The sequence below is a fragment of the Haliotis cracherodii genome, unplaced genomic scaffold, assembly GCF_022045235.1.
Source record: "Haliotis cracherodii isolate W230 unplaced genomic scaffold, xgHalCrac1.p SCAF_13, whole genome shotgun sequence".
Taxonomy (NCBI): domain Eukaryota; kingdom Metazoa; phylum Mollusca; class Gastropoda; order Lepetellida; family Haliotidae; genus Haliotis; species Haliotis cracherodii.
This window is the reverse complement of record NW_027266268.1, coordinates 35,426,369-35,498,457: the sequence shown is the minus strand read 5'-3', so window position 1 is coordinate 35,498,457 and position 72,089 is coordinate 35,426,369. Positions and strand designations below refer to the sequence as shown.

General features: G+C 40.3%; 3 protein-coding genes and 3 pseudogenes across 3 annotated transcripts; 1 reads left to right on the top strand and 5 right to left on the bottom strand.

The window, feature by feature from the left end:
- Nucleotides 1-3,264: 3,264 nt before the first annotated feature.
- LOC139459887 (uncharacterized) lies at nucleotides 3,265-20,050 on the bottom strand. Its single transcript, XM_071241603.1, has 15 exons — nucleotides 19,949-20,050; nucleotides 17,570-17,714; nucleotides 17,068-17,234; nucleotides 16,500-16,662; nucleotides 12,814-12,986; nucleotides 11,358-11,630; nucleotides 10,575-10,850; nucleotides 9,611-9,895; nucleotides 7,794-8,270; nucleotides 6,959-7,237; nucleotides 5,742-6,020; nucleotides 5,038-5,202; nucleotides 4,804-4,822; nucleotides 4,592-4,623; nucleotides 3,265-3,666 (listed from the first exon to the last, which is right to left on the bottom strand). Exons 1-15 carry the CDS (start codon nucleotides 19,995-19,997, stop codon nucleotides 3,638-3,640), a joined length of 2,811 nt encoding a protein of 936 aa, XP_071097704.1. The 5' UTR covers nucleotides 19,998-20,050; the 3' UTR covers nucleotides 3,265-3,637.
- A 4,631-nt stretch (nucleotides 20,051-24,681) lies between these two features.
- LOC139459259 (uncharacterized) lies at nucleotides 24,682-35,417 on the bottom strand. Its single transcript, XM_071240707.1, has 6 exons — nucleotides 35,318-35,417; nucleotides 32,750-33,013; nucleotides 30,836-31,114; nucleotides 27,628-27,906; nucleotides 26,194-26,343; nucleotides 24,682-25,722 (listed from the first exon to the last, which is right to left on the bottom strand). The coding sequence occupies exons 3-6, from the start codon at nucleotides 30,915-30,917 to the stop codon at nucleotides 25,403-25,405; spliced, it is 831 nt and encodes a 276-aa protein (XP_071096808.1). The 5' UTR covers nucleotides 30,918-31,114; nucleotides 32,750-33,013; nucleotides 35,318-35,417; the 3' UTR covers nucleotides 24,682-25,402.
- Nucleotides 35,418-40,063: 4,646 nt separating this feature from the next.
- Nucleotides 40,064-42,807, bottom strand: LOC139458650 (uncharacterized). The gene is made up of 4 exons (XM_071240066.1): nucleotides 42,522-42,807; nucleotides 41,907-42,069; nucleotides 40,516-40,728; nucleotides 40,064-40,151 (listed from the first exon to the last, which is right to left on the bottom strand). Exons 1-4 carry the CDS (start codon nucleotides 42,805-42,807, stop codon nucleotides 40,064-40,066), a joined length of 750 nt encoding a protein of 249 aa, XP_071096167.1.
- Nucleotides 42,808-43,119: 312 nt separating this feature from the next.
- LOC139458649 (uncharacterized) lies at nucleotides 43,120-45,226 on the bottom strand (annotated as a pseudogene).
- An 11,626-nt stretch (nucleotides 45,227-56,852) lies between these two features.
- LOC139459258 (uncharacterized protein KIAA1958-like) lies at nucleotides 56,853-58,534 on the top strand (annotated as a pseudogene).
- A 3,785-nt stretch (nucleotides 58,535-62,319) lies between these two features.
- Nucleotides 62,320-62,995, bottom strand: LOC139458648 (uncharacterized; annotated as a pseudogene).
- Between the last annotated feature and the right edge of the window lie 9,094 nt (nucleotides 62,996-72,089).

The following is a 72,089-nucleotide window of genomic DNA, read 5'->3' as shown; positions in this document are numbered from 1 at the left end:
GCAAGGTCATGCCTGTAAATAATCGTGCTTGCACAAAAGAAATCCAGAAAGCATCGGCAACGGTCCACACCATCCGATCCCCTTTAGTTTACAGCCTCTTTTAATACCGGTGTTACTAAAATGTACACGCTTTCAAAATATTTACCCTTATTTAAATAATGATGACTCACTGAAATATCGACCCAAGTCCATTTTATGAACAGGGGGTTAAATCTGGTATTTCCCTGATATTCTCACAATTTTCACGTCGATTTTCTGTATCTGTTCGTCTATCTCAATGAGGGGACACGGGTGGCCCAGTCAACTAAAGCGCCGCGATTCGATGTGCAGAGTTGCGTCCCTTGGGCACGCCAGAAATCTACGATTGTGGGTTCGAATCCCGGTTCGCTCCGATTATGTTTCTAGGTTTTTCAGCACCATACCCGTGCGCGTGGGTTTCACCGAAGTGGTAAATGTCTGAGACCTGCATCACTTCGGGCTTTCCTTCCACATGAAGCTGACACGCCGTGATATAACTGGATTACTGTTAAAAGCGGCGTTAAACCCAACTCACTCACTCACTATCTCAATGATCTCGCAGTCTCGGGCTTAGTTAGGGAAGTTTCGTAAAATCCTCCTGCCCTCAATTCGAACAGTGGACGGGTGTCTTATAAATAAATATGTGTAGTTTTGTAGATTACTTCCCTTACTTCCTTTCGGCAACCAAATATTTCACAAATGAGAGAAATATGTACATTTGTGTGTTCTTTCCTCAATCTCACATTGCGTGAGGTGTTATTTTTACTAAAAAATATATTGATATTGGTACCACTTTTTCAACCACTCAGAACGCACGACATAGGACGAAGCGAAACGTATTTTACCTAAGTATTTTATCTCGTTTGGTGGATGGGGATGAGGCATTTCTGGTGATATTTCCTTTATTCAGAGATTTGAGGAAACTATCCATGCAGAATTTGTTGAGGTTTATTCTAGAATGATGTCCACAAGTTTAAAACTTAAACTTAAACTGTGTTGTAAATGGGGTAGTTTTAACAGTAAACGACCCGTGACAATTCCGGGGAAGAATAGGTCCTCAGCAACCCATGCTTGCCGTAAAAGGCGACTACGCTTGTCGTAAAAGGCGACTAACAGGATCGGGTGGTCAGGCTCGCTGACTTGGTTGATGCATGTCATTGATCCCAATTGCATGGATCGATGCTCATGATATTAATCGCTGGATTGTCTGGTCCAGACTCGATTATTTACACAGATCGCCGTCATATAACTGGAATATTGCTGAGTGCGGCGTTAAACAACAAACCAACCAACCAACCAACACATTTGGTAAACAAGCAAATAACTACAGTAACTACTACTACTACCACCAATGGCGATTCAGGTGGTGGGGCCGTCGGGTGCTTTGTTTTATTGTTAACGCCGTACACAACCATAATCAAGATACATGACGGCGGCCTGTAAATAATCGAATCTGGACCAGACAAACCAGAGATTGATATAATGAGCAGCGTACGTCCCAACCGGTCGGGTACGTGGTGCGATATCGATGGCACGCAGTGGATTTCAGCGTTCGGTTGACACGCTAAAGGCCCGCGTTCGACTTACCCGGGTACCCAAGGGCACAGTCTGTGAAGCCCACTCGGGTGTCACTCAATTAATGTTGCGAAAACTGAACATACTTAGTCACTGCTACTGAAGGGGCGGTCGGGTAGCCTAGTGGTTAAAGCGTTCACTCGTCACGCCCAAGACCCGGGTTCAATTCCCGACATGGGTACAATGTGTGAAGCCCATTTCTCGTGTCCCCCGCCGTGATATTGCTGGAATATTGCTAAAAGCGGCGTAAAACCACACTCACTCACTCACTGCTACTGAATCAACGATACGTTTATTTGAGCATGTGTTTTACGCTCATAGTTGACGTAAAGGTACATCAGCTCTAACTTATTGAAATGTGATTTCTATTACCGATAGTCCTGCATCATGACTGAGGAATACCTACACATAACTTGATCAAAACCAATGTTAGATTGTAAAAAAGGCAAATTGAACTGTCCGTGTTCCACATTAGCTCTAACTTATTGAAATACTTCCGATTGTTCTGCATCACGACTGAGGAATATCTACACATAATTTGATCAAAACCAATGTTAGATTGCATAAAAAGGCAAATTGGACTGTCCGTATTCCACATTAGCTCTAACTTATTGAGATAGTGAGTGAGTGAGTTGGGTTTAACGCCGCTTTAAACAGCATTACAGTTATATCGCGGCGTGTCAGCTTTATGTGGGAGGAAAGCCCCAAGTGATGCAGGTCTCAGACGTTTACCACTTCGGTGAAACCCACGAGCAGGGGCTTGGTGCTGACAAGAAGCCACTGTAGTTGAAATGTTTTCGTCATGATGATTGTGTTTTCATGCTTGGTTGCTATCTTTTGGAAAAATAACATCCATTGTGTAATGTATTCTACCGATTATCCGATGGCGGAGTCGCCGTGTATCGAATCCGAGAATGTCAGCGCTATACCTAAACACGTGGATTTCAGCCACGTGACTTTGGGTTTGCCTCTCTTAATAATTTGATACATATTGGTGTAGCTGAATAAATTTCAGAGTGAATTTAAGCCCAACTAATGATCACCCATTTATCGACATGTTTGTCGTAGTACTATAAATATGTCAAGTATGGTCAAGAGAGTGACAACGTCGGAAACTTGCATGCATTTAAATGGAATGTACTATATTGGAATAGGAGTACTCAAAATCATTACAAAGTTGACTTCCTGATTCAATTGTCACACTCGAGTGTTACACAGCCTACAAAGTAATAAACAGCGTGTTTGCCTGTTTCACTAATGTTAACAATACATCAGATCTGTTCTATTTCCGTTTCTACGTAATTTGATAAGCTGTTACACTTTGAACCAGGAAGATGTAAGTGTCACTGTGTATCATCAAACACGTCATTTAACAATGCACGTTCCGGTAAAGCACTTAGAATCTCACAGTGTATGAGTATTAACATCAAATTCCTTTAACCCTTCGTGACGCAAATAAAATGAAGCCCAGGACACCGAAATTATAACAATGGTCTGGATTCATTTGATTAGATGTTCTGTACAGTGGATCAGCTCCAACGGCCAGTGTTCTTTAACCCTTTGAAAGCTACCATTGTTTAAGCTGAAAGCTAAAACGAAATTCTGATTTCAGAGAGTTGTTTACATATTTATATTCATATATATATACACTAGAACAAAATGACACTCAAATGTTTATTTGCGTGATAATCATCAACAAAAGATACATTTCTGCTTCTACTTCATACATATGAACGCTTCCGGATGCGATTTAGCTAAAGATGCAATTGTACATCGAATTTTATTGGGTATGTCGTAAATAATTTTAAGGAAAATCATCAGGTCATCTTGTAAGTCAGGATTCATTACATTGAAATTATTATCATTTGAAACACAGTATCATGATTCTGCAACAGTGTAACTCAGTATAGCTCATGACGAGTCCACGTGAGTGTTGTCTATCATGGAACTCCCGTTGCATGGCACCAAGTGAATGGTGTATGGCACCATAGTCATTTGTGAATGTTGGCAGACACTGTATATATACTAGTGATGTCCCAAGCGATCACATCTGTTTGTCGATATGCGTTGACACTGTTGAGAGAAAGAATGATACTTGTGACAACAATTACCTTTCATTCTCTTCTGTAAATAAATATAAATCAAAAGTTTAAATTACTACAGTTGACCTGTAACGGCATATTAACCATAGTAAAAAAAAGAGTCGGGTGAAAAAAATGAACTACTTTTGAGCAGTACGTATGATTGATTGACTGACTTTAGGACATTATGCTCGAGAGCCCAATCCAAGGCTGATAGTGAAAGAATAGCTTAAACACCATTGTTTGTTGTAAGATCGGAATAAAGTGTGGTCCGCTGACTCCACTGTCATTGTACACATACAGCACGGGTCGTTGTTGATTCTGGGAACTACAAGTTTGCCGGGGATGACATTCTACCGTGACACACTGGAATTTTGCTGACTATATTCTTAATTCATCAAATAGTGTATTAATCATTGAAAATCTATCCGTATTCATTTACAAAGCAATGAAACTACGTCTTGTGTAAATCACCTAAAATTTTGTATTATAATGTTTCTCTCTCACTGTATACTCTGTAATGTATAATGGGCCTGTGGACTACAATACATAATGAATAAAGACTATACTGACTATATTCTACTAGAGTATGGTTGAACGCCGCTGAACCGTATGTCAGCTTGATGTTGGACTTAAGGCTGAAGGTCTGAGATGTATACCAACTCTGCACAGCGAAATGACGCCTGGGCCCCCCATGACCCCATTGTCCCGGAAGCTAACCCTAAGTATGTAAGGTATTACAGTATAGACTCACAGTCATTTCCATAATGAGTGATAGAGTATAGACAAACGACGCTTTTAGCAATATTCCAACCAAATCAGGGGACACCAGAAATGGGCTTCACACATTGTACCTACAGTTCCATGCTGTGATTCTTTGTCTTATATAATATTTGAATGAAGACACTTATATTTACCTCCCGGAAGTTCCGACAGTGGTATGTCTGTGCTGTAATCATGGAAATAATTTTGGTCAGTAGGTTAATTTGTGCTATCCGCGTATTTACTGGTTATTGACATTTATAATAAATAGATCGCAATCCCAGATAGAACAAGATTCACAATTATTTATACATCTTGTTACATATTAAAAGATATGTTTCTTGTATGCAATATCCCTCATACTTACTTCTCCTCTACCTTCTCATCTGAAATAAAACAAGATGCTTTGTATAATGTGAAATACCAGAGCTGAGTTTATATTTTTGTGATTGTCATTACAATTAGTTTTCGTTCGACACAGAAAGAAAATGGGCATTTTATTTTATCTGTTTCAACATCAAAATTGCAGTTATTCTTATGAACTGACACTGAATCTATATTTATAAAACCGATATAAAACGAAATATATTTCTATACAGACCATTGCGGATGCTTCCTTTAAGTTTCCTCCTGAGACGGATGACCATTAACACAAGGATGATGATGGCAACCACAAGAACACCACCGACGATGAAGATGAGGAAGTGCGGTGGTTGAGAGTGATAAGATTCTGGTGCAGGACCTGGATTTCCCGTCGTCACACGTGCTATTTAGAATTTGTAAAGAAAATAGACATTTGTATTTTTCTTCAAAACACGCTCTTGTTCCTAATATCTGCAACTATCGGTAATGGTAGTGCAAGGTCTATGCCAATTCTAGTTTGTCGTGTTGTATCAATCACGTGCACAGGTGGCCCAGTCGTCTAAGGCGCCGCGATTCGCTGTGCTGAGTTGCGTCCCTTGGACACGCCAGAAACCCATGATTGTGGGTTCGAATCCCTGTTCGCCCCGATTATGTTTCTAGGTTTGTCAGCACCATACCCGTGCTCGTGGGTTTCACCGAAGTGGTAAACGTCTGAGACCTGCATCACTTCGGGCTTTCCTCCCACATGAAGCTGACACGGCGCGATATAACTGTAATACTGTTAAAAGCGGCGTTAAACCCAACTCACTCACTAACATACATACACTATCGAGGGCAGTCGTCTCTCACCAACTCTCCCTCCTCCACGCCCATCATGAGATCACCAACCCATCCATGCCCTCACTTACTTTATTCGCTAGTAATGATTTATTTAGTACTTACACACAACTTTAACCCTGACTGTGCATGACCCAGTCCCTTCTCGCATCTGACCATTAGAATCTGTCATGCTGTTTGTAGCCGTGCATATATATACACCACCGTCTATCATTTGGACATCGTCAATAGTGAACTTGTCTCCGGTCATTAAAATCTTATTTGATGCTTGCCGTAACCACCGTATGGCACCGGGACCTGGGAAGGCGTCTACAGAACACGTGAGGCTGACAGATGAGTTTTGGACGACAACGTACTCCTTCTGGCAAGACACCACAGGAGAATCTGCAGATATTGCAGTGAAGGTTTAGTGTTTATGAATGAGTGAACCACACACAACGTTATCAAAACATGGATATGTTTTAAAATGAATAGTAAGAAGTTCTCCCCCCTTAAAATATGGGTGTTCAGGCACGGTTCTTTGTATTGGGCTTTGCTCATAGTGTCAAGCACAGGGCCCACTTGCACAAAGCGATCTTAGCGCTAAGGCTGTCGTAAGCCTATGTTAAAGTATGGAAGTTACGATCATCTTAGCGCTAAGATCGCTTTGTGCAAGTGGGCCCAGGGCCCCGTTCCACAAAGCGATCTTAGCGCTAAGATGATCGTAGCTCCCATACTTTAAAACAGGCCTACGACAATCATAGCACTAAGATCGCTTTGTTGAACGGGACCCTGGTCTGGTCCAGGCTCGATTATTTAAAGGCTGTCTTGATAAATCACGTGTAGTAGTGACCGTGGCCTTATACACGTGGCATTCACTCACTGCAGTGGGACCCGTGAAGATACGGGGTACAATAGGTCTTCAGCAACCCATGCTTGCCGTAAAAGACGACTATGCTTGTCGTAAAAGGCGACTAACGGGAACGGGTGGTCAGGCTCGCTGACTTGGTTGATACATGTCATCGGTCCCAATTGCGTGGATTGATGCTCATGCTATTAATCACTGGATTGTCTGGTCCAGACTCGATTATTTACAGATCGCCGTCATATAGCTGGAATATTGATGAGTGCGGCGTAAAACAACAAACCAACCACCAATCATTGCAGTGGATATCTATATTTTTCATCTAAACTTAGGAACTAACTGGAATGAATCAACATAGCCATTGTCTGAATGATGATAAAACTATTTTCTAGAGGATGGGTAAAATAATATACCCACATCAACCTGCATATGTTACAGTCATACACCAGACATCGACCATCACGAGTTACAGACATACATAAAACATTGATCTGCACCAGCTGAATCCCGTGTCCCTCAGTCAGGCCACCGTAAGTGAGATTCATCAAGTTGGTAAGTCTAACGATATACATTCCAGCATCAGATCTCCTGATGTTCGATATCACAGGTGGAGTGTTTGAAGACACCTCCAGCTCATTCCCTTCCCTCTTCCATGTGTAGACGTGTGGTTGGGGGTTGGAACGTGGAGGTAAACTCAGGATGACACTGCCGCCTTCGAACACGTCCCTCGTACCGCTATTCAAAGGAGACGGGGGATCTAAAGGTAAAAGGTAAACCATTTGAAGAATGGAAAATAATCAGCACCAATTCATTTAAAACGCATAAGGTTGTCACAACGTTGAAGGAATGCAAGGACGTTGTCCGAAAGACCCTGTTGCTTACGATGTCGTTCACAATGGTCACTGACCGCCTCCGTGGTCTAGTGGTAGAGCGTCCGCCCGGAGAGCGGAAGGTCCGGGGTTCGATCCTGGGTCGCGTCATACCAAAAGACGTTAAAAGATGGTACTTGTTGTTACCCTGTCTGGCGCTCGGCATTAAGGGGCTAAAACAAGGAATGGTCGGCTCGGAGTCAGTGCATTGTGTCTGAGTGGGATATTCATGTTAAACTGCGGCATGGTATCTCAGTGAGCTAGCACTATAAATCGGCATCAGTCCGGACTAGTACAAGCAACTACACACACACTATATAAGTGCAATAATCTTGGGCGCGACGTTTAGCCCCATTTCACCTCACCTCACAATGGTCACTTTTACACGACACTACTAAAACAACGGATTTCCGTATTATATCAGGGTGTACGCTCAATACTCACACAGAACATTTACGCTTGTTAAACATGATCCTGTCCCATTTTCCTTCTTTCCTGTGTGGTCTAACATCGTGTTCACAGCAGTACATTGATAAACCCCAGCATCATTTGTGGAAGAACTTGGGATATGGTATGTTCCAGTTTTGCCATTCATCGTATATAATCCACATGTCATTTCACACGTAGATTCTGTAATGCCATCCGACCGAGTTCTCAGCCTGGAGGCACGTCCGTCTAGGTCAGACCCTGAACCATCATCTTCTTCTTCAGCATTGCCAATATCAATAATCTGTTTTTCACCAGATCCAAAGAGGGGGGAATATGTGTCTGTAGGCTGAGGAGGGATAGTGGAGGCTGGGATGGATAGCCTTGCCCATGTCACATCCTCGGGGAGTGGAGATGCACACGCTTTGCATCTCAGGTCAAAAGATGACTTGAGAAGAACACTTACATCTTCTTGACAGACTACTTCAGGGGGATCTGAAACATGACTGTAGATTTCTAGATTCCCCATGGAAAATCAGAATACGCTTAACCATGTACCATTCGATCTTCTGTTGGATGGAATTTTAATTAATTCTATGTCTTGTATGAGGAAATGCTTTCTCTGACAGGATACATCGAATGGATCTGTGAAATACATCTCCATACCTAATGATGCATAGTGTGACCTCTCGTTACAAGTCATCAATCATAATTTGAAACCTTAAGGTTTAACACTTAAAATAGTTTTAAAGGCATAAAGAGCATACCAGCGCTTAGATTATTACACAAGTTAATTGATTAGTGAGCGCTCGATTTTCATTCTAAGCTCCCTGCGGAGTATACAACCCAAGCTGCCTGTGAGGCGCTTGAAGGTTAATAGCCACATTACCATATCATCCTACCGGGTACCCACTCACTGCTGGGTGAACATTTCAATCCAAGTCACATGCCAAAGAAGACAACACATGTGGTACACGTGCTTCAGTGTGGGGCAGGACCGAAGCCATGGAAACTCTCAGTAGTCAAGTTGCCGAACGTAGTCACCCATCTACTCTCCGAGACCGACGTTGCTTAACTTCACCTGATTAGTGATCTGTGCGCTGCGCACAGGACCACGTGTCACCACGTGAACAGAGCGTCAGATTTTGAAAATCAACCCTTGCCTGTTACATTATTTAATACTATTACCAGATGATCGAGCGAGTAAGTGACTATGTTTTAACGCCGCACTCAGCAATATTCCAGCACTATCCAGGCGGGGACCCCCGACATGAGCTTCACATATTGTATACATGTTGGAATGCAGGATGAATGATAATACCAGACCAAACTGTATAATGGATAACAGAGGTATACAACTCATGGAGAGTGAATCTAATGTCAATGTTTAAAATGCAGCAGTCATCTAAATATGTATATGATAACGTCACGGAAGATAGAGATGAATTCCTAAAGATGTAACCTTAAGGACTTTAAATAGTCATGTTGACTGATTATCCTCAGTACAGTTTACGACCCGTGAAGGTCCGGGTTAGAATAGGTCTTCAGCAACCCATGTTTGCCGTAAAAGGCGAATATGCTTGTCGTAAAAGGCTACTGACGGGATCGGGTGGTCAGGCTCATGTCATCGCATCCCAATAGCGTGGATCGATGTGCATGATATCAATCACTGGATTGTCTGGTCCAGACTCGATTATGTACAGACCGCCGTCACAGCTGGAATATTGCTGAGTGTGGCGTTAAAAGAACAAACAAACAAACAGTACAGATTAAAGCCAATATGTTCTGGAGATGTTACATATTTAGTTGAGTTGTTCAATATTACCAGGACTTACATAACACATCAACATGAACTAACTGCGCCCCCTGGCCGCTGACATGCGTCGATGACTCGTTGCTTCCGATGATGTTGGTCACCTCAATGACATAGTCTCCCGCATCAGTTCTACTGATGTTGTGCAGACTTGGTGGGGCGCTGGATGTTGTGCTCCACGGGGACCCGACTTTCCTCCACTTGAATGATGATGGTGGAGGTGAGGCAGTGGAAGGGAGAGAGAGGTCAGCACCATAGTCTCCTTCAAATACTGCCACACTCCCCGACTGGGTGGTTGGAGGGGGTTCTGGACAATAAAACAGTTATGAAAAAGATTTTCAAAGGTGAGGATCGAACTCACTACCTTCAGATTGCTCTGACATTGGACGTATGACTGATGAGACTGACGCGCTATCTACTGCGCCACCGTGTCCTGGACGGCGGGATTGAGGTTTATATATTTCAAAATCACCAGTGTGCGTCAACAAACGGGTCCCTTGTTTTTTTATGCATAATATCAGATTAACACCAACAGTTTTTCTCAAAGGAAAATAGTAATGTTACCGCATATTTTAAGAATTCGCCATTTTTTTAATTTTGATTCATTGACAAACTTTAATCTTCTGGCAATATTTGTCAGTATAAATAACCCTACAAGATGTATATAATTGATTAATAAGAGGCCCGTCGAATTATCTCATACGTGGCCGAAGTCGTATAAATCACCCGAATTTAGCTGTCAAGGGTTGCTTCCCTTATGCGTGTCAGAATCCTTTGTCACTAGGTCCGCATCCCAGCTCTGTCCTTATTATGATTCGTGTTTTTTCCAGCACTAAATCTGTGCTCTTGGGATCTATGTTATACACCGTGATATGACTATCTCACACCTGTGCCATATCAATATGCTAGATTATTACTAGAACATTACTTACCACAAATAGTATTGACTTAAGACAAATACTCAGTAATCACAAAATAATGCTCACTCAAAACTTTGATGGCCATGTCACAGGAACTGTTTCCTGTTTTTGTGACACCATTAGAATCTCTCAATGTGTTGTCGGCAGTGCACGTCACTGTCTGAGACTCGGTGACGTGTTCGAGGATGTATGATGCTGAAGCACCAGAAGACAGCAGCCTGCCTGTAGACGAGGACCAGGAGATGTTGTTGTAGCCTGGGGAGGCATCCACTTCGCAAGACAGTTGCACAGAAGTATTGTACAGGATGAAATACTCGGACTGACAGCTGACCACTGGAGCATCTGAATGTGAGCACAGACATGTGACCAGTGTGGTGCCATTAGATAACGAATGCTGTATCAAGTCTTTGAAAAGCATTTAAAAGTGGTACACATAAGAAAGAGAATTTATGGATGTCAACTTCTTTGTTATGAGGAACACAACGTTTCGGAGTATACATGTATGCTTACTCCTTCATCAGGTGAAAGAGTGAGCATATACTCCGAAACGTTGTGTTCCTCATAAATAGTATAACCGATAAAATTCAACAAATGAAGATCCATGACAGTCACGAACGATTTAATATAAATGAGGGACGAAGGGTAGCCTTATACTTAAAACGCTGGCCATAGAGTCATAGAGCCCAATACCCGGGGTTCGATTCCCCACATTCGTCAACGTGTGGTCATTAGCGGTGTCATCCTTTGTGGTGTGTCTGGAATAATGCCCAAACCAGCATCAACTCTAATTAAATCATTCAATTTACTGATACATATTTTTACCAAAGATTAATCAAGTAATATACTTACACACCACAGTAAGTGCTACAGATGCTCTGCCCAATTCATTGACACCCAACCGGACACTACACTGGAGTTCCTTATCATTATCAGCGTTGGCAAGAACTCTGGTGAATGTGGAAGATGTTCCATTGATGACGCCCCCAACCGTCCACGTATACGTAAGCGGTGAGGTCGGTGGTGTCTTCACGTTACAGGTGACAGTCTGACTAGTCCCAGCGAACACTTGGATTGTATTAACACTTAACGATACTGTTGTGAACCTCAGAACCTCAGAAAATGCTGTTTAGAATTATGATAAAAAACAAACATAATAATTATTACACAATGCTATAAACTTGTAAGAAACATTGACAAAAAGGTATATCACGCTAAAATCCTCCAACGGATTTCATTAGTATCCTCAGGGACCTCAGACTACAGGTTAGAGTTACGTTGTTGTTATGACGCCACAATGTTCCTGGTGTACAATCAATGTGACTTTGGCGTGTCAATTGGCATTGTTAGGGCTCACAATAGAGGCATTTTACAGTGATCGTTCGAAGTGTTACTTGTAAAGAGAAGGCATTTTAGACATTGTAACATCATGAGTTTGTAGTTAATAAGGACATATTTTAAAGGTAATGTTATTCCCATCTTCACATGTCATCTGGTGGGTGCTGAGTGAGAAACACCTGCTTCTAGAATATTTTTTTGCTGCTTGTGGGCATGAACCCAAAATATTCTATGTGTCCCATACGTTCTTCTCCACAACCTTGACATAATACAAAAAATAATACCTGTGGCTTAGCAGCTAGGTCGTTACTTGATTGTACATACTATTTGATGCATTGTTTATTACGCAAGACAGCATTTAATAACTAACAACACATCGAACATTGTGGCGTCTCAATATGTTACCAAAAGGTAATTCCATTTGGAAACAGGGGCCACGGGTGGCCCAGTCGTCTAAGGCGCCGCGATTCGCTGTGCACAGTTGCGTCCCTTGAGCACGTCAGAAACATACGATTAGTGGGATCGAATCCCGGTTCGCACCGATAACGTTGCTAGGTTTGTCAGCACCATACCTGTGCTCGTGGGTTTCACCAAATTGGTAAACGTCTGAGACCTGCTTCACCTCGGGCTTTCCTCCCACATTAAGCTGACACGCCGTGATATAACTGGAATACTGTTAAAAACGGCGTTAAACCGAAAACACTCACCGATTCGGAAAGTATTGTCTAAGGAGATAATACCACTAAACGTCTACAGTTGACGGAATATCGATGTTCTCAGTTCCACATAATGGTTAACACTATGTATTTCCTTCGAGCTCGGAACATAAATAACTACTGATGATTGTCACCACGTCATCTTGCCTGCTACACTCTCCTCTGGTAATCACGCTTTTAATTTACAGGACCATATCAAACCGTGACCCTATGTTTGCTTGGTGGAACCTACCTTTTGAAATAGAGATACTTACTTGAAGCGCATACAACCCCTACGTCCTTGTCATGGTTACAGTTGTGTTCGCCCCATGTCGGCCGGGAACATGAATCTATAGACGCCTCACTGCCAGTACACTCGAGTTCATCCACCCATATATCCCCTGTTCCACTTCCGAAGAAGGACGTCGGTACAACATAGGCATGGCTCCTGAAACATCACTTCATACATAGCGGGAAGTCAGTACATCACAGGAGTACGTCCTAGAGTACCACTACATGCATGGACCAACATCAGTTAAAGATAGAAATACGTCATGGTACATAGTTACATGCATGGGTTGGCGTAAGTACAACATTTATTCACGTCACGGAGCGTCGCTCTACACATGGAACGACGTCAGTAAATCATAGGGATACGTCATGGCTGTGGTACTACATTTGTGGAAAGACGTTAATAAAACGTCGGTACACGTCATGGAACGTCAGAATAGACACGAAAAATGCGTCCTTTTAGATATAGGTATACATCAGAGAGCGTCACCACATTCATGGAAGGACGTCAGTAAAACATTGGTAAACGTCTTAGAGCGTCACTACATACATGGATGGACGTCAGTAAAACATGGGTAAACGTCATAGAGCGTCACTACATACATGGAAGGACGTCAGTAAAACATGGGTAAACGTCATAGAGCGTCACCACATCCATGGAAGGACGTCAGTAAAACATGGGTAAACATCATAGAGCGTCACTACATACATGGATGGACGTCAGTAAAACATGGGTAAACGACATAGAGCGTCACTACATCAATGGAAGGACGTCAGTAAAACATGGGTATACGTCATGGAACGTCACTACATCAATGGAAGGATGTCAGTAAAACATGGGTAAACGTCATAGAGCGTCACTACATACATGGATGGGCGTCAGTAAAACATGGGTAAACGACATAGAGCGTCACTACATCAATGGAAGGACGTCAGTAAAACATGGGTAAACGACATATAGCGTCACTACATACATGGATGGACGTCAGTAAAACATGGGTATTAGTCATAGAGCGTCACTACATCCATGGAAGGACGTCAGTAAAACATGGGTAAACGTCATAGAGCGTCACTACATCCATGGAAGGACGTCAGTAAAACATGGGTAAACGTCATAGAGCGTCACTACATCCATGGAAGGACGTCAGTAAAACATGGGTATACGTCATGGAGCGTCACTACATCCATGGATGGACATCAGTAAAACATGGGTATTAGTCATAGAGCGTCACTACATCCATGGAAGGACGTCAGTAAAACATGGGTAAACGTCTTAGAGCGTCACTACATACTTGGATGGACGTCAGTAAAACATGGGTAAACGTCTTAGAGCGCCACTGCATCCATGGAAGGACGTCAGTAAAACATGGGTAAACGACATATAGCGTCACTACATACATGGATGGACGTCAGTAAAACATGAGCATACGTCATGGAACGTCACTTCATACATGAAAGGGCATCAGTAAAACATGGGTAAACGTAATATAGCGTTACCACATCCTTGGAAGGATGTCAGTAAAACATGGGTATACGTCATGGAGCGTCACTACATACATGAATGGACGTCAGTAAAACATGGGTATACGTCATGGAGCGTCACTACATACATGGATGGACGTCAGTAAAACATGGGTATACGTCATGGAGCGTCACTACATACATGGATGGACGTCAGTAAAACATGGGTAAACGACATAGAGCGTCACCACATACATGGAAGTATGTCAGTAAAACATGGGTATACGTCATGGAGCGTCACTACATACATGGATGGACGTCAGTAAAACATGGGTAAACGACATAGAGCGTCACCACATCCATGGAAGGATGTCAGTAAAACATGGGTATACGTCATGGAGCGTCGCCACATCCATGCAAGGGCATCAGTAAAACATGGGTAAACGACATAGAACGTCACTACATCCATGGAAGGACGTCAGTAAAACATGGATAAACGTCATAGCGCGTCACTACATACTTGGATGGACGTCAGTAAAACATGGGTAAACGTCATAGAGCGTCACTGCATCAATGGAAGGACGTCAGTAAAACATGGGTAAACGACAAAGAGCGTCACTAAATATACATGGATGGACGTCAGTAAAACATGGGTCTACGTAATGGAGCGTCACTACATACATGCAAGGGCATCAGTAAAACATGGGTATACGTCATGGAGCATCACTACATACATGGATGGACGTCAGTAAAACATGGGTATACGTCATGGAGCGTCGCCACATCCATGCAAGGGCATCAGTAAAACATGGGTAAACGACATAGAACGTCACTACATCCATGGAAGGACGTCAGTAAAACGTGGATAAACGTCATAGAGCGTCATTACATACTTGGATGGACGTCAGTAAAACATGGGTAAACGTCATGGAGCGTCACCACATCAATGGAAGGACGTCAGTAAAACATGGGTAAACGACATATAGCGTCACTACATACATGGAAGGACGTCAGTAAAACATGAGTATACGTCATGGAGCGTCACTTCATACATGGATGGACGTCAGTAAAACATGGGTATACGTCATGGAGCGTCACTACATACATGCAAGGGCATCAGTAAAACATGGGTAAACATCATGGAGCGTCACTACATACATGGAAGGACGTCAGTAAAACATGGGTATTAGTCATAGAGCGTCACTACATCCATGGAAGGACGTTAGTAAAACTTGGGTAAACATCTTAGAGCGTAACTACATACATGGAAGGACGTCAGTAAAACATGGGTAAACGTCATAGAGCGTCACTACATACATGGACGTCAGTAAAACATGGGTATACGTCATGGAGCGTCACTTTATACATGGATGGACGTCAGTAAAACATGGGTATACGTAATGGAGCGTCACCACATCCATGCAAGGGCATCAGTAAAACATGGGTAAACGTCATAGAGCGTCACCACATCCATGGAAGAACGTCAGTAATGCATGGGTATACGTCATGGAGCGTCACTACATACACACATGTCTTATTGGAAGGACGTAAGCAAGAATGGGTTTACGTCCTTGAACATCACTAGATGTATCTAGTCGAAAATACATCTGTGGTGATGTTTATCGCTAACAAAGTGGACATTTCTTGAATAGTACATTTTGCAATGTTTGTCATTGCTTTGAGTGTTATTGCTTATCATCGGAATAGCCTGTTTTCACTTTATAATCATTAGCACACATGCAGCTATCTTCGTCAATTAATCATCGTGATATTTCGTGATTCTATTTCAAGTGGCGAGGACTAGAGGATGTCACTGTCAGTCGTAGACGTGGTTGTAATTATATGTACAACATTAAGAATATATATATAAAGGCCACGTCACAATATGGCTCAAGTACCGCCGACGTGTCTTTAAACGTTAACTCATCCACACATGAAGTACTTTGATCTGAAGGATAACGGATATCTGCCATTCTGTTTCAACATTGCACTTACGTAGGGAATCAGGTTTATAAGTGGCCACTTGTATCTTTGCGGGTCGTAATAGGCGATTTTATGGATCAGATGGTCGGTCAAAACGACTGAGTGGATTGTTGCTCATAATATCCGTCACTGGATTGTCTGGTCCATACTCTATTAGATACAGGTCGCCGCCATAGAGTTGGAATATTGTGGCGTTAAACAAAAAACAAACAATCATAGGACTCACGTGGGTAGACCGAGTCCCCTGCATACTGTCTTGGCGTCGTTCCGGTCAAATCTGTCACTACACACCGTGCCCCAGCTCTGGACAAACACCTCAAGACGCCCCCCAGCTGATGGGGACACGAGCCGGGTGCGGGCAGGTCCGTGACTGAAGGGCTGGCCGGGTACTATAAGCCAAGAATTGAACAACTTTAGATTGGCGAAAAATCAGTACGACGATTGTATTTTGATTCATTCATTTTTCCAAAATGTAACAAATAATGTTCAAATAGACTAGCAAGAAGACGTTATTGAAGGGAACAATCGCCATGACCTCCGTCTTTGGTCATGCTTCAATCAGGTTTCATCAGGCAAAATATGGTTTAATTTTGAGTTATGGCAGAAAATAAATTATATATTTAATAACAATCAATAAATATTAGTATGCCTGTCATATCACCGCAGGTGACGCCAGAAACGGACATATTGTAACTATGCGGGGCTTGAAGAGCGAACACTTTAACCACAGGGATACACTGCTACCAATGACATATATACTGGCTGATACCATGTTATAGGTAAATGTCTTATACCAGAGACACATTCCACACCCACGTCCTCGCCATGGCCGCAGTTATGTGTTTCCCAGCCTGGATGTGAACACCGATCTAAGGACATCTCACTTCCAGTGCAAGCGACATCATCCATCATGATGGAGCCAGTTCCTTGTCCATAGTGAGCAGAACCCTTGACACTTAAACTAAAACAATCAAATAGTAAGACTGAGAGCACACCGATCTATTATCCGGGTATTGATGTTAACACTGTCTGCATGTTCATGGATGGAGCTGGCTCTTTACGAAACTCCACATTATTATTATTATTATTATTATTATTATTATTATTATTATTATTATTATTATTATTAAATAGGTATATGGAATGAATATTGAATATATAATTATGTAGGTGTTAAAATACAATCGATTAAAATTAAAATTGCACAATATTATGATCTCATGAAATATCCTACATTCCACATATTTTATTAGCTTGACAAATACGATATTTGACAATGTTTATAATGTTTATTACGCGTTTAGGCCAAATCCTTTACAGACAACTTTAGCATCATTCAAATCAAATCCATCATCACAGACAGTGCCCCACGCTCCTCCATGGTAGATCTCCAGGCGACCCGCAAACGTTCCTGGGACAAGTCGAATCAAGTCAAGGTCGCCTGCAGTGAAAGAGAAATCAAAGATTTTTGTCCAACGAGTCACCCCCCTAGAGGATTCCGGGTTACATTTGGTCCTCATAAACTTACGCTTGTCGTACGAAGCGTCGGTGGTCAGCATCTTCCCTAGACAAGAGAGTTAACTGACTATAAAAGTCCAGTTTCCACCCTTGCCGAACTAGGCTGGTATAATGGAGTTACATATTGGCTTGGCTAACGAGTCTATGCATAGTCCAATCAAAATCGCGCTCCGAAATCGAAATCCGGTTTGAAAATTGTCGTGCTGAATTCTGTCGATTGCAGGATTTGCAAAGCATGTGCACCGCGAACTCATTGTCAACAGATATTTTTCAAATATTTTCATGATTTTAATCAAGGTGCTCACGTGATTTCATGCATTTAAGACCCGCTTTATCACAATATAAATCGTGATTATCGATCAGATCGTCTAGACTGGGCGACGCCATTTTGTTTGAATCAAATGCAAGTGATGTGAGAGGTGGAATCTGATTGGCCTATAGGAGAGGTTTAGAAGGGACATAGTTCGTAATAACCCCTGGTGGCGCTACGATCGAGCCCAGGAATTCCAGCCTAGTTCGGCAAGGGTGGAAACTTGACTTTTAAAGTCACTGAACTCTCTTGCGTCGGGAAGATGGTGGTCAGGTTCGATGTCTTGGTTGATTACGTGTTATCGTACCTCGCGGCATATATTTTGCTCATACTATCAATCACAAGTTGTCTCTTACGACCAGCATGGGCTGCCGGGGGACCCACATGCACAAAGCTGTCTTAGCGCTATGACTATCGTAAGGCTATGTTAAAGTATGGGAGTTACGATCATCTTAGCGTTTTGTGCAAGTGGGCACTGCAGGAATCCCCAAGGGGGATATAGAATCTACTTCTTGGAAACACTTGCACAAAGCTGTCTTAGCGCTACGACTATCGTAAGGCTATGTTAAAGTATGGGAGTTACGATCATCTTAGCGTTTTGTGCAAGTGGGCTCTGCAGGAATCCCCAAGGGGGGTGTAGAATCTACTTCTTGGAAACACTTTACAGAAAGCTGTCTTAGCGCTACGACTATCGTAAGGCGATGTTAAGGTATGGGAGTTACGATCATCTTAGCGTTTAGTGCAAGTGGGCCCTGCAGGAATCCCCAAGGGGGATATAGAATCTACTTCATGGAAACATTAGTTATCAGTGTCGAAATACCTTAAATGACACAACGCTTACAAAATTTAATCTTAGCTATTGACATTTCGAATTGCTTGTGTTTAATTTTGGAAGAGGCGACGTGAGGTGATACGGGGTTTGACGTCACGTTCATGATTATTGCACTAATATATAGTGACGTGAATGCCGAGCTCCAGGCAGTGTAACAACAAGCACCGTCTTAAACGTCTATTCGTACAACGGGGCTAGGGATCGAACCAAGGACTTTTCGCTCTCCGGGGAGATGGAATATCCACTAGACCACGTAGGTCGTCTTTTTGGATGAACATGATCGGGGATTCCTGAGTTTACTTGAACAGGCGCTAATGATATACCGAATATATGAGACCGACTCCGTGGTCTAGTGGTAGAGCGTCCGCCCGGAGAGCGGAAGGTCCGGGGTTCGGCCGCGTCATACCAAAACACGTTAAAATATGGTTCTTGTTGTTAGCCTGTCTGGCGCTCGGCATTAAGGGGCTAAAACAAGGACTGGTCGGCTCGGAGTCAGTATACTGTGGGATATTCATGTTAAACTGCGGCATGGTATCTCAGTGAGCTAGCACTATAAATCGGCATCAGTCCGGACTAGTACAAGCAGCCACACACACACACACACACGTACACGCACGTCGCTATATAAGTGCAATAATCTTGGACGCGACGTTAAACCCAATTTCATCTCACCTCACCTGCAGCTGAATATATGACCCGTTAAGATCCGGGGTAGAATACGCCTTCAGCAACCAATGCTTGCCGTAAATGGCGACTGTGCTTGTCGTAAAAGGCGACTAACGGGATCGGCTGGTCAGGCTCGCTGACTTGGTTGATGCATGTCATCGTATCTCAATTGCGCGGATCGATGCTCATGATATCGATCTCTGGATTGTCAGGTTCAGATTCGTCATAATTATAGCTGGAATATTGCTGATTGCGGCGTTAAACACACAAAACTGAATAATATTATATAATCATACTCAAATGACACTTTAACAAAAAGTGATATCATGTACATGTATATTTGACCTACCTGGACCGATCAACAGGAACAGAGATAGTACGACGATGAGCCAGCCCATGTGAATGCCTTGTAAAGCAAGTACTGAGAGCGTGTGCCAGCTTGTCTACGAACATGTCAAGTGGCCTGGACCAATAGCCATCAATCTAGATGGACTTTGCCACGTACATGCATTGTCTGAATAATGGAATTCCATGACGTCGTCATAGACTGATGGGAAAGGGAACACAGGCCTCATCATCGGAGGCACCACTTTACAAAGTAGAGCATCTCAATTGTACCAGATTCAGATGATCGTGGTTTCGATTTGCTTGTTTGTTTGTTGCTTAAAGCCGCTCTAAGGAATAGTCCAGGGTCCACTTGCACAAAGCGATCTTAGCGCTACGACTATTGTAAGCCTATGTTAAAGTATGGGAGTTACGATCATCTTAGCGCTAAGATCCAAGGCCAAGGAATATGACGGCGATGTAAATAATCGAGCCGGGGCCAGACAAACCATAGGTTGATAATATAGCAAACGATCCACTCTGTGCACGTATCACAGTCTGACAACCAATCGAATTGTCGCCTCCTACGGTAACCATGGGTTACGGCAGCCCACGCCAACATGGAATCCCAAAGTGTGGTCGCGGGTTCGAATCCTTGATTATCACCGATTATGACAGCCTCATAATCCTGCCTATGGGTTTCACTCATCGTTTCTGACTTGTGCACTTTCGGGCTCTCCTCCCACATTAAACTTCTAGGCCTTACAGAGCTCCAGATAAGCTTTTGGTGTTGTGGGTATTTTACCCATGCATTTTAAAATCATTGGGTATCAGTAATTCTATTTGGGTATTCAAATTTCTGTTACCCACTAGTTTTTACACATGTGGGTATTTAAGTTAAATATTTAAAAACACTATTCATCTAGTCCCTGCAAAGTGGTGTCGTGTGGGTTCGAGAACTTTATAGGACGATACCACGATACTTCCACAAGAAAGTGTGATGGCAAATGATCATGATGTAACTGTCATCGTGGAGTTTGGCAAGGTTGAAGGAATGCCCGTTTATATTTAAAAATAAGTTGCTGATTTGCTAATTGAATACGCAGGGTTACTTCACAATATTTTGATGATACGCACAGGTTATATTTTTGTAGCGTATCTATAATGTTCGTTGCGTATTTGATACGCTTGGATTTTATTTTACTGCGTATTTCTGCATTTCTGATGCGTATTTTACTGGAGCTCTGGCCTTATCATAACTGAAATACTGTTTAAAGCGGCCATAAACCATGCTCCGAGTCACTCATGGAAACCAAGACAGGAGAATACAGGGAGGGTTTAAAAAAATAGTGCTTTATTTTGTACAGATGCGATACTGGCCGCTCATGTGCGTGGTGCAATGCAATGAAATGTCAAGTTCAAAAGCATTAATTGACAAGGGTACAATCGTATAACTATCACAAGAACATGAAGGCGATACAATACATGACATGTACCGAAGCATCACACTCGGATACATGGACATCGTTAATTCTTCACTGGTGTGTACAGATGCTATGTTCCTCACCAAGGAATGCACATGGCCAATATTCATTCAAATATCATTTTATTTTCTCAGAATAATACAAAACACAGACAATTGTTGATTGGTAAATAAATAAAGAGAGGAAAACCCTTTCCATATTCATCAGAAATCTCTTCTAAAAGCAAAGTCAAGAGTACAATGCGACCATATCATAATATCACTATAATGAGGAATTGTTCGACTAGCGGACAATAATAAATCGTATGCATGTTTTGTTTCTTTGTTGTTTAACGTCGCATTCAGCAGTATTCCAGCTAAATTACGGCGGTCTGTAAATTATAGTCTGGGCCAGACATTCCTGTGACTGACATCATGAGCATCAACCCACGCAGTTGGGATACCATGACATGCATCAAGAAAGTCAGCGAGCCTGACCACCCATCTATTCAGTCGCCTCTTACGGCAAGCATGAATTGGCTTGTGGTACTGGTTGGAACGAATTATTAGCAAGAATGCTGTTGCATGAACCTTTCAGTCCATCATATGGTGTTAGGAAACACACACCACTGGTTTGCTCAACAACCCTTCATCGCAAAATAAGTACTGCCATTACCGTTGATCCCATGCTTGTCGTAAGAGGCGACTAACGGGATCGAATGGTCAGGCTAGGGGACTTGGTTGATGCATGTCATTGTATCCCAATTGCGTGGATCGATGCTCATGGTGTCAATCACTGAATTGTCTGAAATATAGCCGGAATATTGCTGAGTGCGGACTTTAACAACAAACAAACAACAAAAACAGACATATCTACAGTTCAACCTCGATGTTTCGAAATCGTGGGTACGAGTTATCCGGGGTTCGAGACAGCCAGCAAAGCGAATTTCCGAATACCAAACATTATACTATGAGTGATTATTACAAGTAATCTAGTCACCTGTGGTTTCATACTAAACATACTGGTTTGAACAAAGCAAATAATAAAATACATGCATCACGTAATATTGTGTTTTGTTGTAAAAAGTATCATAAATGTAGAAGGAAAGCGCAGGGACCGGAAGGTGAATTCGAGACAACCGGAATTCGACACATCCATGTTCGACACAAATTTCGATTGTATTAACATTTAAAATCGTAATTACATGGGTAACACAAGCATGAATCCAAAGCACAAGTGATGCCACAATGACAAGTGGAAATACTCCTAATAAGACATACGTAGTGGGATGTGTCAAGTATTTCGAATTTCTCTTTCAACTGAAAGCCCAATAGCCTATTTCCGAGTATTGTTCGACGCTGCGAGATCATATAATGCTGACACCATGAATTGCGTTTCCTTTCAGAGTGGTTGAGCTTCACAAGTAACTATTGTTTGAGAGCTGCCACCTCACTGTGTACGTACATCGTATCAACACAACACGGTACTCTTGTTGGTAAGCTAGCAACGTTCAAGTTTCGATTGGTTTAAGCATCCTGGTGAAATTATTAATTTTCAAATGGCTCATGTGTGTAAAATAATACCTGGGATCGCCGCGATAAACAGTATTCTGGTTATATCACGGCTTATTGTAGGAATGCCCAAAGTGATGCAGGTCTTAGATGTTTTCCTCTTAGGTGAGACCTACGAGCACGGGTAAAGTGCTGACAAACCTAGAAAAATAATCGGGGCGAAGCGGAATTCGAACCCACGATCATAGGTTTCTGGCGTGCCCAAGGGACGCAACAATGCATGGTGAATTGCGAAGCCTCAGACGACTGTAATTCTTGAAGCTGTCTTAAACCCATCTCAACGCTATCTTATTTACGATAGGGATCTTAGCCTAGACCGTAAGCCGAGTCATTGGTGACGGAGGTAAAACACGCCGGGGTTTTCCATCGATTGAATTTCATGTACTAGTATGCATTAGATGCATTGTATGTATATTTCCTTGTTATGTGTTGGAGATTTCCCTGTGGTATCTTGTAAGCTAAACTGTCACTATTTATATGATCTCACATCTAACAAAACGGACACATCTAACAGGAAAGGGACAACGTGCGCTATATTGATATGGCCACATGTCCAAGATAGATATATTACATGCAACACATGGAGGCAACATCCTTGAAGATAAAATGATAAAGAGAAAGCCTACAGCTTGATGAAGTCATTGAAAGGCATTTAAATGTGATACACATAAGGAAGAGAATTTATGGATGTCATCTTTTTTTTAATGAAATACACAACGTTTCGGAGTAGATACTAGTACTAGTACTTACTCCTTCATCAATAAATGCTATGAGGCAGAGAACATATACATGTATATATACCTGTAAGAACATCAAAAGAATTAAGATAACAAAGGTTGAAACATTTTTAACAAGGGAAGCCAACAAATAATTGGCGCTGATAGGTAATTAGGAATGGAGAAATGGAAGCCAACACTTAACAGTCAATATACGCTGACTTACGACAACCTTATCGCTTCCCGAATAAGCCGATCGTAAGTACAATCAATTTTAGTGACTGACGTATATTTTAAAATCGCCCCATCTTTTGATCAATTTTACTTTAAAGTTTAGAAACAGCGAAGTTCCATTTCTAGACGTCCTCGTAGTTAAGGAAGATACGAAACTGAAAACCGATATGCACTAACAAACCAACGGACACCCATCTAACAATTCGCTCATGTCACCCCAGGCATACAAGAACTAACAGTCCTTGTTCACTTGCGCGGAGAGTGTGCACCATTGTGTGGGAAACGGGTAAAAGAGACTTAAGATTGAAAGAATTGATTGGGCATCTCAAGAAGCTAGGATATCCGCTTCGCGTCATAAATGACGCAGACAAAAGTCGATAAAAATTCCAAGACATGCTCTCTTATTCCGTTTGTATCCACCTTCAATCTTAATAACTGTAATATCATGCCGGTCATTAGGGACAACCTCCCAATTCTACAGCAATGCGATAAAATGAAACAAGGATTGAAGATATTTAAAATTATAAAAAGTACCAGGCAACCAAAAAATCTCAAGCAAATTCTTTGTCCTTCCAAGTGTTCTTGTACAGAGAGTGTATCATGTGCCATTAGATGTAACACACCAAGATGCAGTACATGTAACATCATAAGTGAAAGTACAACTTTCCTTTTTAGCAAATGGCAAGAGTTTCAGCGTGAAAGCCGACATGAACTGCCGCAGCAAAGATGGAATTAAAAGATAGAGTCTCTGTACACTTACAGCAAATTAGAGACCCTAATGTCCGATGCCAAAGTGTCAACAAACACATTGCTGATTGCGGAAACGGGAAATTTAGTATTTTTTCAGTTTTATAAATTGTATACCAGTAGCAGAGATTGGAAAAAAAAACAAATGTTTATCCGATTGATGAAACCCAAATTGAATCTAGAATGTATTAATATAGATTTGTCATTTCAATCGTAAATGTTACAATGCTAGTTTACAAATACTGTAGATTTGAATTCAAATGTCTCCCTACAATTGTTAAATTACTTGGTGTCGTCGCTGGAGTGTGTAAATACATTATGACGTAACCCTTGTAATATATGACGTCATGAAAAGTATTAACTCTCTTAGTTATGATTGCTTCGTGGACCGAGCGGCTGAGCTTGGATCTCAAAAAATAATTTAAATCGCGTTCTTAGTGATTTACTATCAACTTGGCCCTAAGATCGCGTTGTGGAGTCCCAACTTGGGTACAATGTTTAAAGCCTATGTCTGGTGTCTCCCGCCGTATTATAGCTGGAATCTTGCTTAAAGTGTCGTAAAACCCAACTCACTCACTCAACTGAACCACGGCCAGCAGCAACTCGTTATCTGCCTTGAAATGCCGAGGGGAAATCTGGTGTCGGCATTAAAAGCAACACCAGAGTGACCCTCCCAAACCCAAAATAGAAACACAGAAACAATCTAGCTTTGTATAACTGAATACAAATCTGATAACGAAATTCCGATTTAAACATTTTGATAAATATCAGTTTCTTCTACGTTGCCATAGTAAAACTCATTTTTGCGTTCCTGTACAGTTACATTACCATGGTAACTTGCGTCTGTGTGTTCCTCTGGGAGATAATTGACATAATCCTGGGGACCAGCTGTCTCCACGTTTCCATAGTAACCTTCAGCGTCCCCGTGGACTTGTCTGTAGTAATGCTGGGTCTGGTTGCCAGCGCTGGTGACGTCGTAGTTGTGTGCGTGTGGTTTGCCTCCACCAGTGTACGTGCCGTGCATGTAGGAGCCGTTGTCTCCATCCACTCTCACGGGTTCAGACTTGTCTGAAACACATGCACTCTATAAAGTAACACTCCTACTGAAGCGGTAGGTTGACATATTCTGTTGTGGTTGCCAGCCTCCCTTTGGTACGCCGGAAGCCGAACCCTGTTAAGTGGTATTCCGGAGGCCGCAGTGCCGTACGATGAATGCCATAAAACGTTTAATTGTCACGCTGATGACAATATTTCAATGTTGAAATATATTTTCCGTCTTTCCTTTCCTTGCAAAGAGTGACAAATCATAAACTATTTATCTCTAAGCTTGTGTACAAGCATGGTCTAATATTTCCTGTCTAATTTGCTCGATACGGTAATTTACACTGATACTACTCAAGAGTTCTTCAATTAAAAGCCTGTACAATAAAGTGTTGTAACACCACGCCCTATTTCTTGAGTATAGGCGCACCCGAGCATAATGCGCACCCCCACTCACTCACTCACTCACTCACTCACTCATACTTCACAATGGCAAACCTTTCAATTTTGACCGCTTTCTGACGCATACCACAACGAGGACCACGACCAACGCAAGAACGACAATCCCAACACTTGCAGCTATGAAGTGTGTTTTATAGATAACAAGGACGGAAGATGCATCTGCGGTCACTGCTTCGGACAAGTTGCCTGTAAAAGGAAGATAGGACACTATGTATACATTATATACAGCCACATATACAGCGGTATATTAACGTTTTCGCTAGTTAGCACATGATATTTATTCTGGAGATAGTGTAGCTTATTTACGTGAATCATGGTATGTCTAAAACTGACAGACATTTTGACAAATATAGAAGGACAGGTCACTGGCGGATCCAGAGGGGTTGGGAATGGGTAGATGGTTGTAGTGTTCCAAAGGGTGAGACAAGTTATTGAGCTAGCGAACCACACTGCCAGTCACTTGAGACATGTGTTTTGGCCTAATGCGCTGCTGTATCGAGAGACCGAACTTTGTTTTGTTTTTGTTTGATTGTGTGTTGTTTTAACGCCGCACTCAGCAATATTCCAACTGTATGATGGCGGTCTGTAAATAATTGAGTTTGGACCTGACCATCCAGTGATAGACATCATCAGCACTGACCCACGCAATTGGGGTACGATGACATGCATCAACCAAGTCAATGAGCCTGACTACCCGATCCCGTTAGTCGCCTCTTACGACAAGTATAGTCGCCTTTTACGGAAAGAATGGCTTGCTGAAGACCTATTATAACCGGGATCTTAACTGCGTTTTGTGGTACGTCCTCTTAAACTGGTTAAGGATGCTCCGCCCCTTGATAGGGCATCTGCAGTTATTGTACGGTTGACAACAAAGTTCAGATGAGGTATCCTTGTAAAAGAAAATGTTTACTGCCACAGTCTACCTTCTACCATTACAGTCTTTTTTATACCGGCCTCGATATCCGGGTATTGCACAAAATCAGTAATTGTTATATAACTCCGTTGTAAGTACAAGATACCCGTATTGGCATACGCGACAAAGGCCACGCCAATGCGATAAACAATCAACCAGGTAGTGCGTTTCCACCACTCGATAGATTGATGCTAATGTACGTGAAACATGAACCTTTTTTAACGAATAAACACCACGAATGTATTTTTTAATTGGTTTCACAACTGGCAATCTTAGGAAAGCTTGAACATAGTACTCGCTTCTGACCTAAGGCATGCCAGAAAACCGATCCGTCCTCGCCACTTGACTCACTCGCACGCACGCACGCACGCACGCACGCACGCACGCACTCACTCACTCACACTCACTCACTCACTCACTCATTCATTCACACACACACACTCACTCACTCACTCACACAACAGAAGAGGTGCGGTGTTAAACAACATTTATTAAACATATTTAGTTTAACACCATAGCCAGCTATGTATCAGGTATAACAAACAAACAAATCCTACCTCTGATAATCAGCCGTATCGTGCACGAGTCGTTCATGTTGTAGACTCTGCCGCTGTACTCTCGGATGGTGTTGGATGCAGAGCAGGTGTAGTCGCCTGCATCGGAAACCTGGACACGGGGTATCCTGAGGTAGGAGCCGGTCTGAGGCAGAGCTGCAGGACTTCCGGCTCGAGACCAGGTGATGTGGGCGGCCGGAGAAGCATCTACCTGACATGCCAGCACCGCCGTGGTGTTCACAACCGCTGTGGAGTTACTCGGGCAGATCGCCCGAGCACCATCTGCAACAAAAAAAGAATCAAGTTATGAGCCATCATTTATCAGACCCTCGAAAATCCAGAGTTATGTCCCAAATCGATTATAAGGTAACGCTATTTTTTAGGGCATTATCATTTGCAGAAGCTCGAGGTCTTCAATTAACTGCTCGGGGAAGTAGAAACATAAACTGCAATCAACACGAATGTCACCGACCCTTTTTTACAAATATGGAAACCTCATAGAACAAACCAGATGACGTCACTATTCAACGTGACGTCACCTATCCCAATCCAAGCTACAGTAGCCCGCTCATTTCTGAGAAGCTCTCAAAATACTATCGCTGCCACCAGTCAAAACTCCCCACTGTGATAGGTGGTCCAGCCATGCTTGGAGTTGAACTCGCAACCGAATGACCGTTTTGTTAACAAAAAAGTGACGAATATCTTGAGGCCGAAAACACTTACGGCTGCTACATTACTTTCTTTGTTTGTCAAATTGAATTTCTATTTCATTAAAACTAGCATGTAATTCATACAGTAAGAATGTAAGGGAGAAGGGAAGGGAATGTTTTTTTCCGTTAGTCTGCAATCTCGAACCAATCTGATCATACAAACAACAAAGTAAATTCTTCAGGAAAACATGGTCAGTCGTAAACCTTTTCAAAATGAAATATGATGGCATTCCCAAAGACATAAACAAATGTATGAACGTTACTACATTTGGGGTTAGAGGGCAAATTTCAAGATTCTTGTAATGGCCGCGCCCACACTGGTGGCAGCGATGTTACCGAGAGTGTAACGAAGGTGATACGCTCTGGGAACGAGCCTGAGGCTTCTGGCGCGCAAGGGACGCAACTCTGTGTAGCGAAATTCCGAGCCTGAGACGACTGATGGCATGAACAACGACCCACGCCACAGGGGCATGGTGACACGCCATCAGCCAGGTCTTACACCAGATACTTGAGACATAGTGCTATTCTGACAAAAATCACAGAGGGAGCCAATATTAAGGTTTGAATTTAAACAGTGATCGCAGAGTGAATGTTGTTTTACACTGCAGTCAGCTGTAACCCAGCAATAGTATGTCCTCCGGTAAACAGTAATGTCTGCACCATGCAATTCTGTGCTTGACCTCATCAACATATGTGAACCATCAGGAGAAAAGGGACTCTATAGGTTCTTGGATGCAATTGTGTTGTGACGTCATAAAAACTTATGATGTCAACTTAGTCCAAAGAAAATCGCCACGTGTGCGGACTGTTACAAAATAACTCATTTCTCTCTCGTTTTGTTAAAAACAACATAATTTCAAAACCTTTCAGCATACATCAGATTTACACATACATAATTCATCAGGCCTTATGTCTTAAATCTTCATGTTTTATAAACAGTTATAAGTCGCAAAATGAATCCAAATGCTTGATGTCATGCATCTCTAATTAATATGAATTGAAGCTTGTTAATTGTATTTTTGAGTTCTGGTAGCTTTAAAATATAATGAAAAATGTGATTTTTCACCCATAAGATCCCTTATCTCATGGTTGGTCACATATAGCCATGTTGTCAGGACGCAATCTCATTTAAATCAGACCTTAGTTCTCGCTACCGCTAAACAAAGATCTGAGGACATCCCATTACTGGTTACGTCAGACGACCTTGCGCGAACTTTGACCGACCAATGGAATGACCAATCAGAAGGCAGCTTTCTCGTGCTTTACGGCACTAATTTCAAATTGGCGACTACACTTCGAAACATATTTCGACAAATTCTCGATTACAAATTTGAAACCTGAACAAAAGGGCATTCTGGAATGGCTAAATAGCAGGTCTAGATTGTATGGATTCAGTCGTTAAGCCGGTAACTATCGTTCGGAATATTCCGTGTTAATGTTTTCGAGGTTGTATGATTAGAAATCACATTCCGACTGTCACTTTCATGATCTGGTAAGTGACGCTCTGATTGGTCGGATAAAAGGTCGTTCTGATGTGACCCCTAATGGGATGTCCTCAGATCTCTGTTTAGCGGTAGCTCAGTTCAGTTCAGTTTATTTCTCTGAAAAACCACCAACGGTGGTACAAGAGTGTATATATATATATATATATATATACAAAAATGAGGTAAATGTTCACTCGGTGTACATGTAATATATAATAAAATAATAAAGTCCACGTTAGTCCATCATCTTCTTTATATCAGTTTCATATACATAGTACTTTCGCATCGAAAGTACTATGTATATGAAACTGATATAAAGAAGATGATGGACTAACGTGGACTTTATTATTTTATTATATATATATATATATATATATATATAATATATACATATCATATACAATATATAACATATAATATACAATAACAATAATAATAATAATAATAATAATAATAATAATAATAATAATAATAGTAATAAAAAGAAATAAAATTAAAACCTTAACGCAATAATGAGTTCAAATGTACGATGAATCTGGACAGATGTTTCAAAGTGAATATATTTTTAGGTGATAACGTTTTACGCAATTTACACATATTCGGCCGGTTTCAATGGGCAAATGATGATTAGATGTGCGAAATTGTAAAATTGGCAAGGAGATAGTTTTGGGAAGTGATAGAATTTTTTCGAATTTTGGTAATTCTTTTAAATGTTGGTAGTATAAACCTTTTGAACTTGATAGATACATTCTCGCCACTTTTGAATAAATTGGTCTTTAAGAGTTCTCTCGACCTTTGAAACCAGAGCAAATAGACGGGTTTATGAATATTTCTGACAATCCAACATCATTGAGTATTTTTTTTACTGTAGCTATCCACTTAAACGGTTTTGCGTTTGCATCATAGTCTTTTATCAAATAGTTATATAAAATGTAAGAACTAGGATCTGATTTCAATGAGATTGGTCAGGACGCGAAGACACATGAACAAGCAAGGTTATGGTACAACTATACTTACACAATACCACCAAGTTGACCAGTTGAACGCCTCTTCCTTTCCTTGTCTCATACCGAATATTGTCAGCCATTGTGTTATTCATGACAAAAAGATACTCTCCAGCATGGGATTCGTTCACGTGACGAATGCGACAGTGCGAGGTGATCCACGGTGACGTCACGCCGACCCTCTTCCACTTCAAGTCATCGGGTTTGGGGTATCCACTCACGCCCTGGCAGATGCTTGCGTCTTCACCTCTGAAGACAGCATGTCTCCTCTCGCTGAACACCTAGGGGGGATCTTGAACATGAAACACTGACACATAGGTTTATAGAAGAGTATACTACGGTTATAACGAATTCAAAGGACCACTAATTTTAATTCGTTATAACCGTAGTTCGTTATAAGCAAATGTACGGAATATATACAGCAAAAAGGCAGGACCTGAAAAAATTATTTCGTCATAACCGTCAGTTCGTTATAAGCGTGTTCGTTATAACCGTAGTTTACTGTAGTCGACAATAACATACACCAACAAGAGTCAACAGAAGATGACAAATCCCCCGGCCCCTACAAATTCGAAAAAACAAATTATCTGCCTGTAAAATCAACTTGATGAAGATTTTTTCTCTGATCTGTCTGTCAGTATGCAAAACAAAAGTAGATATTGAGCTATCAAAACAATACCATTGGATCTTTGTATTTCTATGTCAGGTGAACACTAACATGAACAGTCAAAGTCAAACTTGTTGCCAGGGAAACGGAAAAAATATAAATTCTAACAATCCCTAAATAGCAAAACGCACCAGTTGACAAACTGGTCATATGTGTGCATTGTTTAAAGGAAGAATACCTATTAGTTTTAAAGATGTAGTCAAAGTGAAACTTCTTGCCATGGAAAATAATATCTAAATTCCTAAAAGGTAAAAGGCACCACTTCAACCCCTGAATAATACTGTAAAATTAATAAATAATAAAAATAGTAACATGTTCCAGTTTTGATTCAACACTGTTGAACAGTTTTTTAGTGCTGCTCCAGAAACGACACCTACCTCCATTTCAGCAAAGTCTAACTTGTGTCCATGGATACACGGAAAAATGAAATGTTGAAACATTCCTTTTTTAAAATTACAAAATAGCAAAAGGCACCACTTCAGGATGTGACTGATACATCTTTCAAGTTTCGATCAAATATACAGAATGGTTTTCGAATTCTGCCCCGGAAACGAACCCCATCCACAATGGAGTCTATATCCAACTTCTTTCAATAAAAATAATTAAAAATAAAGATTCGAAAAATCCCAAAATATCAAAAGGCACCACTTCAGTATGTGACTGATAGATTTTGCAAAGTTTCGATCAAATACACTGAATGGTTTTCGAGTTCTTCCCCGGAAAAGGAAATGATTACGGACAGACAGACGGACAGAGAGACAGACGGACAGACGGACAGACTGGCTGATTGCTATATCCCCCCGCATTATATGCCGGGGGGATAACAATGACAACCATAATTCATTTCACAATAAAATACGGACCAGCCCATTTGATAGTCTTGTGGTGTAATATGTCGCAGTAAACACTGAAACATATATCTTGTCTCCCAATAAATAAATGATAAAATAAATAAATAACAACATTATTACCCATCTAGACACCCCCCTTCCCTCCCTAACGCACCACTAATATCAAATGTTCGGTCCCTAAGAGTGAGTGAATAAGTTTGATTTCACGCCGCTTTTAGCAATATTCCAGCAATATCACGGCGGGGGACACCAGAAATGGGCTTCACACATTGCACCCATGTCGGGAATAGAACCCCGGTCGTTGGCGTGACGAGCGAACGCTTTAACCACCAGGCTACCCGACCACCCCGGTCCCTAAGAGATCTGGTGCCTGATACAATATGCATACGTGAAGAGGTATTGTACTCACATTGTACACTAACGGCCACAGTTGCACTCCCGTACTTGACATAGGAGGTATCCTGCACAGTACATGTCAGATTTCCGTCGTCGAACATGTGCCTATCAGCTGTCAATAAAATGCTGGATCTGTTGCCGACAATGTGGTTCCCAATAGACCAACTATACTTCAACGACAAACTGCTGTTACCACCCTTAAGCTTACAGGAGACTTCGGCTTGATCTCTTTCTATTATCCTAATAGGGGCATGTCTTGGTGTTATAATGATGTCAGCTGAAAATAAAAAAACCCCACAAAACAAGTCACGATTGGACAAATCAGTGATGATGATATTGAGAGCACATGCCGTTAGGGTATGACGATAACCAATCCACCAAAATGATCAGGTCGGGCCAGCCCATCCATAAGGTCTACCCTTACGGCAATCATTGGTTGCAACCCGGATCTTCACGACTTATCCCGGATCTTTACGACTTAACCCGGATCTTCACGACTTCATGGATAGAGCGTCAGTGGCGACTTAATGGATAGGATGTCAGAGGCGACTTAATGGACAGAGTGTCAGAGGCGACTTAATGGACAGAGTGTCAGATGCGACTTAATGGATAGAGTGTCAGAGGCGACTGAATGGATAGAGTGTCAGAGGCGACTTAATGGATAGAGCGTCAGAGGCGACTTAATGGATAGAGCGTCAGAGGCGACTTAATGGACAGAGCGTCAGAGGCGACTTAATGGACAGAGCGTCAGAGGCGACTTAATGGATAGAGCGTCAGAGGCGACTTAATGGATAGAGCGTCAGAGGCGACTTAATGGATAGAGAGTGAGAGGCGACTTAATGGATAGAGTGTCAGAGGCGACTTAATGGATAGAGAGTGAGAGGCGACTTAATGGATAGAGCGTCAGAGACAACTTAATGGATAGAGCGTCAGAGGCGACTTAATGGACAGAGCGTCAGAGGCGACTTAATGGACAGAGCGTCAGAGACGACTTAATGGATAGAGCGTCATAGTCGACTTAGTGGATTGGTATTTTTTTCTTGAAATATCAAGAAAATAAGTCGAATTTTCAAGATACGTATTAAGTTGAAATTTCAAAAAAATTAGTTGAATTTATAAGATTTTAATTTCAAATTTAAACATAGGTATCTTTGGCACTAAAAGTCTTCCGTAATATAAATGATGATATGTTAAAATTTCCAGATGTTTAGTTGAAATTTCAAGATACAACATTTCAACTAATTATCTTGAAATTTCAAGAAACTTCCTCGGAACATTGTGCACCTGTATTGGTAGTTTATTACACTGGTGACAGCAAGTTGTGAACAAGTCGAAATGACGAAATGTCAACATATTTGTCTTGACATTTCAAGAACATCAACTTGAAATTTGAACTGATGTATTTTGAAATTTGAACTTTGTATCTTGCAATTTCAACATAGCATCTTGACATTTCAAAATAGTATCTTGAAATTTCAAGAAAAAAACAATAAACAAATGGTCCTAGAAGGCTTCCGTATTAATCAGCAGACGCATGCTTGAAAGAAATGTGAACAATATTGACCTCAATTAATTCCCCGTTTGACATCACACACCATGTTTTGACTACTATTCGATTACCTCCCTTACATACTGAATTTGATAAACACGGTATTTCCACAGTACATGAGCTCAGTAACCTATTCAGGCAACATGGCTGCTGAGCTTACTGTTGTGATGAACCGGCACGTAGGCACTGCCCTAATTGCAGTAAACTGTCTCACAAACGTAATGATTTGGTTTGGTTTGTTGTTTAACGCCGCACTCAGCAATATTCCTGCTATATGACGGCGGTCTGTAAATAATCGAGTCTGGACCAGACAATACCATGATTGACATCAAGAGCATCGATCTACGCATTTGGGATCGATGACATGCACCAACCAAGTCAGCGAGCCTGACCACCCGATCCCGTTAGTCGCCTTTTACGACAAGCATTGTCGCCTTTTACGGCAAGCATGGGTTGCTGAAGACTTATTCTACCCCGGATCTTCACGGGCCACAAACGTAATGAATATAAGAGTTCAAATAAAACTAAATCTGAACAACTCTTGTTATATATTATTTGATTGTTTGCTTGTTTGCTGTACGCAGCAATATTCCAGCTATATGACGGCGGTCTGTCAATAATCGAGTCTGGACCAGACAATCCAGTGACTGACACCATGAGCATCGATAAACGCAAATTGGATACGATGAAATGCATCAACTAAGTCAGCGAGCCTGACGACCCGATCCCGTTATTCGCCTCCTACGACAAGCATAGTCGCCTCTTACGGCAAGCATGGATTGCTGAAGACCTTTTCTCTACCAGGATCTTCACGGGCATAAGATAAAGTAGAACGAATATGACATGCTACAAACATCTGTTAAACAATAGAAATACTTCTACTCTCTGTTCAATTACCCATATTTCCCTTAAACGTTCCAGAAAACTATTACAGATAGATCATGGGATAACAATGTTTTCAACAGTAAGTTTAAAAAATAGCTACATAGTATGCACGTATCAACAATCAGCCAGTACATGATGCGAACTTACTGTGGTCCGAGAGAACAGTTGTGATAAAAGCTACTGTGCAGATGAACCTCGCCATGTCCATGGTTAGACTGCAATGAAGACTCATCGTTCAGTGTCGTCATTGTTCTAACTTCCTCCGTGACACAACACGAAACAAGGAACTAGGTACAAGTATATACACCCAGATATACATCATAACTGTAAGTAGTAGTTGTGTAACATAAGTACATGGTTGGTTGGTTGGTTTGTTGTTTAACGCCGCACTAAGCAATATTCCATCTATATGAGACCCGTGAAGATTCCGGGCTAGAATAGGTCTTCAGCAACCCAAGCTTGCCGTAAAAGGTGACTACGCTTGTCGTAAAAGGCCACTAACAGGATCGGGTGGTCAGGCTCGGTGACTTGGTTAATGCATGTCATCGATTCCAATTGCGTGGATCGATGCTCATGATATCAATCACTGGATTGTCTGGTCCAGACTCGATTATTTACAGACCGCCGTCATATAGCTGGAATATTGCTGAGTGCGGCGTTAAAAAGCAAACCAACCAACCAACCATCTATATGACGGCGGTCTGTAAATAATGGAGTCTGGATATTTTGTCATAGAAATTGCAAGGTGATTCTTCCAGCTTGAAAACAAGATTAGTCCAGGTTTTCTGTTAGATTGTTCTGACAGTTTATGCATGTATTCATCTGTCTTATAAAACACATTCATCCATATGATTGGTTTAGTTGGTTTGTTGTTTAACGCCGCACTCAGCAGTATTCCAGCTATAAGACGGCGGTCTTTAAATAATCGAGTCTGTACCAGATACTACAGTGATTGGCATCATGAGCATCGATCCACGTAATTGGGATACGATGATATGCATCAACCAATTCAGCGAGCCTCAACACTCCCAATCCCCCAACCCCCAACGAGCGAGGGTCTATATCCGCCAGGAAGCTACTCAACATTTCCGTTTAGTTTGATGTCGTGAAGTTATATTATCTACATAGTCAAGTGGTCACAAGGAAACAATAACAACATACAGATGTGGGTCAATTTCACGAAGTCTGTAATTTTCAAGGAAGAAAAACTGAAAATATATTATAAATGGCGACTAACGGGATCAGCTTGGTTGATGCACGTCAAGACATGAGTTGCATCTCATCATTTATGGTGGACCCGTGAAGATCAGGGGTAGAATAGGTCTTCGGCAAACCATGCTTGCCGTATAAGGCGACTATGCTTGTCGTAGAAGGCGACTAACGGGATCGGGTGGTCAGGCTCGCTGACTTGGTTGATGCATGTCATCTATCCCATTTGCGTGGATCGATGCTCATGATATCAATCACTGGATTGTCTGGTCCAGACTTGATTATTTACAGACCGCCGTCATATAGCTGGAATATAGCTGAGTGCGGCGTAAAACAACACACCAAACCAAACAAAAAACTAACATGAAATCGTCTCATTATTTAAGAGCAATGTAAACATAAGTTCTTTGTTGTTACACATACATACAAAAATGTCTTTAAATTATGTATTGAAAAAATAATAACATGTGTGTCCTCAGAACAAAACAAAAGACAATACACATTAACTAACAAACTAGTCTTACTCTTAGATGAAAAACATTAGATGATACTACTGGAACATATGTCTCCATCGTTTATAAAGCAATAACCATCATTTAAAGGTTGACTTTGTTATAATTTTCTGAGGTATTGCGGGTGCATTTTTACGTTATAACAATAGCATTATATAGAAGTAAAAACATATACCAAATATTCTTACTTGATTATTTACATTTTAATTTTGATGAAATTTGTCCATTCTGTTACCGAAAATACAAGTGACATATTTTAATGTTCAATTTGATTAACATGTACCCTTCATTATGGCGTTTAATGTTTAGTTTTCCAAAAAGTATAATAATACCAAAGTGAATAAAATTAAATGTTACTTTTGCTAACTCAAAAAAAACCAAAAAAACAATCTGTCAATACTGATACCCAAGCTGTCAAAACTGTTACCGAAATTTTAGTTTTTAATCTCCATGAATTATTCAATGATCTCTTACTAATGCTTAGTATTGCTGAGAATGTTTAAAAAATTAAAATAATACTCCAGTAAGCTGTGTACAAAACTTCTATGAAGGAACTTTGTAACTTTATCAAAACATGTTTATACTGTTACCACATTTGTCCATATCGTTACCTTTTCTGCTCTACCGTGAAGATTCACGGTAGAATAGGTCTTCAGCAACCCATACTTGTCGTAAAAGGTGACTATGTTTGTCTTAACAGGCGACTAACGGGATCGGGTGGCCAGGCTCGTTGACTTGGTTGATGCATGTCATCATACCCCAAGTGTGTGGATCAATGCTCATGATATCAATCACTGGATTGTATGGTCCAGACTTGATTATTTACAGACCGCCGTCATAAAACTGGAATATTGCATCTTTAACAAAATATGTATTTTTTGTAAATACTATTTCAAAATTGTAAAGTGTCCAGACTGTTACATTTTATATGGTAACAGTATGTTCTGTAATACTACTGACAATTCTAATACAATTCTCTTTGATTTAATTAATTATCCCTAAAGCTTCCAGTCAGCACAGGGGGCACGGGTGGCCCAGTCGTCGAAGGCGCCGCGATTCGCTGTGCAGAGTTCCGTCCCTTGGGCACGCCAGAAACCTATGATTGTGGGTTCGAATCCCGGTTCGCCCCGATTATGTTTCTAGGTTTTTCAGCAACCATACCCATGCTCGTGGGTTTCACCAAACTAGTAAACGTCTGAGACCTGCATCACTTCAGACTTTCCTCCCAGACTAAGCTGACACGCCGCGATATAACTGGAATACTGTTAAGAGCGGCGTTAAACCCAACTCACTCACTCACTCCAGTAAGTACATGACATCAGTAAGGGAACATTTTTTAATTCAATATCACAGATGGAAGTTTAACAGTTTTTTCTTCTTTCCATGAAAAGACAGTAACAGGCATTCGTATTCTGAACTTTGCAATTGAAAAAATAATAGATTATTGATCGAAGTCAAATAAAGCTGCTGGCCATCTTGAAATCAGTTAGCAGGAGGTCAAAGACAGGAAGACTATGAAATAGGAAGACTTTGTTCCAGTGGAAACAGTATGGACACGTATACTTTGGGCATGCATGTTAACAGTAGAATATAGATAAAATTTAAAATAAACTAGACCCCTGAAGATTCCGGGGTAGAATGGGTCTTCAGCAACCCATGCTTGCCGTAAAAGGTGACAATGCTTGTCGTAAAAGGCGACTAACGGGATCGGTTGGTCAGGCTCGCTGACTTGGTTGATGCATGTCATCGATCCCAATTGCGTTGATCGATATGCTCATGATATTAATTAGACCCGTGAAGATTCCGGGGTAGAATATGTCTTCAGCAACCCATGCTTGTCGTAAAAGGTGACTATGCTTGTCGTAAAAGGCGACTAACGGGATCGGGTGGTCAGGCTCGCTGACTTGGTTGATGCATGTCATCGATCCCAATTGCGTGGATCGATGCTCATGTTGTCAATCACTGGATTGTCTGGTCCAGACTCGATTATTGACAGACCGCCGTCATATAGCTGGAATATTGCTGAGTGCGGCGTTAAACAACAAACCAAACCAAACCTTTACCACATTCACAGTTTTGAGAAGGATCTATCATATTGCCATGGGTCTATACTTACTTGATCTGTCTAGATGTTCATGCCTTGTTATCTCGAATATTCAGATATCTCTAAGTGACATCATGGTCTCGCTAGGTTCGAGAAAACGGGATTTGACTGTATATTATACGTTTCTAATGAGGTATGATTAACTGATCAGGCAAGGGTCAACTAAGCAAATATCCTAGGCAAGCTGAGTGGCTGTATCAGGCTATATCTTGTAACGTGAATTTAGCGAATACAAAAAGATAAAAGCTAGCTTTATACCTGTTCGTACGATACTGTTACCTGAAATAACATTAAGACTTAGTATACCTCAAACTGTTACCATACACGGCGGGTAGATTGCAAGAGTCTATGCATTTAGCAGTGCCACAGTGCAGCACCTTTCCTGTTCTGACAACTGACAAGTTTGTTTGCATTTTAGGCCACATTGTACTACATATACAAAATGCATAAAGTGCGTTGTTTCTAAACAAACATATCAATAAAGTGCTTATCTGGATGGGTTTTAGAAATGCAGGGACCGCCGATGACAGAAGCTGGGATAATTTTTCAATGGAAGGATTAGTATAATAGTTGGGCGGCGACACCATTTCTCTACACGACTGAAAATAAGGACATTCCAAGAGAAAAGGAAACTACTCATCAATAGAACGTGTATTACAGTTTGTACAAAAACACTTTTGGGGCTCATCACTTGCTTTAAACCGCAGCTTATACTGCACTTTCCACTTATGTGATGCACAACGAAATTTACAATATACAATTAATAAATCCAAATGAAGAAAGTACATTTATTTTGCTTACAGTACATTTGTGATCAAATCAAACGGGTTGCTTTTTCTATGTACCACCCATTCCGGATGGAAATATACTTAGCTGAGAACCCGGAAATGCTACAGCTCGACCAACTTATCAACAGCAATATTAACGCCAATATAAACCGCAAGTAAATATTAAACAAGAGGTTCAGTGCTCATCTCATACTCACGCCTCACATCAACACTGAGTAAAGACTGAACCTGCAACCTACACGTAACAGGGAGGTGATCGGATCACTTCTGAAGTCTACAACTAAATCCAATATAGATCCCTGTTCTGTACATTCTCATAGTCATACGCTGCCATTGGTGTTTCTAATTCACTGTAGTGTGGCTTCTCCCTGTGGTCAGGCCGCCTCCGTGGTCTAATGGTAGAGCGTCCGCCAGGAGAGCGGAAGGTCCGGGGTTCGATCCCCGGCCACGTCATACCAAAAGATGGTACTTGTTCTTACCCTGTCTGGCGCTCGGCATTAAGGGGCTAAAACAAGGACTGGTCGGCTCGGAGTTAGTATACTGTGTCTGAGTGGGGTATTCATGTTAAACTGCGGCATGGTATCTCAGTGTGCTAGCACTATCAATCGGCATCTGTCCGGACTAGTACAAGCAGCCACACACACATATATATACACGTGCATGCACGTCGCTATATAAGTGCAATAATCTTGGACGCGACGTTAAACCCCATTTCACCTCACCTCACCTCACCTCTCCCTGTGGTCATCTACAGTCTCATTTTGGTGAGACCTTTGGTCGTTCCCACTCATATCCATGTATGGATATTCAACGTTGCCATGAGGGTTGGCGTAGGTCGACAGGCGGAGTTGGTTCTGATCAGTGTGTGTGCCGTGTAGGTAGTAGGCGCCGTCTGACAGGGTGGTGCCATTCTTGCCCTCAGCTCCCTTTGTGGATATCCTTTCCAAAATGAACCAAGTGATTGGTTTGGTTGGTTTGTTGTTTAACGCCGCACTCCATATTCCTGCTATATGACGGCCGTCTGTAAATAATCGAGTCTGGACCAGACAATCCAGTGATTGATATCATGAGCATCGATCCACGCAGTCGGGATCGATGACATGCATCAACCAAGTTGACGAGCCTGACAACCCGATACCGTTAGTCGCCTCTTACGACAAGCACAGTCGCCTTTTACGACAAGCATGGGTTGCTGAAGACCTATTCTACCCCGGATCTTCATGAACCAAGTGAAGCTTGGTTATTCATGTTTGCTTGACCTGTAGGGAAATTAGTGAAGACAAATATGATATCCCTATAATCAAATGGAAATATCTCCCCTGTGCACGATTTTGAAATAATAATATACTATGTAGATATCCGCGATACCCATGAGTCAAACCCAGGTCAGAACAGATGTGGTCTTGAGTGAGCAAGTGGGTTTCAGCCGCCTTAATCTGTTTTATCTCTCCCTGTCATCGTAATTTGTTTAATGTGGAAGGAAGGGTCAAAGTGAGACATTAAGTACTTTTATGAAACACACATAAATGGGGTGACAAACATAGGATCCTGATGACAACGAATATGGGATTCAAACCCGCAATCATAGTTTTATGGAAGATTTAAGTGAGAATTCTGCCCAAGTCTCAAAAGCCCCATAGACGTACATGTATGAGTGAGTGACATGTTTGTCTGTTTTGTTTGTTTGTTGTTTAACGACAACAGCTATATGACAGCGGTCTGTAAATAATCGAGTCTGGACCAGACAATCCAGTGAGACAATCAAGAGAATCGATCCACGCAATCGGGATACGATGACATGTATGAACAAAGTCAGCGAGCCTTACTATCCGATCCCGTTAGGCGCCTCTTGCGACAAGCATGGTCGCTTTTTACGGCAAGCATTGGTTGCTGAAAACCTATTCTACCCCGGATCTTCACGGGTTGAGTGAGTGGATGAATAAGTTGGGTTTTACACCGCTTTTGGCAATGGACTTCATTCAATGTGACCATGCAGTGGATAGAACCCGGGCCTTCGGCGCGACGAGCGAACGCTTTAACGACAAGGCTACCCTATCACCCCCGTTTTGAGGAATGTGAGATATGATAAGTCTTTATCAACATCGTGGTATATTTAGCTACCTGTAGATAGATTCTGTAGCCTGATTATCATTACAAGGCTGAGGACCATGAAAGCCAGAATGATAGCTCCAAGGCTGCCACCTACAATGTAGGCTTTGTGAATGGGAAAGCATAAAGATGAGGATGTGTCTATCATCAGACTTTGGGTCTTTAATTCTTCGTATGCTGTGTAATGAAAATTAAATGGTTCATTAAAACATTTGATGTCATTCAGTAGACAAGATATCACAAGAAGTGAATTGTAAATGGACACAGATTTTGATACCCCTTTCAGATAACTTCTTCTATTTAATACCGACATAGCAGTGTCATCACACAATATAAAATGTCAGCACCAGGAAGTAACCTGGATTATCGGGCGAAACAGATTCGATTGAGCATAAAAGGTAAAATAGCCATGAAAATTAAATGAACCATTTGAATGGATCAATATATATCAGTGATGACACAAGGTGTTCCTGAAAAGGGTAAGCATGTCCTGCCAAACATGAAGCACCCGCCACTCACACAATTTGCATAAAACAAACACCATTAACACTTTCATGAAAGTATTGTGTCTGATACTTCAAAGTCGAAATTGTATTGCTGCAATGCAAACTGTGAAAAGACATACTTACATCTAACAATCAGCTGTATTCTGCATGAATCTGTTTTAATGTGGCTTCTGCCCATGTAGTCTGCCAGGATGTTGGACGCAGTACAGATGTAGTCAACACGGTGAGACAACTGCACAGACGGGATCATGTACTGACACCCGCTGTGTTGCTTGGTAGCAGAGCTTCCTGCTCGGCTCCAGGTGATGGTGGCAGGAGGGTGAGCTTCGACGTGGCATTTCAACAGAGCCGTTGTATTCTCAAACACGGTGTAAGTTTCCTGGCAGGAAAGCTTGGGTCCATCTGGCATCGAAAAGATACTCATCTGATTTAGCTAGATTGACATGATCAGTGCATACCTTAGTATAACTGAAATTCACATTCACACGTCGTCGCCAAACGAATAATCAATCTCCGAATCAGACTGCCTTGGGCACAACATCCACACACACACAAACACACACAGAAGTCTAAATTTAAGATTCCGTCCAACCTCTGTTTATTATAAAACAACTGCCTACTTTATCTAATAGTTTGCTTCAATTATAAGATGTAGAAAAATCTTGTTAGCTTTTATCACCATAAGAGACAAATGCGACCTCTTCCACACATGGATGTCCTTTCAGCGTTGAGACATTGGGATGTACTTACACTGTACATCAATGCTCACTGTTGCACTCTCAAACCTGGACCCATTAACGCTCGTCACAGTACACTTCAGGTTGCCATTGTTGAACATGTGTCTCTCCGCAGTCAGTATAACGCTGGACTGTCTGGATACAGTCCGGGTCCCGATGGACCACAGGTACTATGATGGTAAACCCCTATTACCATGTTCAACACATGTGAAATTAACTTTGTCACCCTCAGGCACCGTGATAGGGGCATTTGTTGGTGTTATCATCACACCATCTGAAAAAATAAAAATGAAGTTTCGATTTTAGTTATCGTTATGAAATGTATTGTTTTTTCATGGCCACCTCTGATTAAGACTCATAGTGAGACTGAGCTACCACTCCGACAAGTCCATCATACTTTTGCGGAATGTATATACGAATAGAAATCAGTATATCGCGTGGTCCCTCCAGATGATACCAGTATGTGAAATTACGTCTAGCTCATTGCCTACAGGGGCGGTCGGGTACCCTCGTGGTTAAAGCGTTCGCTCGTCACGCCGAAGACCCGGGTTCGATTCCCGACATGGGTACAATGTGTGAAGCCCATTTCTGGTGTCCCCCGCCGTGATATTGCTGGAATATTGCTAAAAGCGGCGTAAAACCAAACTCACTCACTCACTCACACCTGTAAATTCCTAGAGCCCTGCAAGGGACTCGAGCATCTGGGTTTCCAAAGTTGTCATTTCCCCAAATTCCATCATTAAACACCTGAAGACGTCCCCCGTTGGTCCCATGACCGGGATCTATCCTGATCTTACTGGAGGCAGCTTCTGAAGGAAACATAACGAAATACGTGTAACGTATGGTGTCTACTTTGGCGAATGACTTTGTTCGAAAAATAAAGCAATTTGCCTATTCTATCCCACGGGTGTAGATTATTTCCTTTATTGAAAGGAAAACAGGAATGGGATGAACGAATGTGAATATGTGAACAGTTCAGGAGAGGTTGTGGTATGTGTGTGAACATCCACTTAGCTGGCACACTTGTCCATGAAGAAGATGATCCTAAAATGTGATTGTATGTCGATGCTACTGTGTATATTTATTCGTACAACCCTTTGATTACGTCCCATAAAGCTACCGCACACACATATACTAGTATATAACTAAAATTTGATCAAACTTTATAAATATTATCTCAAGGCAGTTCATTGTTGACATTGAAGGTCAAGATGTTTTTCATTTTATGAAGGAAGCTACAGGTATAGGTCTTTCTTTTCCAAAGTGGTGCTGCACTGGGTATATGTTTTCTGAAACAGGAAGTGAACTAATGAAATCGGAAATGCTTTGTTACTAAGGTAGCTAGAGGCATGGATCGTTTTGTTTCAAAGATGTACTGCACTGAGTATCCAGGATGTCACTTGATGTGGTGAAGCTGATGCGCCATGATACATGTTTCTGATAGGGAAGCTGGTGGGAATTCGTGAAAAGGTGGGGATGCTTCTGTTTTCACATGTAATACAGACACGTTCTAGTTGAATTAAATTTCGGGTGCTACTTGGAGCATTTCATAAAATATTCTGCCGGTCCAGAAGATGTAGATCTTTCCCCGTGCTTTGTTTCGGTCAAGAACTCAATAGTCTCTTAAACATTTGACACTACCGATATATTGGTGGTTTTCGGACAAGCGGGTAGAACGGTAACTCTTGTCAGCGAAAGCCAATGGATCGTAACAACGTTTATACGACATAAGCTAATCAAAAAGCGTGTTCTGTATGACAGATACTGCAAGGTAGCTCCTTACAGCGATACCCGATTCCCTCTGCCACTTTGTGAAACGTGTGTGCAGTGGTAACTTTACGAAGCAAGTAAAGAAGTTTGAAGACTGTTTGCGTGTTTAGGTTATGGGATCCGTCCGCCTAAAGTGCACACATGGTTGACAATTCTTGCGTCGTTAGAAAACATATGCGGCAATACCAGAATGATGCGCTCAAGACTAAAGCCAATAAATGTAACACACCTGTTCAAATATTATTTAAGGCATATCTTACCTTGCAGCAAGAAAACCCTGGTCAGGACAGCTACTATGCGGCCAAGCGCCGCCTTGTCCATCGCTCTATAATGAGTTCATAGTACAGATACGCTTCCTGATATTACTGAACATCTTTTCCAGAAACAGGAACTTTAATAATGTTACGTACAGTTTAGTGAATGTAGTAGTGGGGAATCAGTTCTCACACAAGTATATACTGACGAATACATGTGGAATGTCTCAGCAACCACTTATTGTAACATCATTGTGAGTGTGCAAGCCTCCAGTATCATGATTCATCCAGAGCAGTCAAGTAATGTTTCAGACTGAATCAGCTACCACAGCATATACTTCCCCACCAAGCATACAGCATGATTAACACTCTTGGTGATAATGGTGAACATACTTATGTTATACTGATCTTTTTAGTCAAGGTGCTCTACTGATATGATGCACTTCAAGAAGGAAAACCAGTTTTATTACAATAAAGAACTTTATTTTCGATTATTTTGCCTGGGCGCCGCCATTTGGTGATAGTGGGAAACATATTAAGGCATCTAATATTAAAAATATTTTTTTTTATATGGTTTTAGATTTATATGGCCACGTCAAGACATGAGTTGCATCTCATCATTTATGGTAGACCCGTGAAGGTCCGGGGTAGAATTGGTCTTCGGCAACCCATGCTTGCCGTATAAGGCGACGATGCTTGTCGTAAAAGGCGACTAACGGGATCGGGTGGTCAGGCTCGCTTACTTGGTTGATGCATGTCATCGATCCCAATTGCGTGGATCGATGCTCATGATATTAATCACTGGATTGTCTGGCCTAGACTCGATTATTTACAGACCGTCGTCATATAGCTGCAATATCGCTGAGTGCGGCGTTAAACAACAAACAAAACAAAACAAAAAACATTTATGATAATCGTCAAACAGAGATTTTATGACTGTTTGTTTCATTATGTATCACTCTCTCGACGCTTCATTTTATGGAATTATCATTTACAGTTTAAATCTTCACTGAGTGTGAAAACCCATTTAAACTTTGACCTTCACCCTAATCAACGTAAAATATTTACCAGTTTTTGGTGTAATAACTTCAGACTTGCAGTTGAATGTGGCCGGTATACAAAGACTCCGCAAAAAGAACGCTTCTGTTTATACAGTTTCCCGGGGCAAGGGAGATAACTGACTTTAAAAGTTCAGTTTTCACGCTTGCCAAACTGGGCTAGAATTGTGGACTTACATTTGGCTGGACTGACATGAGTCAATGCAAAGTCCAATCAAAACGATTTCGGCATCCAGTTCATAAATAACATGGCAACTGCCGTGCTGAATTCGTTCGATTGCAGGGTTTGCAGAACATGTGTATCGTCAACTGGGCGTCGACACATATTTTCCAAATCTTTTCATGTTTTTAATCCAGACGCGCAAGTCATATGATACACTTCAAGAGGGAAAACCAGTTTTATTGCAATGATGATCTTTATTATCGATTATTTGGGCGCCGCCATTTTGTTTTAAGTAAATGCACGTGATATGAGAGGTGGAATGTTATGGGTCAGTACGGGGGGGCACATAGAAGGGACATAACTCATGTACTCATAACTCACTATTCATTTAAGGTCGGTTAACTTTCTTCCTTGCCTCGGGAAGGTGCTGTTTATTCTGCCCTGCGTGTGATCTTGATTATTGGGAGTCAGTGAGTATGGTTTTACGCCGCTTTTAGCAAAGATCCAGCAACATCACGTCACGGCGGGGAACACCAAACATGGGCTTCACACATTGTTCCCATGTCGGGAATCGAACCCGGGTCTTCGGCGTAACGAGTGAACGTTTTAACCACGAGGGTACCCGACCGCCCTTGATTATGTGAAAGATGAACTCCCTGTATTATGGATATGTGGGAGCCGTAAAGAGAATATTCCAGTCATCCAATTAATCTGAAACCTTTGTAAGACTGAAATCAACCGACAAGATCCATAATATTAGATGTTTCAGCAAATTCCTTTGTCAAGTATTAAAGACAAGTAGCAAACTAGTACTGTAACATCAAGTGTAATGTACACCAGTGACATAAACAAAGGATGAAGCCAGTAATATAAACAACAGGATTATGGCTGATTGGGGTCTTTGATGATTTGATGGTACGCCGGGACTATGTAATAGCCATGGACACGGTTGATTAACGGTTTAAAGACCGATGATTGTCATCACTACCCTTGTGTATACATAACAGGCTTCTCTACTCAAGTATAACAATATATACTCTACTGCATAAACACTGCCTCCTACTTGTATATATATTTGTCAACCACACTCTGTGTTTCACTTGCTTGATAACGGTGTTAGAACCTGCACCGAAACGCTCCTCATTGTAATAATGAAGTTGTTCATCCATAAATTCTTATCCTTACTTAGTACTCCAACTTCTAAATGCATACCAAAGAAGACAATAAAGCTGTAATGTCATAATTTGTATTCACAATGAACCGACAGTGTTGATCATAGCATGGACACGAGTTCATTACATGCATGAATTAGGAAAGCTTCAGATCGGCAGGAATGCTTAAGAATTGACGCAAGAGACCCCACAAATATACCCAGCATCAGGTACACAAAGTTCTGTGCGTGTGTCAAGAACCCCAACTGTGAAGCAAGTCGCCCGCAGTACCACAACGAACCATGAAACATGCCTGGTTTCAGGTGTCTTTCAATACATATTGCTTTGCCATTATTTTATAAATATCCCTTTCATCCTCTTAGTAGAAGTATTATTTGTACACACTTGGAGTACTTTGCACAATGAACTATAAATATTAATTCTCAAATGGCGATTCTCTATTTCATCAGATCATGATGTATCGAAATGTTGTATTCTCTAGCCACCTGAAGCTGGCACATCCTTTAATGATGCCATGTGTTGTCGAAGCGACTATTAAGTTTTTTATCTTCTGGTTCAAGGGAAATGTGTTGTATGCAAATAAGGTATTTATGAACGAAAATATATTCTTAATGTTAACAGTGTGAATAGTTTATGTATTGTCATGTAAATGATGTGATGTTAGGTCCGTTAATATTTCTTTATCACACTCCAAGTTTACCAAATGTCTCACGGGGGATCTCGCATTTTTAAAAGAGAAGGGTCCAAAATACCACAATCCTCTCTCAGTGCAGGTGTGGGGGTGTTGGATTGTCTACAACATACTACATTTGTTTCTCAAAAGGTTTAGTCGTTTAGATATATTATAGGATTATAGAATCATATATATTTAATACAACCCACTGGCGGTGGATGCAATGAAAGCGACAAAACCATTTCCATAATCATAAGAAATCTCAAGTAATTCAAGCTTGCCCTTGTGACAACGTTAGCGTGAGATATTATGCCCATCACACAACTGGGAAACGATATGGTTTTCCATATTGTAGGCTATTAGTATATCAAACTACAAGTATGTCTGACTATATCTGGACATTTATTTTATTTTCACAAGGGAACTAATATATATGTGTATATGTATGGGTGCCAGTTCTCCATGAGCATGAGTTGGGGAGCTGGCATTCGCCGTCTCCCGTTTGATGTTGCTTTTGCGAGTCATGTACAGTTTATTATCTGATACTCAGGGACTCAACCTTTGATAATCGGGAAGGGGTGGAGGTGGGTTGGGATTACATGATTGAAAATCTACTTTGAAGAAAGAATGTAATTCTCCCAGTTGGGAATCATATATCATTCCAGCTGGCAGCATGCATCGTCCTGCTATCTCAGCATTCCTTTAAAGTGTTTGTACCCACCTCTCGTACACACTATCGTCCTCAAATCCGATTTTTGTATGGCTTATTCATATAATATGAACCACTATATAGCCTTTTGCGGCCAATGGAATCTGTTTCAGCGGATAATGGGTTCTGGATAATGTTTTATTCTATTATCCATATGTTAATATTTATAGCTGAAATGGATAGAATTATCATTAAACTGCCCGCATGTTATCAAAAATGAGCGGGCCACTGTAACTTGATAATGCCCTCACATTGCTTGACGACGGGCCATTATCACGCCCGTTGTTAGGTGGCGTCATAGATAGGGATAGGTGACGTCACGTTCAATAGTGACCTCATCTGTTTTTTTCTATGACGTTTCCATATTTGGAAAAGTTGGTCAGTGACATTGGTGTCGATTGCTGTAAATTGTTGTTTCTTTTTATTTAATAACAAATTCCATCCATTTTCGCTATAATAACGGTTACACTATTTTTCAGGGCATTATCATTTGCAGAAGCCCTCGGTCTTTTCAACTGGCCTCCTTCGTCAGGCAGTTGAGGGAAGACCTCGGGCTTCTGCAAATGATAATGCCCTGGAAAATACCGTTACCCTTATAATATATTCATTGGTGTACATCGATTCCAATGTGTTGAACATTTCTCCAGAGACAATAATCGTGATAATGGCATCCCATGGCGTGTTGGCTTCTTCGATATCGTTTACTCAAAGAAAGTTCATTGAAGAACGTTTCAGAATTGTTTTAATTGTAGATGAAGAAACATGTACAAGACACATCTCCTATTTGCTGTGCTAACAGTGACCCTAAAGTACTCCTATCCTGCAGGGATGGACGAGAATGATGTCCGAGTACCGTTCGGTCCTAAAATGTGTGTCGAGTGGTGTCACAGCCTCAGGAATTGTCACTCTCCCATCTTTGTCATGCGTGACTTGTCATGTCACGTTGGCAAATATAGTGATCGACTTTTGAATTCTGCGGGAACTTACAAGCTCAGCGTCAATAAGGTAAATCTGCGTTATTATTGTCACCACGAAAACATTGATGTGATGCACCAAGAAATGCACCAAAATGATGAATGTTGAAAATAGAATCTTTGTGTTCCCAATGGAGAGAGACTGCTTTAAACACCGATCGAAACTGCTTCAATCATATGCAACCATTTGATGTGTTATGCGATTAGGAAATCCGCTAATGCTTGATATCGTCAGGTCCTCAGTTCGATACTCGTTCAGCCAAATACCATATTTCCTCGCCCAAATCTGACATTGACGGTTTAATTCAAGGTATCTTAAACAATACATTTGATGTCTGAAATGAATCGAGTCCACATATTCCACATACGTCACGTTAAATCTACATTAATTCGACAAAGCCATTTCAGTAATCAATAGAAATCTCGAGTAAAAGTCCACTGTATAATTCAAATGAAGCAAGTTTTTTAGTGACATAAATTTGATCCAAAGGAGCAACAAGGCGCGAAGAAATTTGTGGCATACCTTCCTTTTGATGCAAGTACCTTTTCTGTCATAATGCACCCATATGTTACTGAGAAGGTAAATACAAATTGCAATTTTCATGTGGTACCTTCAGAATCAGGAAAGAGAGCATGACACATTTGAGCTTAAATACATATGTAATATGAAAATAGAAAACAAACATATTATCAAAGCAAAACTAGTTATGTTTTCACTGCAACGACCTCCTGAAACATTTTGTTATTGTTTTCAAGGAACCAGAGGCATGGCGTTGAAACAATGATTGTGTTATACGTGATAAAATTACAGTACGTTGAATATTTTAACTGAATGGAATGGCATAAATAACTTTTTGTTGGCACATCTTATGTTAATAACAATTGTTGCTTTGCCTAGAATTGAACGAACAATCATGGCAAAGACACTATGGCAAGAAGATGTTTTATATATCTTTAGTGGTAAACATATTAATATTTTTTCATAATTATCCTTTTCAAAATAATACTTACATTGTTGTAATATTATTGTAGAATGAACTCGATCTATAGAGACATGCAGATAGTGTTAAAATTGAAAACCACAACGTTGTGAGAATGTAGTTTTTATATAACTATGGACCCTAATTCTCTATGATACAAACCTCACAATGCTTATCGTACTGTATGTTTTACCTACGCGGAACAAAAGTGCTTATACCTCGCTACACGGAAACTGGGTCAGCGGTTCCTGCGTGTCCACTTGACTGAGCTTTGACTCCCTTTGATCATTGTGCCCGACTAACACAAACTGGTTTTGTTTTGATACTTTACAGTTAGGAATGTTAAAAATATATTTTCAAAATGATTAATGCATGTTGTATGTTCACATAATACGTGTGTAAGACAAAAAAAAATTGTTTCTTTCAATAACTTGTATACATCTATATCACTATTACTCATATGATAGAGTTTGACCTGACCTCTTTTGATCATTGTTCTTGATTAACAATAACAAGTTTACAGGAACAATTTACACTTATATTTTTTATGAATATTTACGTATTTCGTATCATGAACACATACATGTGTGAGATGAGATAAGGTTTCTTTTAAAGGTTTGTTAACATCTTTCCAACTATTACTCATTCCCAAATAACTTTCTCGAACCGAAAATAAATAAAGCACGTGCAATGATACCAGGTGTTCACACGTTCCTACAAGCCGCCAGGGGTACGGATGTTTCATTGAGCCACCAAGGAACACGGCACCATAGTCGGCTAAGGCGCAATGCATTGTGGATACTTCGGCCCCTTAGAGTTGCCAGGAATGATCATGGATTAAAATCCAGGTGCACTCTGGTTTATATTTCTAGGTTTGTCAGCACCATACTTCTGCCCGTGGGTTACAGAAAAGTGGAAATGTCTGAGACCTGCATCAGTTCGGACGTTCTTCACACATTTAGCAAACGCGCCTTGATTTAATTGGAATACTTTTCAAAGGGGCGTTAAACGCAACTCACTCACTCAGAAGTCATTATCAAGCAAACCAGGAATACAGACTGAATATATTGAGTATTAACTTCCGGGAGGTATGTGTATAATAATGCCACAGGACCCTGAAGCTGAAAGACCAGATGAAGACCCATATATAGAAATAGGCAGATACGTCACTCGCCATCTTGACCGATGTTAAAGCTGGTGAATCGTTTAAACTACACCATGTGTTTGATGTCTCGCATGAGCATTATCTACCTGACTGAAAGTCCAGTGAGCAATGTCACAGGGTGTTTGAAACCCAAGGACTAGTGAAACTGAAACATACTTTATCCCATGATCATACAAGACTTTCAAGAGGTGCAAATCCGCTCTTCAATATGGCCGCCACGTCACCTGTTTATGGACAACCATTTATGTTCATTTGTTTGTTGGTTCTTGACGATGATCGAGAGCCGTGAAGATCTGGGTTTGAACCCATGCTTGTTGTATGCAATCCGGTACTTGTGCACTTTGGAATAGGGCGCAACATCATTTATCATCCAAAGCTGGCTCCCACAGGAGATATCGCTTGGATGAGATCAAGCGATATCTACACTGTAGATATCGCTGCAATGAAATTACATCACAATACTTTGCAGACCATTGTGACGTCACTGGTTACCATGGGGAACAATGAAATGACATCACTAACGGCTCTGCTACTGAAGCTGTTTGCAGTACTTTTTACACTGAAGACACTGCTAATTACTGTCTACAAATTGAAAACGTTGAAAGAATGATGTTGGATGATAAATAAAATCTCACCCTCGTGTCTTTTGATGTCAAATATATCAACACTCGTTGATAAAAGTGGGAAAAATCCTCGGCAAGCCTCGGTGTTTTTCCACTTTTATCAACTCGTGATGATATATTTGATATCAAAAGACACTCGGGTGAGATTCTCTATATACACTCTTCCAACAAAAGAAACGCACAGGTAGTATGTAGTTCATTGAAACTGACTACACAAAAAATCCAGCATATAATTTGGATATATGTTATTGGAAAATGTTGGTGGCCTGATATTCGACAAACAGTCGATTTGCAATGTCTTAAACGGCATTGTTTTCACACTTGTTAAAAAATGTCATGGAGGAAAACAGTAAAGCAAAATGCACGTGCAAATTATGGCATTCGTAACCCTTGGTAGTGGCTAAACAAAGGCAAGCATAAGCTAATAATTTGTCATTCGATTGTCAACATTTTTCAAGTTCGAAAATGCCGAGACTTAGCGCTGCCGATCAGAACATCGCCATAGGACGTATCCAAAGAGGGGCATCGCAGTCTTCTGCTGCACGCCACTTCAACATCCACCACAGCATCATTTGCCGCCTTTGTGACCGGTACACTCAGTTCAATTCCACTGCAGACCGTCCGAGAACCGGCTGACCAAGAGTTACCACCCCTGCACAGGATCGCTACATTCGACTGTTCCACCTTCGTCATCGCAATGCCACAGCTACGGAGACTGCAGGACACATCCCTGGTTTGAGGAGGATATCGGACCAGACTGCAAAGGAACTATCAACGCGAGGCTGGAATCCAAACCCAGAAGACCAGTTATCGCCCCTGTTTTGCAACAGGTCCATCGACAGCGACGCTTGCGTTTGTGCTATACCTTACAGCCTTGGAATTTGAGAAACTGGAGACGAGTGTGGTTTAGCGATGAATTACGATTTCTTCTTCACGGTCAAGATGGAAGATAACGTGTTGACCAACTGGTAATCGAAATGGGCGTTTTGCCTCTCATTGTGTACGTGAACTCAACAATTTCGGTGGCGGCAGTGTTATGGTGTGGGGGCCATATCCTACACCACGAGATCTGACTTGGTTGTGGTTCAGGGAAATTTGACAGCAAATCGCTCAATGAATAAAATTCTTTAACCGCACATTCTTCCAATCATTGACCGCATACAGCTCGTGTCACCTTCATCATGCCAACATCAACGTCTGCCCTGGCGTCGAGATCAGATCTCAACCCAACCGACCATCTCTGGGATGAACTCGATCGACGTGTACGTCAACGTCAGAACACTCCGCAGACACTCCCACAACTGGCCAACGCGTTACAAGCAGAATGGCGCAGGACAGAATTCGTACACTTATCCAGTCAGTGCCGAGGAGATGCAGAGCCGTGATTCTTGCACGGGGCGGTCACACGCCCTTGTGGCCTTATGTGACGTGACAATGCACAGTTTCCATGCCTTTGTACAACGACAACATGTGACTATCCAGCACCAACATTTCATATTTGTATCTATGATATCAAATTGAATATATCGACTTTATTAGGTACATTCCATTTATTAAAAATCTACCTGTGCGATTCTGTTTTGGAGGGTGTATGTTCCGGTTCTTTTTGCGATATTTAAGAAATTGTCTTTTATTTGAACTTTGAACTTAAACATTCTCTAAAAATGCATTCCCTTGCACTGTAATCATCTTCTCTGCAGAAGGCACTTGACCAATGAAGCAGTAATATATTATAGGTTTGAATCCCATGTTCATTCGGCTGTCGTACGACGGCCTCCATATTTAAAAATCTGTTTATGAAAATTACTCATCAATGTTTGTACAAATATAATGACATTTTTCATTTTGTATTTGTTCGATTCGTTGTGGGATTCATCCCACATGGCACGTATTTTGACGAAAATATATTTTGTCTCTTACATCGGTATCCTTATGATTTTGTTCATTAAGAATTCAAGAAACAACTTAATAAATGCCAAACGGAAAAGTTACGTATTATTTTTAGTTGCCTGTTTAAACTTATGCGTCTCATTTTATTTTTTCTCTCTCAGACATTTCGCGGTGACTGTAGTCGGCAAGTGAAGACTATACGAACCCGACGTTCACGATTCGTTACAGTGCCAGGTAAGTGAATTTATTTGCGTTTAGCGCAACGTATGTGCCACCCATAAACAATTCAAGTTATACGACTGACACTACAGATTCTCTGAATTCCTTTCTCTCTTATATGATGATGACGACTTTGCTCTTTTCATATTTTTTTTGTCGTTGTAATGTTTCTTTGAACCCCCAAGCGCGCGAGTGTGTTGTGTGTGTGTGTGTGTGTGTGTGTGTGTGTGTGTGTGTGTGTGTTTGTGATTTTCAGTGAACCGCTCATATAAATTTCAAGGCTAATTTGCATGTTTCAAAGGACCATGGGAGTTTCATCACAAGCTGATTAGCATATAGTCCATCACTTGATTGACTGGTTTATTTACAGCCCATTGTCGCATGGCAGGCGAACTGCAGGAGATTATTTTCACAACTATTTTGTCTTTTACGCTCAATGGAATACATGCCCTATAAGTAACCGAGACAGGTTATTCTCGGTCGTTGACCTTTAATATTTACGACTGCAGTGCTTGAGATAATGACGTAACCGGCAAGAGCAAAGATCTCTCAGTTAACGTTCGATGATTCACTTTGTAACCATATAAACACACGTCCAACATATAGCTTTAAAGCATTGCACAGGATAGTTTATGGTTCTAAATACCAAAAGAAATGCAAACAAAACTCAATATTGTGATCCAAAATCGTCATCTGGGCTTTGTATGATCAGTCGATTGATAGAGCAGGGCCAATTCTACAACCTGTCTGGGTGAAGTTCGTGGCAATATGGTGCGTGAGACAAAGGAACTCTGTTCCTGGCTCCAGTTGCCTGAACCAATAGGTTCCTCATCCGACACACGGACGCAACACAGAGATGTGTTTAGACGCCTCTCACAAGCAATGGGGTGCTGGCCATTGGAAATCTCCTCCGAGGGTCCCACGAGGAAATGAGTCAATGATAACAACACGTACAGAGATGAAGCATAACATATAATCAAGGATTACGGTAAAACAAAGACATGCAATGGCCACAACCAACACAAACACGATTAACGACTAAACAAACATTGACACAGAAATGTACCCAAAAGTAATCAATACGAATAAGTTTATAATTGAATGAATTAGTTTTGTTTGTACCTTTCAGATGGGACCCAGAGTAACGTAAAGACGTCCATAATTCTGTTGAAGGACGGTAGGCTAAATGTGTATGAACAAAGTATGCATTCAAGGAGTACTATACCACCTGGGAAAATCTTTTTCCGGATAGCAGGTGGTGGTCCTCCTGGGATAGTCTACGGGGTGATTAGCAATGGTCATAGTTACAACATTAGCTATTATAATGTCAGCAATCCCACGGCGGAAACACCAGTTCTCGGACATGATGAAACAAGTAATTCCATTGATTGTTCAACTTCCAACTGCAAGAGGCGAGAAACATAAACCATTCATCCTGTTTCTGCCTTTGTACATATTTACGGAGAAGTCGTATGTTATGAATCTTTATTATATACATAAGTATGAAACAGATATATATATAGTGAAAATATAAATGGTATTGTGAAATAAATTTGGAAAATGATATTTCACTGCAGTGAAAATATAAGCTTATATTTATAAAGCTTATTTTTTCACCGGTGAAAATATAAGGTTTGAACTGGAACTACTTTCATCTCGAGTAACGTCCCCTTGATACAAAGGGACATAATTTCATGATTACCTCCCTTGAATCGTCTGCTAGCCAAAATGAGCACCAACATAGAGATGATGTGGATAATTTATTATCTGCAATAGATTACAGCATACTTGGTGATAAAAAGTATCAATCTATCAGTGATGATGATGTTTCAAGGTTTCTTCGAGATCTGGAAAATGAAAACATAAGAAAGAAGACAGATAGAGACATTAGAATTATCAGTGAGTGATGGTTGAGGGGGAAACTAGAAAAATTGAAGAAGCGATGCAGTATCTTTAAATTCCTGTTTGTCAAGATTTTTTCTGTCAGTAAAAAAGAATGATGGATCAGAATATGAACCAGTCAGTCTAAAAAGCTACCATTCTTCCCTACAAAGATACTTGAAACAAATGGGTTCTACATTTAACATCATTTCCAATATATCACATTTGCAAGATCTAGAGAAACACTCAAATGCAAACAAAAAGAACTTAAATCAATGGGTAAAGGCAACAAACCCGAGGTTGCTGAAGAGCTGTCAGATATGGATATTGATGCCATGTACGATGCCAAGACCCTCGAAAGTGATAACCCCCACAGCCTCCTTCATACCATGTGGATGATTTGTTGTCCGAACTTTGGCATGAGAACTGGAAAGGAAACCAGAAATTTACAATGGGGAGACATTGACATTAGAAATGATGATGATGGATCCGAGTATCTTATCTTCGTAAGTGAGCAACAAAAAAAAACAAAACCTGGGGATAATCCTACAAATATACGGCAAATAAAACCAAGAGCCTGGAAAGATGCCCTGTCAATGCATATAAATTGTACAGACAAAGACGACCACCAGCCTCTTGTACACCAGACAGTCCATTTTTTCTAGAAGTCAATAACAACAGGAAGGAACAGTCGTACTGGTACAAAAATGCCCCACCGGGTGTCAACAAGCTATATGGAATTATGAAGGCTATGACAGAAGGTGCTGACATAGCTGATGACAAAAGATTGACACCATACAGGTAAATATTCCATATCTATATTAGTTTTAGATATACACTTTAGTATAATATTTGGAAATACAATGACAATCAGCCATAAATTAAGTCAAAATAAATTAAGTAATAAATATCAAATAAATGGCATGATATTGAATATACCTGAATCATTTGGGGTTTCTTTCAGTATGAGGAAACACCTGGTCCAGAAGTAAACAGACAGCGGCGTTTCTCCCAATGACATCATTCAGATATGTGGTGAGATGACAGCTGTAAACAAAAAAAATGAATTTATAAAATATTTATACTAGATTCTACATATATTAAAACAATAAAATTATATGGAAAAAACATATTTAGAAATAAATTTTGAAGGTTGGTGTTTCACTGAACATGCTGAAGTGAAAATCTACATTTATTTAATAAGTCTGGGGACAATAACAAATTTAGTTACCTTTTGTAATATCAATGGTTAAAATGTGTTTGTATAAGTTAGTTAAATTCATTTTGTTGGTATTTTGAATATTATGAGAACATAGATCGGTAAAAAAATAAACATTTGAAAATTCTTTTGACCTCATCCTATAAACTTGTTGTTTAAAGACATGTTATGAAATACCAAATAAATAATAAAATACTCTTTAGAGAAATACAAATATCATTCATTCATCTTTCAAAATATGAATAAAATGTTATTTTGAATTATTTTGTTTTCCAAATTTCAGGCCACAAAAAACGTGAATTCGATAAATAATTACTCAAGTATGAATACTGAAAAGCAGAAGGGAATATCTCGCATTCTGTCAAACAGTAACAACGCCAGCAGCACAGTAACAACAGCTGATCGAAATCCGGACTCGACACAAATGCAGGGTGGATTTGCGATGCAATCTGTGTCCAACTGCCTTTAGAATCAACATTTTCTGACAAGCTTGTTGTCTGGAAATACAATCAACGGAAATGTTAACGTATGTCTATCACCTGACATGTTCAATGTATCAATGTCCTCCGAAAAACACACAGCAAATGCGACAACATCAAACACATGTGAAGACGAGTTACCACCATTGAACAGACCATGCTTGCAATAAAATGACAAGATCATCTTGGAATATGGCATAAATAAAGTTCGTCATAAAATATTTACAACAAAATATGTTTGGACTCACCTTTTCACGTGTTAATTCAGTGTTTGTTATATCCTTTTACGTTGTTGACTACGTTGACAAAAGTTCAAACTTTCGAAACGAAGCGAGTGTGCGACGTTGTTTTTCTCTGAATACTATCAGCTGACTATGGATTATTATGTATTCCTACGCATTGACGTTAGCGCGAAACATTGTTTGGACAATGAGTTGTATACAATGATAAATTCAGAAACTGATAAATTGCCAATTTGAATAAATGTTTTTGATTCACATTTGTATTTTGTTGTCTTTGACAATTTGAAATGAGTATAAATTGAGTGAACTCTTTACTTCATCGTAGTAAAAGCGACAGGTCGTATGTGAGCAGGTCACGACGCGAGAAATATCATCGTCGTTCTCTTAGTTGAAAGATCTGACTAAATTTCAATTTAAAATATGTAAAAATGGGAGATGTATATAATAAATAGACTACTTCATGCTTTTTTGTCGAATACGATTTATATTTGGTCTCGTGAAGCCTCAAACCCCATATTGTTTCGAGGCTTCACTCGACGAAATATAAATTGTATTCGACAAAAAGCATGAAGTAGCCTCTATATATTGCAGTCCTATATTTTTGTATAAAGAGAGCAAATATTGCGTCGGTGTCATGTAATACCTCTTTTGCAGTCACCATATGCAATTAACTATATTTTGGAAAAAATACTTTGCCTGATCTAATGATTTAGACAGATATGATGTCATCATAAATTAAGGAGAAACAGTCCAGAGCTCTCAGTCTGGCAAATACAGAGGAAAGGAAGAGTGCAGAGGCAATTATGCCTTTAGAAATAATTTATGAACATGATAAAAACAAGTAAATCATTGAAATAAAACAACAACAACACCAAAATACAGAACTGATGTTTTGAATTCCGTACACAAGCTATATGAATATATAAATATAATGAATAAGAATAATATGAGAGAATAAAGGATAATGGGAAGAAGAGAAACGTTCTCATATCGCAAAGATCGTATAATATGTGACTACAAATGTACAAATATATATTGAACAAGCCAACTGTTACGGTTATTAATCAGGTCTGGTTAAAATGTATGAACAATGGTCCTAAAGGAGTTTCTAAATATGGTTGAGATGACAGTTCCTCTTGGAGATCCAGTACTAGCAAGTTGCAAATTGGTCACACAAACAACATGTTATAGCCTGGTGTGCTTCTTCATAATCAAGTATTATACCTCCATTCTATGATGATAAATAGCACATCGCGCTAGGGTTCGAATTTAATTAACAGGTATGAAATCTACAAAACTTCTTAATTAAAAACACAAAAGGTTCATCTCTAAGTGAGGTCAGCCTATTTGCTATTTCTAAATGGTTTATGTGTATTTAAAAAGAAACCTGTTGTACTTGTTTGCAACCGTTTGTCATTCAAATATACTATTCAAAAGAAGTCTAAAAGCACCCGAATTTGTATACGGTTATGACAGAATACCTATAGTCATATACAAATGGGGTGTAGCTTAGCTTCTTTTGAGGAGTATATATTGAAAACACTTTAAAAACTTTTAAAGTTGTATTTTGATTGGCACTTCTAGCTTCACGTCCCGAATTGGCTGTCGATGATTGGGCTGGACTTTTATTTGTTGTCACGTCAGTGCCAAAGAAGTGTAAAGTTTCTGTGTTCAAGAACAAAGAGATCTTGAGAACCTTCCATCTGCACATGCAGTTGAAGGGGAACGTGGCTCTCAGCAGGGTCCACAGGTAGGTGTGTGCACGGCATGAAGAGACACCATTTGTTGTCGCCTACAAGGGGATAATAAGGGTTTGCTTTTCAGTTTCTTGTGCATTTATTTAATCGTGTAGCATAATAATAATTACAATCGCCCTTTCCACGATTTTCAAAACAATGCGTCGGGAATGTGTTGAGGTCAGATACATGAGCGGCTCTAGGATATATGCTGTTAACTATCAGTTTACGTCCTATCACACTTCGCGTCTCATAAAGAGATACCTTTCACTTAGATGTCAGGGACCTTAATCAAATCAAGGTTGTACTGATAATCAAGTGATTGTATTTTAGTAATGCCTCAAACTAATTATCAAATGACGGGTTTAAAAATGAGGAAGAATCCTGACCTTGTCCCTTAAGCTACCAAGGCCACTTGCAACACTACCTTTGACAGACGTTAGTATCAGTTCATACCTTGCCGGGGAGATCTTGCTACTGTAGTTTGCTAACCATCAACGGCACATCCTCGCACACGCAGCTAGACGGGGCACGGGTGACATAGTATAAGTCGCTTTAATTCGCTGTGCAGAGTTACAGCTCTTCGGCACGCCAGAAACCTATGATCGTTGGTTCGAATCTCGGTTCGCACCGATCATGTTTCTAGGCTTGTCAGCACTATACCCGTGTTTATGGGTTTCACCAAAGAGGTAAACGTCTGAGACCTGCATCACTTCACTAAGCTAACTCGCCGTGACATAACTGGAATACTGTTCAAAGCGGCGGTACACCCAACACACTCACGCATAAAGATCTTGAAATCACCTGACCAATTAAAGCCCTATAACATGTGCTTTACATTTTGCCTTAAGACCAGTGTTGATATTTTCTAGGAAGGTGTATATCCCCCACCACCGTGATTCACATTCATTCGTTGGGCAAGTGGATTACGACGGAGTGGTGGTGCAGAAGCATTACATGTCTAGAAGTGAACGCATGAGAATTGCATACGACGAGCGAGGTGTGTTTATCTCTTGTATCACCATGCATTTAGACATCAGTGTTAACTGCGATACCATCGTCAATTGTGGTTTATAACACCTCGTTTCTGCAACATCCATGAATACATATGGCAGCTTTGTAATGAAATAATCTGTATAACTCACGTAAGTCTCAATAGTACATGTTGCACGAGAATTGTAAATGTCGATGTAATCGGTTCGCTCTTTGGTCTGAGATTTGTAGGTTTCACTCTCGATGGAATCAAATCATTTCTTGATTAGAGGTAGGGAGGGAATGGACATATCATATTATGGGATGTGGGTGTTGGGTGTTGGGGGTATATTCATTGGGAATCGGGAGGTGTCAGGGATATGACAATCACAAGGAGAGGATCATAAAAATATACTTTGGGAGGAAGGGTCTTATGGTGTTAGTAAATACAAGAATACAGCTGAGCGTATGGGGACCGAACCATATTTTAAAATTAAATATTTGGGACACTGTGTCAAATTTGTTTTAAAAACCAATAACTGGTGTGTCATATGGTGCCTATTTCTGGTTTCGTGGGTTTTATTTGATGTCAAACATGATATTATACAGAAATCTTATGTTAACATCTACCTTGTTGAAGTCTGCTTTCAATGAATTATAGCTTAGAAACCTAGGGTAAATTATGTCTATTGTTTCGTGGCTGCATTGCTATCGTGGAATGACCACCAGTCTGCATGTACCGCTCACTACTGATTATCCAACAAGTATACTTGCTGATCAGAGGGAGGTCCATACTGAAGATTTATTAACTTGCCCCTTTCTGGTAGAGTTGTCCAGGTTGTTTATGGACCAGTCCGTCACTGGAGAGGTTTTACCAAGATATTTATTAACCTGACCCATGGCGCAAACCAGGCGTGGGGTAGCGGATTCGTTCTTGAAAAATAAATCAACACACACATGTTTCAACATCTATTCTGTGATGCCATAAACCATGCGATTTACAGTTCATCTGAAGTTGAATGCGACACAAATGTTCTGCAAAGCGTCTTTTTGGTTTTCTCTCGCAAATCGTGATCAGAGACGATTTCACTGGAAACGGCTGGTGGCGGAATAGCAGTAGCAGTAGCAACTGACGGCGGCGCAGTAGCATCATCTGGCGATGGTCTCGTGGCAGTAACAGACCTTTTCTGCTTTCCCCCACCATAGATGATGTCCGACACCAGCAGTTTCTGATCTTCGGATGTCCGTTTATAAGTGCGCACAGTTTCGCTTCGATGGCCTGAAACATATACGCTATCAAATGTACCTTTCAATTGATAACACTACTCCAAAATAGTTGCCCACAAATAATTTATATGTTATCTTTGCCACCAATTTGGAAGAATTATTTTTTTTAAAACTTCAATCCGTAAAATGTTCCTTTACCTGTCTGCTCGCAAATAAGTTGCCCATCAACGTTGGCTCTGTATAGTCTGGTGGCGGATGTTGCCCTGAGAGAGTAATTTGTTCGCTTTCCCTCGATTCCTGCATTCCGACACAGTCGCTTGATTATGCCTTGAAGCGTGTTGTGTCCTATCGGGAAATTGCTGAACCATCTGTCTGACTTGGGTTTCGCTTATGGTGAGTAGTAGAAAGCGTCCATTTTCTGAGCATGGGTTAGAAAGATGTCCTCGTCGCTCATCGTGTTCACGGTAAAAGTGTGTGGTTACTGTGGGAATGCGCACGTTTAAAAAGAAGCTGGTCACGTGACATGACAATTGTAAAACCTCTCACAAGTATCGACAATCTGCACGTGCAGTGCGTGTTAATCCGGTCTCTTAGGATATGTTTGGTTACGTCCTAGTCACGTGACATGACAATTGTAAAACCTCTCCCAAGTACCAGCAATCTGCACGTGCAGTGCGTGATAATCGGCACATGCATGATCTGATCAACTTTCTATAACTTACGTCAGTACAGCGAATCAAAACGTAGTTCTCATACACTCGAATTTTTCAGGACAATATAAAGCAAATTTTGGCATTTTATTGCAACAGTTTCCCCACGGTTTCTAATCAAGATAAAACACTCCTCCTCGGTTATGCTTGGGGATGTAAAACACTCGGCGATCGGGGATCAGAAATGAGGGACCTCGGGGCTTCGCCCTCGGTCTTACATTTCCTCTCCCCTGTCGCCTCGGGTTTTACATCCCCAAGCATAACCTCGGAGTCAAAGTCAAAGTCAAAGATGTTTATTGTATCAAAGGCCATCGGCCCATATACAAGTTCAGATAAATACAGTGGGTGAGAATTTACAGATTTCCCCACGGTTTCTAATCAAGATAAAACACTCCTCCTCGGTTATGCTTGGGGATGTAAAACACTCGGCGATCGGGGATCAGAAATGAGGGACCTCGGGGCTTCGCCCTCGGTCTTACATTTCCTCTCCCCTGTCGCCTCGGGTTTTACATCCCCAAGCATAACCTCGGAGTCAAAGTCAAAGTCAAAGATGTTTATTGTATCAAAGGCCATCGGCCCATATACAAGTTCAGATAAATACAGTGGGTGAGAATTTACAGATTGGGAGATACAACAAAAAATATATAAATATAACATTCATTTAACAATCGGTGATAATCATGAGGACTTTCTAGGGTGAGGTAATTAAAATTATGAATTTCCACTCAACATGTTATTTCGCAGTTCCATCCCATGTTTTACAAATAAAGATAGTTTAAACATTACATCGGCATCATTCGATGACAAAATAGAAACAAAAGCTATTCTACTCGTCTTAGATAAGAAACATTCTGGTATATATTTATTACGTAATTCTGCATAATAAGGACATTCAAAGGTAAAATGTATTTCGTCTTCTATTGCAGAGTTACAGAATGGACAAATTCTTTGTATTCTTTCAAGTGATATATTCCGTCCATAGTTAATCATAAGTTTTGACAAGCCAAGTCTGTATTTAATATATCCATTTCTTAGGTGACTATTTGTTAAAACTGATAGATATTTTTCTGGCTCTAATAGAGTCTTAAATGTTCTGTACAAATCATAACGTGAACTATTTTCCAAGTTGCATTGCCACCCTTGATAGAACATATTTATTGCTATTTTACGAAAATCATTTAGAAATAAATGTTGATCACCAACAGATTGGTTAAGCCATATATACCCATATCCATGTGAGAATAATAGTGTCCTAATATGCGATACCCATGTAACCTTACCGATACTATCTAAATGAAAGAGCATGTTATAAGCTTTTTTCGGAAGCCGATGTTCTGGCATACGGATGATATTAAACCAATATTTTAAACACTTTATTTGTGAATTAATGTAAAGTGGGTATCTTCCACATTCTCCATATATCATATTATTTGGTGTTGCTATCCCAACGCGAAGAAACTTTTTACATGCCAGTAGGTGAATTCTTTCTAAACATTCATATCTTCGGTAACCCCACACTTCAGATCCATACAATAAAATTGGCTGTATTTGAGTATCAAATAACTTGAAAAATACTTTTGGAGTAATAACTCCAAGTTTATGTGAAACAGACATTATATTAAGTAAAGCTCGTTTCCCTCGCAGTGATAAGTCAGATACACATTTGTTCATATTTAGTGTTGAATTAAACATTATGCCGAGATACTTATAACCATTAACTACATTAATTTGTTGTCCATTTAAGTACCATCTTTCCCTAAAATTTAAAGGACCCCCTTTTCTGAATACTATAATTTCTGTCTTATCTAAATTTACAGATAAATTCCATTCCTTAGTATATTTATCTAATACATTCAACTGATTCTGTAGACCAATAACAGTGTCAGATAGTAAAATAACATCATCGGCAAAAAGGAGCATAAGAAGTTCAAGGATGTCAGGATACATCTGTATACCATGCTTGCCGTTACTTGAGATTTCATAATATAATTCGCTTATGAAAAACGAAAATAACAGAGGACTCAGTATACATCCCTGACGTAAACCAGATGGGCAATCGATAAAATCAGTAACACCATAATCACTACGTACACATGACTTGATATTTGAATACATTGATTGTAGTATATTAAACATCTTCCCTTGTAGTCCAGCTTTTCTTAAACAACACCATAATTTATAACGATCAACTGTATCAAATGCCTTTTTAAAATCAATAAAAGCAACGTAAACCTTGTGTTTACGACGTGTTAGACATTTTTGAATTGCAGCATATAATGTAAAAATATGATCTATGGTTGAATATTTTTTTCTAAAACCAGCTTGAACTTCCGGTATCTTATCTCTCATATTCGCCCAGTTAGTAAGCCTGTTATTCAAAACAGAGGTAAAAGTTTTCCCCAGAACACTCATTAATGAGATCCCCCTGTAGTTGTCAGGGTTTCTCGGATCGCCTTTTTTATGTAGAGGGACTATTTCTGAACAAGACCAACTGTTTGGAAATATTTGATTATCAAAGAGTTTGTTGAAACATTTATGAAGAAATGGCATAATATCTAATTGGGAACATTTAAACATTTCTATCAGCACTTGATCGGGCCCGGCGGATTTTCCTTTTTTTAACTTATTTATTGATGATGTAATTTCATGTTCAGTTATCGTAGAATTTAGTATGAATGCATCAATATCTGTAAACTGATTAGAACTGAGTTCATTTTCATCATCTAAGTGAGGAGAAAAAACATTGTCATTTGCAAAAACCTCTCTAAAATGGCACAGCCATTCTGCTTTCGTTATATGATTCTTCTGTCTGGGTTTGTTTTGTAATGATCTTATCTGTTTCCAAAAGCTAGACTGACTATTTATGCTTCTATGCAATCTTTCAACTGATTTCTTACGTGAAATGGATTTAAATTTTCTGCAACAAAATTTATAATGATTTCTTTGTCTACAGTACACAATTCTGTTAGCGACTGTTCTTTGTGTTCTAAATCTCCTAAGTGCCCTACGTGTTTCTCGTTTCGCTTGTCTACATTCTAGACTTAGTGGTTTGTGATTGGCAAATTGTGGATTATGTCGTATTGTCTTTTTCATGCAGCTAGCAGAGTCTAATACAATGTCGACAAAGAGGCTAATTGCGTTTTCAATAGCATTATCAATTTCTTTAAGGACCATTTCTTTGTTATCAGTAAAATTATATCTCAGGTTATCAAGAAACAAACTGGAGTAATGATCATTCCATACAATTTTCTCTGATGCTTGTGGATCCATACATGAATCATTGTTGCACCTCTTACCCATATTTGGAAATCTACACATCAATTCTAATGGAAAGTGATCAGAATCAGATCGATCACCGACAGTGAACATATTGATAAACTGAAAAAAATCTGGTGAACTTATAAAATAATCGTTCACACTAGATCCATGTTGGCTACAATAAGTAAATTCCCCATTAGTATCACCATATACACGTCCATTTACGATGTAAAGTTTAAAAACATAGCATAAATCCAACAACATTTGACCAAATCTATTTACAACTGTATCCTGTGAAGTACGATCCTCAACAGGGTCATCCTCCTCCTCAGGGAAAGGGGAGGTATGATTGAGGCTATCATCATTATTGCTAATATCAGGGTTATTTCTCTCACCTGTTCTCGCGTTCATATCTCCACAGATTAAATTGTATGAATTTGAAAACATTTCATCATTATCTATTAAGAATTCTTCTACTTTTACAATGTTACCATTGATGTTTACATGATTATAATAAGGAGACCCCATTGGAGGGATATAGGTACATAACAAATTCACATTTTTGTCAATTCTAAATAAATCTTTAGATAACGCGAGACCAATTATGTTGTCTCTATCTGCTTGTATAACATTACAGAAACTACTCAGTGATTGACGTACACACAGACAAATACCACCTGATAAACGTCCATAGTTGGATAACTTAACTGCAGGACAGTAAAAAGTATCATACCCATGTAGCCAATGTTTTCCTGGAATATTTACAACAAATGTCTCAACAAGGCACACAATATCAAATTTACTGATGTAAGTTAAAAAGTCAACATCATTTATTTTGCTGAGAAGACCACGGAGTCGTGCTTTATCCTATACATATAGAGTTTGATTTATACTGTTGGTTATACAGGTACTTGTGTTTTAGAAAGTGAATGTATTATTGACAATGGCCGCCAATTCCTTAAAGTGTGCCTGTCCTTGTGGGTTGAGGGATACGTGTGATAACACTCCCACTCATCATTGTGGCTAATATGATTGCTGTAAACTGTCTCTGTGATAAAGCTGTAGACCCAAATTCCGAAAAGTCCCAAACTAGAATTGAAACAACTCAACAGAGAAGCCACCAATACCCGGGCTTTTATTTTTATTGATGGTTCTTACTGCTATTGATTGTGTTCAAATTACATCGGTTTTTTCCAATTTCTCTTGTTACTCTTAGGCGACATCTCCTTGAGTTTTTTTTTCAAAATACTTTGCCAATTATATTATTTAATTTTCCAGTTCATATATTTTTGTTTTCCCTTTTGTATGTTCTGTTTTCTCTTTGTTAGTTCCATTGATGCCTCTTCCGTACCTAGTATGTTTGTTTAGTTCTTTCTTTCTCTCTTATATTTTAGTTAGTAGGTGTCTACTATGTTCGTTTCGGAGCAATAAAGTGTTAAAGTGTTCAGTCTCCAGTGACCTTTACCTCAATGTTTACTGTTGGCATAAGAAAATGTGGTCGGATTCAAAACACAATAGAATTAACGATTCATGAGTTAATTAAAATATATCATGGGAAACCAAGAGAAACACAGGTTTGACCTATTGTATTGGATAATCTTTCGCCTGTGAATTTTGGGGCACTTTCATATATGTTCTTGAATAAAGTATTATATATATACTATTGGTTCATCACATAGGGAATAATGCTTACTCCTTGTGACATATACATATATAAGTCTTACTCTTTGTAATATATATTACATTACATTACATTACATTATATTATGTATACTCTTTGTAATATATATTACAAAGAGTAAGTAAGAGTATTATATATATACTATTGGTTCATCACATAGGGAAAAATGCTTACTCCTTGTGACATATACATATATAAGTCTTACTCTTTGTAGTATATATCATATCATATCATATCATATCATATCATATCATATCATATCATATCATATCATATCATATCATATCATATATCATATATCATATCATATCATATCATATCATATTATATCATATTATATTATATTATGTATACTCTTTGTAATATACATTACAAAGAGTAAGCCTTACTCCTTATGTATTTGTAATGAGATCACTCAGATTCACTCTAGTGGAGGCAATAGGGGGCACGGGTGGCCCAGTCGTCTAAGGCGCCGCGATTCGCTGTGCAGAGTTGCGTCTCTTGGGCACCCAGAAACATATGATTGTGGGTTCGAATCCCGGTTCGCCCCGATTATGTTTCTAGGTTTGTCAGCACCATACCCGTGCTCGTGGGTTTCACCGAAGTGGTAAACGCCTGAGACCTGCATCACTTCGGGCTTTCCTCCCACAGTAAGCTGACACGCCGCGATATAACTGGAATAATGTTAAAGGCGGCGTTAAACCCATCTCACTCACTCACTCACTGTATAGGCAATATTATTATTGCTTTTCAGTCATTTTGTTGACCACCTGTAACTGTTCATATTTGCATTTAATATAAGACAATTATATTCTTTTGGAGGTAAAATATTAAACCTTTAATAATCTGACTTTTACAGATGACGTAGTGTACGTGATGGCAACTGACCTCGGCGCCCAGTATGTATACACCCTCAACTTTAGGGACGGGTCAAAACACAAGGAGATGACCATCCCGAGTACATTCCAACCCCAAATCATCTTGATCAGCTGCAACTCGCTTGTTCTGATTGGACGAACAAAGTAAGAATCCTAAGATACGATAGACATATATAATGCTTTAACAAAATTAAATGACAAGTTTATTTAAATGTTTTGGCACTGCTAATTATATCCTGCACAAACGAAGTGTTGCTGGGATCTAGAAGCGAACCCTACGCGCCCGTCACGTTTTCCGGTGCGTAGCTCATATACTGTTCACTTTCCATTCGTGAGACTTTGTCTACACAGACAAGTAATGACTTGCTTCTTTGATAGGCATTTAGAAGTTGGAGTACTTAGTAAGGATAATAATTTATGGATGAACAACTTCTTTATTACAATTATGAGCGACGTTATTGTTTATATTACTGCTTCATCCTTTGTTTGTGTCATTGCCTTCACCGATTCTTGTCATCACTCCCCTTGTGTGTACATAACAGGCTTCTCTACTCCAGTATAACAATATCTATTCTACTGTATAAACATTGCCTCCTACTTGTATACATGCTTGGCAACAGCACTCTGTATATTACTTGTTCTTAATTATATTAAAGAAGATGTTCATCCATAAATTCTTATCCTTACTAAGTAGTGACTTGGTGCCTTTTGCTATTCAGGCGTTTGTAAAATATATAGTTTTTTGCAACAATTTGGACTTCCAGTTGAAAAGCGGATGGGGATCGTGTTCGAGGCATAACTCAAAACCCGTTCAGTATTAGGTGAAAATGTTTCTACACTTCAGGCATGCGCTGCACTTGGGCCGTTTAGTATTGAGGACATTGTGATGTTTTTATTTTGTATTTCCAAGGCAACAATTTGGACTATGGTACAGATGAGGGTTCGTTTCCAGATCACCACTCAACTGTTCTATGTTGGGGACTATGCGTTAAACAATGTTTCCAGCAAGTGATGCTCGTTGTAAGAGTCGACTACAGTAAACTATGGTTATAACGAACTCAAAGGGACTACTAATTTTAGTTTGTTATAACCGTAATTCGTTATGAGCATATATACAGCATAACTACAGCAAATAGTCGGGACTAAAAAGTGAGTTCGTTATAACCGTCAGTTCGTTATAAGCGTGTTCGTTATAACCGTAGTTTACTGTATGTGGATGGGGTGGTCATGATTGATGACTTGGTTGATTGCATGCCATCGAACCACGAACCAATCAACCGAAACACTGAGCCAGATCGCCCAATCTGTTATACAGGCTTCATACAATTAGATTCCGGGGTAGTATAGGTCTTCAGCAACCCATGCTTGTCGTAAAGGGCCACTATGCTTGTCGTAAAAGGCGACTTACGGGATCGGGTGGTCAGGCTTGCTGACTTGGTTGATGCATGTCGTCGATCCCAATTGCATGGATCAATGCTCATGATATTAATCACTGGATTGTCTGGTCCAGACTCGATTATTTACGGACCGCCGTCATATAGCTGGAATATTGCTGAGTGCGGCGTTAAACAACAAACCAACCAAATCATACAGTTACGGAATGTGTACCGTGGTACCTACATTTCTATCCGAGCCTATATTATCACAGTTGTGAATGGAGAATGGCTTGTAAGGCTTATGACACTCCCCACTCCTGATATAATACGTAGGCCACATATTGGTCAACATTGTGGGCCGTCTCTCCACACTAAGTGACCATAGGTGGCAGTAAAATATGTTTAATTTCCTTGTAACTGACAAAGAACTTATATAAATTGATAACAAAAGTTAATAATGAACAACCAATATTACGTTCACAGGGGAGTGATGTACGACAGAAACCTTGAAAGTAAGATGACAGATATCGATGGATGTGATGCTTCGTCTGGTGTAATCTTTGAGCATGCCCGACATTCTGCACCAACACTGGAATAGGGTCACCTCAGAATGTCACCAGCCTCTGTGGTCCTCAGCTTATAAATCTAGAAGGTTACGTTGAAGGAATTTTGCAGTTTATTCTAACAGTTACTTGTTTCTTGTTGCACGGCACACAGTCTATTATCCTCCGTTATCAGTGTTCCACACAGTCTATTATCTGGAAATTATCAGTGTTCCACACAGTCTATTATCTGGAATTATTAGTGTTCCACACAGTCTATTATCTGGAATTATCAGTGTTTCACACAGTCTATTATCTGGAATTATTAGTGTTCCACACAGTCTATTATCTGGAATTATCAGTGTTCCACACAGTCTATTATCTGGAAATTATCAGTGTTCCACACAGTCTATTATCTGGAATTATTAGTGTTCCACACAGTCTATTATCTGGAATTATTAGTGTTCCACACAGTCTATTATCTGGAATTATTAGTGTGCCACACAGTCTTTTATCGGGAGTTATTAGTGCGCCACACAGTCTATTATCTGGAGTTATAAGTGCGCCACACAGTCTATTATCGGGAGTTATTAATGCGCCACACGGCCTACTATCTGGAGTTATTAGTGCGAGACACAGTCTATTATCAGGCGTTATTAGTGTTCCACACATTCTATTATCGGGCGTTATTAGTGAGCCACACAGTCTATTCTCTGGAGTTATTAGTGCGACACACAGTCTGTTATCTGGAGTAATTAGTGCTTCACACAGTCTATTATCTGGAGTAATTAGTGCACCTCACAGTCTATTATCGGGCGTTATTAGTACGTCAGACAGTCTATTATCTGGAGTAATTAGTGCGACACACAGTCTATTATCTGGAGTTATTAGTGCGCCACACAGTCTATTATCAGACGTTATTAGTGTGCCACACAGCCTATCATCGGGCGTTATTAGTGCGCCACACAGTCTATTCTCTTGAGTTATTAGTGCGCTACACGGCCTACTATCTGGAGTTATTAGTGCGAGACACAGTCTATTATCAGGCGTTATTAGTGTTCCACACATTCTATTATCGGGCGTTATTAGTGAGCCACACAGTC

Excerpts from the sequence above, each read along its gene's own strand:
- LOC139458650 (XM_071240066.1), bottom strand. The coding sequence starts at position 42,807 with ATGCCAGATGGACCCAAGCTTTCCTGCCAGGAAACTTACACCGTGTTT. Across the intron at positions 42,070-42,521 it reads AATACAGCTGATTGTTAGAT|CATACGAAGAATTAAAGACC; the intron begins GTAAGTATGTCT and ends TTCATTACACAG. Across the intron at positions 40,152-40,515 it reads GTAGATGACCACAGGGAGAG|GGAGAAGCCACACTACAGTG; the intron begins GTGAGGTGAGGT and ends GCCTGACCACAG.
- LOC139459887 (XM_071241603.1), bottom strand. The coding sequence starts at position 19,997 with ATGGGCTGGCTCATCGTCGTACTATCTCTGTTCCTGTTGATCGGTCCA. Across the intron at positions 17,235-17,569 it reads AAAGGATTTGGCCTAAACGC|TTTAAGTGTCAAGGGTTCTG; the intron begins GTAATAAACATT and ends TGATTGTTTTAG. Across the intron at positions 11,631-12,813 it reads AGGGGTTGTATGCGCTTCAA|CATTTTCTGAGGTTCTGAGG; the intron begins GTAAGTATCTCT and ends AATTCTAAACAG.
- LOC139459259 (XM_071240707.1), bottom strand. The coding sequence starts at position 30,917 with ATGAATAACACAATGGCTGACAATATTCGGTATGAGACAAGGAAAGGA. Across the intron at positions 26,344-27,627 it reads GATACGGCTGATTATCAGAG|GCAACTTGTCCGAAGCAGTG; the intron begins GTAGGATTTGTT and ends TTCCTTTTACAG. Across the intron at positions 25,723-26,193 it reads AAAGCGGTCAAAATTGAAAG|ACAAGTCTGAACCCGTGAGA; the intron begins GTTTGCCATTGT and ends CATGTGTTTCAG.